General features: G+C 41.2%; 3 protein-coding genes across 5 annotated transcripts in view; 2 read left to right on the top strand and 1 right to left on the bottom strand.

Annotated features, from left to right (window-relative positions):
* Positions 1–21,411: 21,411 nt before the first annotated feature.
* Positions 21,412–51,944, top strand: UBE2E1 (ubiquitin conjugating enzyme E2 E1). 3 transcript variants are annotated; one of them, XM_053466656.1, is made up of 6 exons: positions 21,412–21,560; positions 27,981–28,168; positions 31,428–31,478; positions 46,837–46,969; positions 50,295–50,442; positions 51,091–51,944. In XM_053466656.1, exons 2-6 carry the CDS (start codon positions 28,002–28,004, stop codon positions 51,186–51,188), a joined length of 597 nt encoding a protein of 198 aa, XP_053322631.1. In that variant the 5' UTR covers positions 21,412–21,560; positions 27,981–28,001; the 3' UTR covers positions 51,189–51,944. The 3 variants fall into 3 exon arrangements, with proteins under 3 accessions (XP_053322631.1, XP_053322633.1, XP_053322632.1); XM_053466658.1 differs by having other exon boundaries at positions 21,519–21,536; XM_053466657.1 differs by lacking the exon at positions 21,412–21,560 and adding an exon at positions 27,727–27,879.
* Positions 51,945–52,567: 623 nt separating this feature from the next.
* NKIRAS1 (NFKB inhibitor interacting Ras like 1) lies at positions 52,568–56,317 on the bottom strand. The gene is made up of 3 exons (XM_053466659.1): positions 56,224–56,317; positions 53,629–53,870; positions 52,568–52,986 (listed from the first exon to the last, which is right to left on the bottom strand). The coding sequence occupies exons 1-3, from the start codon at positions 56,315–56,317 to the stop codon at positions 52,744–52,746; spliced, it is 579 nt and encodes a 192-aa protein (XP_053322634.1). The 3' UTR covers positions 52,568–52,743.
* Positions 56,318–63,253: 6,936 nt separating this feature from the next.
* Positions 63,254–65,042, top strand: part of RPL15 (ribosomal protein L15) — a 3,314-nt gene continuing 1,525 nt past the window's right edge. Inside the window, exons 1-3 of the mRNA XM_053466655.1 lie at positions 63,254–63,325; positions 64,079–64,261; positions 64,982–65,042. The exon at positions 64,982–65,042 is cut by the window's right edge and continues 76 nt beyond it. Of these exons, the coding sequence (XP_053322630.1) occupies positions 64,090–64,261; positions 64,982–65,042 (233 nt within the window). The 5' untranslated portion in view covers positions 63,254–63,325; positions 64,079–64,089. The remainder of the gene's footprint in view (positions 63,326–64,078; positions 64,262–64,981) is intronic.

Consider the following 65,042-nt stretch of genomic DNA (forward strand, 5'->3'; position numbering starts at 1 on the left):
CTTCCTCTTTCTGTTATAATTTTTAAGATGATTTATTATGGATTTTTTCTCATAAATTATGAATAAATTAGCACTGGACACATAGACTTTCTTCATAAGCATACGTTGTAAGGGGAAGCAGAGGGCACTCTCCTTGGGTCACAGCAGCTCGCAGCTTAAGAGTAGGATGATTTTAAGTTTGAAAGTATTCTGGCTGCGATAGATTTCCGTGGGTATGAGAATACAATATAATCTGTCCTTCCGGGATTTCTGTAGTCTATGATTAAATGTGTAACGCACAAAATGTGTAAGCTCCAGGAGTCATGATTTTTTGTCTGTAAAATGTGGGAAACCAATTTTTGTTTTGTATTTATTGTGTTTTTTTGGTGCACAGCACACCTTTGTGGAGCTCCAGAGGATTGCCCAAGTTTCATTAATTTTAACATTAATATTAATAAGAATTGCATACTCATCATTTTTGAGGTAAAGACACCATAGTGTTTCAAGACACAATGGCCTCTTCTTGAGATATAGCTTACATTAACAAAGAAACTATGGAAGACATATATATACTGTATCTATACCGTATATACGCACAGGGTCCCCAAGCCTCCCAGGAATTCCGCGAGTCTCCTGGAAATGTAGTTGTTTCTCCTGCTTCCCTGACGCATGCAAGAATATTCCTGATGCACACTCTCACTCTTACTCTCCCTACTTTCTCTGCTGAGCATTTTCTTGTCTCTGTCTTTTTTCGCAGCTGTTACTTCTCTCTTGCCTCTTCTTGTTATTCTGTCTTTATCTGCTTCTCCCCATTACCAACTCTGTTAACTGGGCCTCCTGGAGTGCTTCCTCAAAAGGATGGAGCCTCTGCACACATCTTCTCCCCTGATTGGAGGAATGGGGGAGAGGATGTCCCCGCGGGCCACACCTTGGCTTCAACCTTTTTGCAGAAGTGTTTCTGCACCTCTCTCCACGACTCTGTCTCCATTATTCTGGCCTCTCTGAGTACTTCCGCCAAAGGGTGAGACCATGGATCACCCTACAGGGACACTGAAGTAGTCGTCGGAGATGGTAGGGAGGCATTGCGAGAGAACGAGTAAGAGTGTGAGAAAGTGAGCCTTTCTGGCCTCTGGGGGCTCCAACCCCAAAGCTCCTTTTTTTCCAATATATCTAATCATTAGGTAGTAGATATGTCAAATCAGGATATAGTAAATGCAAATTAGGAGAGAATTAACTAAGATGACAGAAGGTCTGTACAGATGCGATATGATCTAAGTAGTGTCAGATTCTTGCAATGGGGAAAAGTTTGTGTTCATTAGAACGGAGATGTGAAGAGTCTGTGAGTCTGGGGGATTTGAAGTGTCATATAAGCGTCTATGTATAATACAACAGGACATGAAATTCATCCCCGGGTGTCAAAAACAACCATGAATTTGTGTTCACTGATCCCCCTGTCTTTGTGACTTTCCTTTCAGCAGTATTATTTGCAAAACATTGAAATATTTACACATTTTTCAAGATGTTGATTTCTGGCCCACTGGAGTGACAACCTAATTGCTGAGAATGAATAACGCATTTGAGATTTGCTTTTTGTCTCAGTGTTTGTTCTGTTCTCTCTTATCACAAATACTGGAAAGTAACAAAGGATAAAAACTGAGTTTGATTATTCCATTTTATGTTCTAATGATTTTCCTCTCTGGCTCTTTGTGAGCTAGTTTGTGTGTTAACTGTACTGGCTGGATATTGGACATTTAAACAGTCAATAGTGGAACTGCAACATAGTTGTGCTCCCTTTAATTATTCTTATTCTTCTGTATATAATTATCTGATTTTGCTAGCCTTCTCTCTGTGACGTAGCATGCAAATTAACTCCTAATAATAATTCAATCTTGTTTGATCCTACATAGTGATGTAATAAAGTGTGACAATTAGCAATTCAAAACATCCTTTTGATCTATGCACTTGCTTGTGGTAGGCTAGACAATCAGTTGAAAGGACACCGATTGTGGAGGTGTGTGCTAGTCTATACGTACAATAAATACAGCACTTAATACATTTACTTAACAATAAAGTGATAGTGCTAGTTTTAGTAATTGAGCTATTTTAATTAAAGATAATTACTGTCAAATTCACAATAAATAAACTCCAGTGTAGGCCACTTTAAAACAGACAAGGAATGGGTAAAATTAACACAATTGCATCTTAGTACACTGGCAATCATTGATGATATGGATGGGCATTCACTTTAGGGACGCGTCAGTCAAAGGACTGATGATAGATCTTTGGTGGCTGATGTCACACATTAAAATAAGGAATCTATCGGATAACTGTATTTTGTTGTTTATACTCACAAGTTTATGTTTATAGGATTTGTGGCAAAAGGGGCATAGCTAGTATATTAATTGATTACCCCTTCCCCTCCATTTACCTTTACAAAGAGTGCTAAAACAAATCAGTTGCTCACATAAGTCGCGGGAGCTTCACACGCCCTGCTCCCCGCCCATTTTTTTCTTTTACATGGGGGTGTTCCCCCCGACGTCAGTGGGACCGCCCACCGACATCAGTGTGCAGTCCTGGCCTCGTCCCGCAAGGGAAGGCTCCAGGTAGCCGGAGCCGAGAAGCTCCCAGATATGGACATAAACTTAAAAGGACACTCCAGCCATCGTATACATGCTAATGTGTATGATAGCTGCGTGACTCTAATTTTTGTGGTGTTTATTTTACAGAATCCTCCCATATGCGTTTGCCACTTTCCGGCCACCCAGGTATTTGCAGTGCAATAGATGTGTCAGTCAGTACTGACAGGATGACTCAGGCTAACACACATATTTACATACACTTACACACTCAGGCTAACACACATACTCCCTCACATCCATGCTCACAAACAAACCCTAGTAACTCACATAAACACTGGCACACATTTTGACACACACCATCACAGTTGCACAAGTACATACTCATGCACATACTCCTTCTCACACATACACATCCATGTTCAAACACTTACACATATACTTCCATGCCCACTCACCAACATTTATACATACATGCTCATATTCACCCCCTTACCTCAGCCGCAGCTATCCCTCTGGCTTTGAGCAGCCTCCCTTTTAACCGTGGGGTTACGTAACCTCACATTATGTGATCCTGCTACCTTCCTGCCTCTCTGGTTCCCCTATAGTGCACCTCTGCTCCTGGTGCACTTCCGCAAAAGGGTAAAGCTTACAGGCCCACCCTCCACTCTGATAAGATGAAGGGGGAGAGGGCGTGGACAAGAGGCCAGAATAATGCAGATAGATTCTTGGAGAAAGAGAGGTGCTAGAATCTATCCAGAACTTGGGTCGGCAAATTGGACCCACCGGTACCCATGCAAGCGTTGGCTCTGGGGACATTGGATTGTCCCTTTAGGAAAATTACAAGGACACACCAGCTATCATATCTACATTTTTATGTTGTGCCCCTGCAAGTGATATGTTATATGGTAAAATGGAAGATTAAAAAAATACTTTTATTTTTGTAATTTAAGAAAATAAAACTTAAATGAAAGACAAACCAAAAGTTGAAAAAAGTAAAAATGGACTATGTACAGGAGCCTTTTTTGCCCCCCAGAACATAAAGGAAACCAATGTGTGTCAGGTATTAGGGCACCTGAGAGATGTTGCAAAGCATAGATTGAAGACATTTTAATTAGTGGCACCTAACCTGAGGAATTTTAAAAAATATATATATATATTTTCCCCCCCATTGTCCCTATTTTGTTAATATATTATTCATTGGTACATATAAAAAAAATCTGTGCACACTAACCATGAAAAACAAAATATTTGGTTAAACAAACACGTGGTGAAAACTGCAAAAAGCAGTTTAAGGTCATAAAGGGGTTAATAATTTTTTAGGTGTTAAAAGGTTTACTGGCTCTTTAGCAGCACAATTGTACACTTTTTTTAGTAGTGGGAGTTTATTAGCTTTTGTTCTACAAGTTTATGATAACTAAACACACTGATTGCGAAATAAAAGACAATTTGAATAGCTTTATCACTTCTATATAGTTGTTCTGTTTAGTTTTCTTCAAATCTACCCTGGGTGGAGCATTGCTACTAATGTGAAAGGAAAAAAATGGGTTTATTTTTGAATTCATGGTGGAGTCCTCTTTGCATGAAAATAGTTCATAGTGACACTTTCTTTCTCATTTAACTCCTGTCATTCTCTACTTAAAACCAGGAAGCATTAGCACGTTGCATTTCTTGCACATGCTCAGTGGTACTCCCACAGAAGTTACTGAACCAGCAGCCAATCACGTGTATGCTAGCAAAGTATTATGTATGTTCAGAGAGCATACAGGTAATTGGCTGCTGCAACGCCAATTGATTTCAAGGGGAGCTCACTCCCATAGACAAGAATTGGGGGTTCTACTTAGCATGTGCAGGAAGCATACCATGGTATGCTCTCTGCTCTCAGTAGCGGGAGCTGAGGGAGGAGTTTAATGGGACAGAAGAATTACAATGACTAAAGAAAGCCTGTACCAATGTCAGAAACAGGAACGGAGCGTAGCGCAGGTTTGGTACGTAAGGTGCTTTAATGAGCAACCAATCAAAAACATACAGTTCAAATGAAAGAAACACGGCTGTGTAGATTTATAAACGAATTTACAGTCCAGTACATAGGGCAAAGGCAAGTGGCGTAGTCAAAACAGTTCCGAGGTCAAAGGCAGGCAGCGTAGGTTCATAAACGAAGTCACAGTTCCAGTATAAAGGGCAAAGGCAAACAGCGTAGTCAAAAACAGTTCCAAGGTCAAAGGCAGGCAGCGTAGGTTCATAAACGAAGTCACAGTTCCAGATAAAGGGCAAAGGCAAATAGAGGAATCCAATAAAGGAGCACAAAGGGTCAAAATACCGTAATGTCACGCAGAATATCCAATAATCTTCAAGAAGTAGGTGATAGGGAATCCACAGGAAACTGGCTCAACAAGCAAGCAAAGTGTGAAGGGATTATTGGGTTCTTATAGGGTCTCTAATTAGAGGTTTCCTCCCCTTCCCACCTGATTACCTCCTCTGGGCACCTGTTCCCCTCCTCCACACACCTGGTGCCCTCCCCTTGGTGTGAGAAGGATAGGGGTAAGGGAGGCTGACTCCTCCCCTGATTGGCAGCTCCCTCCTGCCTCCCTCCGTCCCCCGGGACGAAGCCACGCCCCCCCGCCACAAGGAAAGCGCGCGCTTTTGCCAAGCGCGGCGTGCGGCAAAATCGAGGCCGGGGATATGGCCTTCCCCGCGGACGAGCGATCGCGCCACGAGGGAGCCGGCGTCCCGAATCCGTTCCCCGCGACGGCGATCCCCGCCGCGAGGTAAGTGGCCGTCCCCGGTCCTGACACACCCCCCCCTGTAGAGGCGACCTCCGGGCGCCATGGGGGCCTGGACGGCCAGGGTGAGCTGCGTGGAATCTCTTGAGTTTCGCGGGGGCGTGTATGTTACCGAGAGGTTCCCATGTGCATTCGTCCCTCCCATAACCCTTCCATAAGACCAGATATTCCAAACGTCCTCTGCGAATGCGGGAGTCTAGGATTTTTTCTACCTCGAACTCTTCTGATCCTTCCACCAATACGGGTGGTGGTGGTTCATTTCTTCTCGGGTTGGCATCCGGTACCCACTTTTTGATCAAAGAAATATGGAAAGTGGGGTGTATCCGCCACGTTTGTGGGAGTTGTAGACGGACTGCCGCGGATCCTACCAAGGCGGCTATGGGAAAGGGACCAAGAAACCTGGGACTCAATTTCTTAGAAAGTCCAGTCATCTTAATATGGGATGAAGATAACCATACCTTGTCTCCTACTTGGTAGGAGGGAGGTTTCCTCCGGTGTTTGTCATAGTATTTCTTGTGGTCTTGCTGCGCCTTGAGGAGGGAGTTCTTTAGTATCGGTAGAGTCTGTAGTAGTATCTGAAGACGTTCCCCCGCTGGTGGGGTGTTCTGAGCTGGAGGAAGATCAATGAGAAACGTGGGGTCATAACCATAGTTGGCTCGAAACGGAGACATACCTATTGTTTTCTGAGTGTGATTGTTATATGCGAACTCGGCCAACGGTAACATCTGTAACCAATCGTCTTGCTGATGTGCTACATAACATCTCAGGTATTGTTCTAAGATCTGGTTAATCCTTTCCGTTTGTCCGTTAGTGTTGGGATGGTAGGCCGAGGATAGACGTTTATGGATCTGCAATCCTTTACAGAAAGCCGACCAGAATTTGGACGTAAACTGTACTCCTCTATCCGATAGGATGGAACGTGGAACACCATGCAGACGGAATATAGACCGGATAAACAGATCTGCTGTTTCTGAAGACGTGGGCAACTTGGTGGCGGGAACGAAATGGGCCATCTTAGTCAGGCGATCGACCACGACCATAATAGTATTGTGTTTTTGGGATGGAGGTAAATCCACTATGAAATCGACGGTGATGTCCTCCCAGGGTCTATCAGGGATGGGGAGAGGCTGTAAGAGACCGGCAGGTGGAGCGTTACTTCCTTTGGAACGGGCACAGACAGAACACGAACGAATGTATTGTTGAATATCTCGTCTCATGGTAGGCCACCAAAACGATCGAGCTGCTAAGTCTATGGATTGTCTGTTACCGCCATGTCCTGCCAGGGGATGGTCATGAATTGAATGAAGGACAGTGTTTCGCAGTGAGGGAGGTACATATATTTGTTTGTCTTTGTAAAACAGTCCATCTAAGAAACGTAAAGAGGTTGTTTCTGGGCTGTTGCCCAGTGCTTGACTGTGTTGTTTTAATTCTTCCATCAAAGAAGTTTGAAGGGCCAGAAAGTGGGCTGGTGTAAGAATGGTGTCCTTAGTGGTGATGTCAGAGTCGGTTTCATATAACCGGGAGAGCGCATCAGCCTTCAGGTTTTTGGTACCCGGGCGGTACGTTATGTGCAATTGGAATCTCATGAAGAAAAGAGCCCATCGGGCTTGGCGGGGACATAATCTCTCAGCTTTCTTGAGATATTCCAGGTTACGGTGATCTGTGAAAACCGTGATTGGGTGGACGGCTCCCTCTAAAAGATGGCGCCATTCCTCCAAGGCCATCTTAATGGCTAGAAGCTCCCGGTCCCCGACGCTGTAGTTGGTCTCTGCAGGTGTGAGTCGTTTGGAAAAGAAAGAGATGGGATGTAACATATCGTTTACCCCATGACGTTGTGACAAAATCGCTCCCACCGCACTTCCGGAGGCATCTACTTCCAGGAAATAAGCCTTCTGGGGATTGGGAATAATCAGCACTGGAGCCGTGGTGAATCTTTGTTTCAATGTCTCGAACGCCTTTTGGGCTTGTGGGTTCCACAAAAACGGAGTCCGTTTCTTTGTGAGTGCAGTGATCGGCTGTACTATGCGGGAAAAGCTATTAATAAATCTCCGGTAGAAATTAGCAAAGCCGATGAACCTCTGTACTGCTTTAACCGATGTGGGTACTGGCCATTGGAGGATGGTGGTTATTTTCTTGGGATCCATTTCGATTTTTCCTGGGGTTATTATATACCCCAAGAACTCCACTCTTTTGGTCTCAAAAATACATTTTGATATTTTGGCATACAAGTGATGTTGCTGTAGTCGTTGTAACACTGATCGTACGTGTTGTCTGTGTTCTGTGAGAGATGGTGAGTATATTAAGATGTCATCTAAGTATACGATTACATAAGTATCTAACATGTCCCGAAAAACATCGTTTAGAAAATGCTGGAACGTAGCAGGTGAGTTACATAAGCCAAATGGCATGACTAGATACTCGTAATGTCCATATCGAGTGCGGAAGGCTGTCTTCCATTCATCCCCTTTTCGGACTCGTACCAAATTATACGCCCCCAACAGGTCGATCTTGGAGTACACTTTAGCGTCTCGAAGTCTATCCATCAGTTCAGGAATTAACGGTAGTGGGTATTTGTTTTTTATAGTGATCTGATTAAGTTCGCGATAGTCCACGCAGGGACGGAGACCCCCGTCCTTCTTTTCAACAAAAAATATACCCGCTCCCGCCGGCGAGGTGGATGGTCGAATGAATCCTTTGCGCAAGCTGTCTTCGATGTATTCCTTTAAAGTCTTTAGTTCGGGTTCTGAAAGGGGGAATATCCTGCCGAAGGGAATAGCTGCTCCTGGAAGAAGGTCTATTGGGCAGTCGTAGGGTCGATGTGGTGGGAGTCGTTCTGCCTCTTTAGGGTCGAATACTTGCCGAAATTCACGATACTGATAGGGAATCATAGGAGAGTCTATCTCTTCTTCACGTTGAGTGGCGGCTAAAACTGATGTCGGGAAACAGTGCCGTTGACAGAAAACAGATGAAAAAGTAACTTCCCCTGATGACCAACGAATGATGGGATCATGTTGACGAAGCCAAGGTAGACCAAGGATCAAAGGAAACAGAGGAGAGCGAACGAGGTTAAGGCGGATAGTCTCAGTATGACTGGAACCGATGCATAGCCCAAGGGGAAGAGTCTCTGTTGTAACAGGTCCGGACTGAATAGAACGTCCGTCTACCAATTGAACGGTTAATGGGCGACTTCTCTGTTGTGTTGGTATCTGTAAAGTTTGGGCCAAGAAGATGTCCATAAAGTTTTCGCTGGCACCTGAGTCAATGATGGCGGTGAGGGACGTGTTCTTATTTCTCCACTGTAAGGAAACCGGAATAGATAAGTGACAAGCCGTACCACTCAATAACACAGGAGTGAGCAGGGAAGTTGTCTTACCTCTCGCTGCTAATTGGGTACAGTCACGGACTATGTGTCCCACTGCTCCACAGTACATACAGAGTTTCTCTCTTCTTCTGCGAGCCTTTTCAGATTCAGATAACGGTCCTTTAGTCAATCCAATCTGCATGGGTTCCTCCCCTGACGGTGACGATGAAGGGTAGCCCGCTGGGGTAGTTGATGCTCTAGGGGGTAGATTATAACGAGTAGCCCACCCTGAGACAGCGGTACGTTCGGTTCTCCGTTCACGGAGTCTTCTGTCCATTTGTGTCACCATGTGTATCAGGGCCTCTAGAGTAGCAGGAGTCTCTACCCGGGCCAGTTCGTCTTTCAGAGTCTCTGCTAGGCCCAATCTAAACTGGTGGAGTAAAGCCGGTTCGTTCCAATTTGTTTCAACGGACAAGCGGCGAAACTCGGAAATGTAATCTTCGACAGGTCTGCGACCCTGTCGGAGGTTGTGTATCGCCGTTTCAGCAGTGGCTCTCGTATGGGGGTCCTCGTATAAAACGTCCATGGCTTGTCGGAATTGGACCCAAGTGTCCAAGGCAGGGTGTTGCGTATGGAGGAGATGTTGGGCCCAAGACAAGGGACCGCCAGACAACAAAGAAATTACAGTTCGTACTCTTACAAAGTCATTAGCGTAGGTCCGGGGTTTGAGGACGAACAACATTTCGCATGAAGTGGTAAAGGCACGGTATTTGCTACGATCGCCGTTGAATCTTTCGGGTAGTGGTACTTGGGGTTCGGGAGCAACTGCAGCACCCCCTCCTGGTGGTTCCATAGGCGGAACGGGGGGTGGACCCACGGGTAGAGGTAAGGGGCCCCCCTGCAAGGCTTGTATTTGATTCTGCAGGTTCACTTGGTTATCTTGTACTCCCTGGACTGTTTGGGCAATTGCTGCCAGCTGTTGAGTCAAGGCCTGGATAGCCTCTACCATTCCTGCTGGCTCCATGATGGCTTGCTTGTTTTGTCAGAAACAGGAACGGAGCGTAGCGCAGGTTTGGTACGTAAGGTGCTTTAATGAGCAACCAATCAAAAACATACAGTTCAAATGAAAGAAACACGGCTGTGTAGATTTATAAACGAATTTACAGTCCAGTACATAGGGCAAAGGCAAGTGGCGTAGTCAAAACAGTTCCGAGGTCAAAGGCAGGCAGCGTAGGTTCATAAACGAAGTCACAGTTCCAGTATAAAGGGCAAAGGCAAACAGCGTAGTCAAAAACAGTTCCAAGGTCAAAGGCAGGCAGCGTAGGTTCATAAACGAAGTCACAGTTCCAGATAAAGGGCAAAGGCAAATAGAGGAATCCAATAAAGGAGCACAAAGGGTCAAAATACCGTAATGTCACGCAGAATATCCAATAATCTTCAAGAAGTAGGTGATAGGGAATCCACAGGAAACTGGCTCAACAAGCAAGCAAAGTGTGAAGGGATTATTGGGTTCTTATAGGGTCTCTAATTAGAGGTTTCCTCCCCTTCCCACCTGATTACCTCCTCTGGGCACCTGTTCCCCTCCTCCACACACCTGGTGCCCTCCCCTTGGTGTGAGAAGGATAGGGGTAAGGGAGGCTGACTCCTCCCCTGATTGGCAGCTCCCTCCTGCCTCCCTCCGTCCCCCGGGACGAAGCCACGCCCCCCCGCCACAAGGAAAGCGCGCGCTTTTGCCAAGCGCGGCGTGCGCCAAAATCGAGGCCGGGGATATGGCCTTCCCCGCGGACGAGCGATCGCGCCACGAGGGAGCCGGCGTCCCGAATCCGTTCCCCGCGACGGCGATCCCCGCCGCGAGGTAAGTGGCCGTCCCCGGTCCTGACAACCAATTTGCATGCAGTAAAATGTGTCATAGTTAGTACAAAACACACTCCAATGTTCATGTAACATGAAAATAGAGCGAACGTGCTTCTTTAAAAGACTTGTATCAAGAAAACAATACAACACTTAAACAAACTAAACATAATATCCCGTCCACAGCTGCTATCCCTTCTTTTTTTCTTCTGTAATTGCTTGCATAGTACATGTGATTAATTACCCAGGAAAAGGATCACATCTGTGCTTTGAAAGGATCTGATTGAGACCCTCTAATGCTGAATAGACTGGTGTTGTGCATCTGTTTGATGTGAGATTTGCAAATCTGGGCAGATATGATATCAAACGAAGGTGAATGGTATCCTAGCGAACTAGAAAACTGTATATCATATAGTTGCATTCACTTCATTGTTAATCATTAGGCAAATAATTATACATTTTTTCTAATAACAATAGTTTTCAGTCTCTTATCTTCTAGTGTCGTAGTTAACATGCTTAAAAGCAAATTATACCTGAAACCAAGAGAAGCATACAATTTATGAAATATGTCGTTTCCTTTATAATTTATGCCATATTTGACAATATTGACATCATTTTGCAAAAAATATTCCAAGAATATAATAGCACAATTAAAAAAAAAAAAAAAAGTTTTTTCAATTGTCTTCATACAAAATTATTTTCAGTTTATACACGACATTGGGAAACTACTCTTTTTTTTCTTTTAACCCCTTAATGACAAAGCCCGTACATGTACGGGCTCAAAATGCATTGTTTTCAATGGGTTTAGGGACCGCCCATTGTCCTTAAGGGGTTAATCTATTATGAAATTTTAGGTTTTGCAAGGCAACAATCTAAAAAGGGCTGCAACCTCAGCTATATAATACAGCATACCTATTGATACAATAAAGGATACTACAGACACAGGACTGACACACGTTTTACCGATATTTAATGGTATTTGTGACACTATACAGTGGCCCAGTAGGCATTTTCCCTCTAGACAGCTTCAGAATGTGTCTATAGGGCAGCGACATCCGTGAAGGGGATTGGGATGTAGGGCAGCTTGACTGTTGGAGGACTCCTCACTGACAGCTGTGTCCATCAACAGTCATGGTGAAATAATTGTTTTTTAGTACATCTAATGCCAGTAGCCATGATAAATGAAAATAGTGTAGGGCCTCCCTGAGCAAAGGGCCTGGAGCAATTGCCTTGTTTTGGCCAATTGGCAAGACGGTCTTGGAAAAGTGGAACTGTCCCTTTCACAGCTTTTAGCATAACTCAATGAATTTATCAAAACTACCTATAGCTTTTTATTTCCCAGAAGGCATCATTGTTTTGGAGGTATTTGCCGGCAGTTTAGTTTTTATTTCTCAGCGAAGTTGAGGTTTCTGGCAAATTATGCCCAAGCCTTCTAAATTAATTTCCTATGTTAAATGTATCTACCCTACCCTCATAAGCTAGAATGTGCAATTAGCCCTTGCTCTCTTACAGCATTGCTCTCTTACAGCATGATGCCACAAAGCAATTTCAAAAATCATTAGAGTGTGGTGTACAAACATCAAATGTTGATGTCGGTGTCAAATTTTGCACATGGAGGGTTTTCCCATGTTCTCAACTCACTCAGCTGCAGGAGATCATTATAACAATAATGATTATATACATTTACAAAACATACACATTATAATGCTATCTCAATGGTTTAAGGTATTTGTACATGCGGAAGTATCATTTAGCTGCACTGGGAATACAAATGTGTAAGAACAGAATCTAAGCATTTGTAAATGTTTAGAGATCTTAATTCTATAACAACCTGAGATCACTGTATGAGAATGAGGTGGTGAGGAACTGGCAGGGGTAAATGGTCCCACTGGGTATTTTAGCATATGGTTATTTGCAAAACAAATTCTAACTCCTAAATCTATCTACCATATCTTACATAACTTCTTCCCTTGGTAATTCATTAGATAATATAATAGATGAGCAGAGGAGGAGAGGCCTTGTGTTGAAGAACAAGCCTCCAGCGTTTTTTGGCCCAAAAGAATGTCAATCTTAGCCATCTTTTTGGTATTAAGAATTCTCTTAAGAGGCCCTAGAACCTAATCTTATCCCGGCAATCAGATTTGTTGGTATCAGATTCTTCCTTTGTATAGACAGACACTCAGGTCTTGATGTAGAGTGGTGCCTGTAAGGGATCAGAGGTATCAGGGAAAATCTGTTTTGCTAGGAAAGGTTACAAAAATAAACAGTAGATCAAGTTGTCATTTAGTACCACAGGAAACTTGAGCAACGCTGCTCAATGTCCACAGCTGCCTCACCTCAACTATTCAGTGATAGAGGAATGGTCTAGATTTGTGAAGAATTTAAAGGCTATAAAGTGCATCCTGTTGATCCATATAGGGTCAGAAAACGTAGGACTAAGCAAAGGCAAGGTATTCTTTACCGCTAGGGATGGGAGCAAAAGCAAGTACGCTAACCAAGAGCCTCTTATTGTTTACTGGGGACAACAAGGCAGCCCCGGCACTTTAAGGCTGGTGGCTGCCTGACGCAAGAATGGAATGGCTGCTGAGCATGATGGGCCGCACCTTACAGCCAGTGGCCACACAATACAGCACCCAATCAGCCACTGGAGTAGCAGATCGGGTTCATATGGTGCAATGCCTGGCAGCGGCCCGTTGTGCCAAATGGCCTGTCTGGGTCTACTTTCAACTCATGGAGTTCCCTCAAGCCATCTGCCAAGTAGCCATAACTGTTGACCCAGAAGAAGGTTGCAAAAACCTCAATAAGGCTTTCATCCAATATTGTCTCAAAAGTAAAAAGAAATCATTCTTGACTTTTTCCTTGAATGGACATTATCTACACTGGCCTACATAAATACCAAGTAGGTCATTTTCATCGAGCAAACAAAGTGACTACTTTGTAAAGGTGTCTGTAGAATGTTTTGCAGTACATAAAACGCGTCCAGTGCTCATGCTGTAATTACTCTCAGCAGAACTTCAGATTGGACGACCAGTCTAGACCTTAGGCCTGTGAGACTAATACCTGTTTAACAATGCAGCAGTGGATAATTGGTCTCCACATTCCTGTCTGTCTCCTTAGCTACGGACAGGTAACTAAGCAGAACATAGATAACTTTGCCTTGCAGTCTAGCAAGCTCAAAAGACTTACAGGTGCTTTCAGTTCAAAGCACAAGCTGCTATTTAACCCCTTTCCAGCAGCTAAATGTACGTATTCTACGTGTGGTTATGAAGGTTAACCAAGAGGTTATCATCATAGCGAAAACAATCCGGCCAAATGAGATCAACCTATATCGTTTAAAAGATACAATAAGCATATTTGTGTTTGCATGGAATGTGTATATTTATACTCTTTAGAAGTATAGAGGCATTCTCATCATTTCTCCATTTAGTAAATAAACCCCATAATTTTACCCCTACAAAAACATAAAAACCTCTCTGAAATTTGATTCCCATCATGATTGTAGGTCATTTATTATTATTATTATGTAATGTTTTATATAGCGCCATCAATTTCCGTAGCGCTGTACAATGGGTAGACAGGACGTAAGAAGTAGTATATAACATAACTAATTGACTTACAGCGACAACAGGTGAGGAGGGCCCTGCTCAAACGTTGATTTTGAAAACATACTTCTAGTTGTAAATATAATGTTGCTACCATCTTTACCGATCTGGGGTGCCTAAATCATGGGGGTGCTGGACAATAGGGTATGCTTCCAAGGGAAGCAGGTCTTTTGTGGTAGCAGCCCTTAGGCACCATGCCCTATTGGGGCCAAACTCCTTGTGCCACTCATTCCTCACTCAATGTACTTCTTTTCTGATCAGAATGTGTTGTATATACAAACAATATTTATGTAAAAACATAATGCTATCTAAAATGAAAAAAATGCGCAGGGTTGCCAAAAAGGGATGTCATTTCATCTAGGGATTGCCTAGGGTGTCATTTGGTCTAGGATCAGCCTGGTCTAAACAACACACAAGAATAATATTTCATTCTGTGACACTTGATGAGCACAAAGTCTATGTGCACTTGAGATGCCCATGTGCGAAACGTTATGGGATTTGGGTGATTCAAGACCTAGTTTTATGACATCATAACCCAGTGCCTTAATAAGGTAAAATCATTTGCAGCAATAAAATAAACTAGTATGTAAATGTACAAAAAAAAAGTGAATTAATAATACAAGAAGGATTACTTTCACTGAAATATATCTTGTTTATTATGTCAACAAATTTCTAGTTCATGTCAAGCTTCTGCTTAAAGATTAAGATTTTGGATGCCTTGGCATGGCAGTCTTGGCTTAATGCCCCCTCACAAGTATGGTATTTTTAGCAATAAGCCATTTCCTTCATTTCAGCTGCCTTCACATTTTGTTTATTGCTTCCTTTAGAGAAGTAAAAATAGTTACATACTTAATAGGGAACTCTCACAGTTTATTTTACATATTTACCTAATAATTAGTTCCTGCTTTCCCAGTGTGATTTATAGGTACTACATCCAGTGTTAACTACAGATGTCATTTTTCCTAACTGGACTTGATCAGGTACCTTCAAGTCATGGGATCCCTTGTCCAAAGATAAACATGAGACAGAGACAAAGGTGGGTTTCAAAAGACCAAGATGTTTATTAAACACATAGATAATCGGAAACATAAAGTAAGAATATTAATAAACATGGTAACATTCTGTAAACACATATTCATCCAAGCCCACAGGAAACCACAATAGACAAACTTGAGAACTTGCCATTGCTTGCATACTCCACATGCTGAAGGCACTGCACGGCCTCTTCAGTAATACCACCCACGGGGTAAGCCCACACCGAGCTTCCAGGCTGGTGACCCCAGCTGGTTGCCCAAAGACATTCAGCCTCTACACTAGGATGGACCTTCAATGCCTCGCATCGCCAACTCCATATTTGTCACCTACAAGAAAACACCCAACCCCACCCAAAGACCATTTTGCTATTTTTGGGACAGTATGTGGCTTGTAGCATCAATATTTATGTGATTACATCATACATTGCCTCACATGTAATGTAATCAGCGCTATGTTCAGATCAACATGCAACATCCAGGTGAGTACTCGCATAAAACATAGGGATAAATTATAATTTTACTATTTATGAGACTTTTTGTGACAAGTATTACATACACAGTCCTTACAACCATAGGACAAAAGGATATAGAACTATGGTTGGAGTTGTACTTTAAGCCATTCCACTTCGCTGTTTGAAACAGCTACACATGTAAACAATACTGGATTACAACAATATAGAAACCAGAGTATACACTTAATATAAAAGATGTAGGTGCCACTATTCTAAAAAGCTAGCAACTGTCACCACAGATTGCGACAGCATATTTTTAGAAATATAGATTTGTCAAAAAACTTTGAAAATAAACTTTTACAATAATTTGCTATGGGAAAACTGCAAACCACAGCGGTCTTTCACACAGGATGTGTTTGTATACATGTGTGTATGTAAATATAAATTTGTATCTATATTTGAGTGTGAATATTTCAGTGTGTGTAAGTATAAAAGAAAACATTACGCTATAGGGGCTGTGGGGACAATATGGGGGCTGGGGGGACATTACAGAGGCTGTCACTTTTTTTTAAAGTAAAGCAAATTTCGTCCATTAAATTAACACGAAATGGATAAAAAAACAGTGACCCTTTATCACTCACATCACTCTTTTGGGATTATGTTACACAGCTAGAAATGTCCTTGTTTTCCATGAAAACAGCTAAGTGAACCCAAATTTCTGAACGGTAGTGTTTATGTGTATGTGTGTGCGTGTGTATATATATAGAAATCACTGTGTATGGATATGTTAGTGTATAAAATAATGTAAGCAAGTGTAAAAGAAAACAGATCCAGATGTAACACGTGTATATAAATACTTAAGATTCATATTTCTACTGTGTAAAAGAAGGTAATAAACAGAAGCACAGGCCAGCAGGATGGTGTTTGGGCCAATGTCTTGTGGTTACCCCCCCAAGGCCAGCAACTGCCAGCCCTCCCGTGCTGCTGGCTTACTTCCAGCTGCCAGGATACTTTGTGTCGCAGGGTGCGAGCAGACTGAAGCTTACCAGGCCACCTGATGTAATTCTCAAATATTTTAAAAAAAATGATAACTCTTAACCTTGTTAGGATTTTTTCGTTATGACATCATGATAAAATTATAACGTTATCGTGGCATCATTAGGGAATCATCAAAACATATAAACATACTGTAAAAGATCTTTTTTAAACTTGTTTTGATCTTTTCATTAAGAGCTTTTCATGATACGATTACCACATCTTCATGGTATCGTTGGCGGATAATCCATACATCTTAAAATATCCAAACTGTTATGTAAAAGATCTTTTTAATGTTACTTTGATCTGTTCTTTATGAAATCAACATAATAAGATTATGACATCATCAGGGAATCTTCAATTTTTTTAACCTTGTTATAATCTTTAATGTCGTGTGACCCCGCACATTTTGACCTGTGACCTGTTTCCATCATATGTGCTTGTATATAGGTGACCCATTAAGCAGCAGGGAAAAGCATGGGGGGGGCTTGTGGGTCCATGGGGGGGCTGCCATTTTTGTTAAATCACTGACTGGAAAGTCCCCTAACAAGTTTTTAAATGACCTAATTGACAGCCTTTTTGTTGTATTGCACTGGTTTGTGTTAAAGAAGTTAATAATTTTGGATTTACCTGTTAGCTGGAATGTTAGCTTTCACCTCCATCAAATACTGTATAAACAAAGTCTAGAATCTCTGTAAATTGTACTATTCCTGATTGTCAGATGCACAATATTTGCATTTGCCTAATATTCTCACTATTTTCTATTGTTCTACCACAACAGCCATATTCCATTTATGTTTATTGTTGACCCTCAGAGACTAGAGCTGGACATTCCTTGTGTATGATATCATCACACAAACATTCTAACCGGCAAGATTCTAAAGTGTCCTCCCCTTATTTCATGTTGAGGCATGAGGTGAAATGTTGATAATTTAAATTAGATGAAAGTATGATAGATAAGAATGGCTAAGTTTAGGTTATCTGACCTTCCAGCTTGACATGCCCTGTCACTCTAGGAAACAGACCTGAGAATTTATTTATCTATCCATCAGTGAGTAAAATAATTTCAAATCACACACAATAACAAACTGATACAAAATAGAAGGTCCTGTTCTTGCTAGGTTACAATGTAGCCGGTGGTTGAGGACAAAGTTAAACAGTGGGAGAGGAAATAGCCCTGAGAAATTAAATAGATAAGGTCCATCAGACCCTTCCTTCAGAGGCTTATTATTAAAAAAAAAACATTATTATTATTTTTTATAAAATCATTATTGGATGTAAATAGTGAAGGCCCCATCCCACACTAGGCTCACCTCAAATCTCCACACAAACCCGTCCAGGGGTTTGTCAATGTCACTGTTCTATGCTTTCTTGGTAAATTTTCAACTTTTTCTAGTATGTCTCTATTACTAGTAGATGATTCAAAGGAGTTATGGTGCTTAATGCAGCGCTTCTTACAGTTCATACACTTAGAGGGCATGACAAGACTAGAGATGACATACTAAGCAATCCATTGGGTAAAGAGGCCTCTTTACCTAAATAATGTTATTACTGGGAGTAAGAAGTGAATTAGGATAGGGCAAACCAGATTTGGTGCATGGACATGAAACGCACAAGGTGGTATTAGATACTGTCTCCACCAAACATTAACCTACGAAGCTGTAACGTTGTGTGCTTTATTGTTTTCATAGGTTAATGTAATTTACCTAGCAGCCTATTACATCCCTTCTTTAAACCACCTGAGCTATTTTGGAACTATTTTTGGAATTTTGGAGCTATTTTGGAATTAACCTTCCAAAAGGTGCACTTTTACCTAGTTAAGCCTTGCGTACCAAACATTAGCCAGTATTTGACCAAAAGTAATTCTGACCCCCGCCTCTTCTAAGGATGAATGTCTTTCCTTCTTGCGGCTTCTGGACATTCCTTTATCATAGTATTGCCTACCGCTTTGGACAATAACTTAATACTCCATATAGTTGTGTATGTGACCTCTGCATCCCTTTCTTCATAGCTTCTAATTTGTTTTCAAGACTTCCTGTTGTGCTGCTCCATGTCTGTGTAACTCCTTGCCTCTCACCTTCTGGCTCCAGCCCAACCTCCAGATTGTAAAATTCCCAGCCACAATAGACATTTATAGATGGGATTTCTGGATTGTACAGCTTAAACACCGGTATGCAAATCAGCTTTAATGATATTGAATAGATCCATCTATATTGAAGCAAACATATCTAGAGATCATTGAAGTTCGTAGCCTTTGATCTTGACAATCCTGCTTTATTTATTTGGTAAATCAATGGTTTTTCGCTTTATTTTTTCTTCAGGGTGACAAAAAAGGTGAACCACAGATAGGGGTTGGGAAGGTACAGCATTTGGGTATACAGACCAAGCACATTGCAGCTTTCGGGGGGAGATAAGAAGAAAGGGGAAAAAACGGGTGTCAGAGGGAGCTCGGAGGATGCCCTGAATCCTTCATTCCTCTATTTATTTATTCACTCACCCCCTCTCCCCACACCGTAGCGGGGCTGGCCGTGTATTGACAGTCCTGCTTTAAATAGACAACACTGACAAGCAGGGATCCCATTATGTTTTATTTCATCTGTTTCACTAAATGCCAGTTTGTTTATCTCCATTCATCTGAAAAGCGCCACAAAATGTATGTGTAAATTGCCTAAAAACCAATACTGTTTTCTCTATAAAAGAAATAGTACCTTATGATGTTCTCATTTCTGACCGCCAGATATCCTTTCAACATAATGAACCGTTTTAATCATGTCTCTCTAATGTAATGTCCCTCAAACTGTGACAATAGCTGAATAGCTTTTGTGGTTAGTCTATAGATTCCTTAGCATTTAGTCAATCCATATCTAATGTGGTGAAGCAGTGTTGGTAGGTCTTCAGCTGTCACTTCATGCACACTGATAATTTAATGTCTGCCTTCTGCACTCTTGACAGTTCTAAATCATCCATCGTGGCCTGTCAATTCCTCATGTGCCTTGCAGTCCATTCCTTGTTTGTCTGTCTCATCTACTATAAGAGGCTTACACGATCAGTTCTGGAAACGGACGCAGACACGGTCCGCATTCAGAATGCACCTTGTAATAGATATTTTATTATATAATTACCGTTCACCATGTTTAAGAACCTACCAAGATATGAAAAGCCATTTACACTACTGACTATACTCTTTGCATGTCCTGCAGCTAGACAAACCTTTCATATTTCTTCGGGTGACACAATCTGGCCATTCTTTCAAGAAAGTAATCCTTTCATTGTAGTATGACAGCAGCCGATTAATTCATTATTGTTTGCAGTCAGATCTTGCAGGTCTTGCATAGTCCTTACTTTTATTATAGTTTGTCTATGAAATGGTCCTCAGAATTCTTCTGAGCTTCTCGTCATTGTTCTTCTCCCTTGCAACATATTAATACAGTGATGGGGACCGAATAAGGTTTCAGGTTTATACAGGGAAAAGTGGTCAGACTATATGTGCTGAATGGTCCATGGCAGATGTCCCATCTGCCATGTATGTTACTTTCTATGGTTTTCTGTTTTTAATTAGACACCTTCATAACCTTTCAAGAGAAGAAGCCAACAGGATTCCTCCGTTTGTTCCTTATAGAAGCACGCATAGGGGAAACAGGTCACCTGATGTCACGTGATAGAACGTGGTAGCATGTCTTAAGAGCAGGGTAGCTTTAAACCGTACTGTCTATCAACCTGTGTATTTACATCACATAAATTACGGTAATTTGTTCAGTGACTTAACTAATTTATTCCATGTGGCTGGTGCAGGACACTAAAGGAATGGCCTCTTTGGGAGGTGTTTTAACCATCTGGACACAAGTAGCTCAGCTGACTCACAGTGGGTTAACTGTACATGTGCAGTGATACCCAAAACAGTCTACTTTTTCGGGTGTCCCCAACTCTGGAACACATTGTAGTCATGTTTCCTCTTTCACAACTCTATATGTGGGGAGTACTAGGAGAAGGGAACATATCCAATGGAATAGATCTATCTCCTGCTGTTCCCGCAAGTGGCTCCACTAAGAGTGGACAATACCTCCGACCTACAGGGCCCTCTACAAGACTATTAACTGATCAGAACAAAAATAAGACGCATTGACCTGATGTAAAACTGCTGACCCCTGTAGTCTGACAGTTCTTGCCACTGTTCGGCTGCTTGAAGCAGGGGGGGCCACAAAAAATGTAATGGGGCCCACACAGCTATCATATGCTTTTCTGCTCTTTCCAAAAACGTTGTGGCTTTTAGGGCTGTGAAGCACTGCGTACACTCACACTCACACTCATACCCAGCAAGCATTCTGAGCTTCTAGATAAAAAAACACATCAGTAGTGGAGAGAGACACAGAGAAATTTAGGTCTGAAAGATAATAAAACAGGATAAAGCTGTATTAGCCCAGGAATAAATGGAGTCTTTAATGGAAGTTGACACCTTTTATTGGGCCAGTATAGATGAAACTTACATATGCTATTGGGACATCGAAAGTATCTTTGTTCATCTGAATGAAACCTCCGAAGTCTCAAAAGCTTAATGTATAGGGTCAGATTAACGGCAGAGCACACAGAGCAATTGCTCCAGAGCCCAGGCGTTCTTACCGGGCCATATCTCTCACCTATCTCCTGCTCGCACTCACCTATCTCCTGCTCGCACTCACCTATCTGCAGCTCGCACTCACCTATCTCCTGCCTCCTGCTCGCACTCACCTATCTGTCTCTGCACCTTCCATGCCAGTGCCTTTGCGGCCGTCTCTCCACATGCCTCTGGCACGGTGACAGTCCCAGCATGTCTCGTGTAGTGAGGAGCAGCCATTGCCTCGCACTAGTTATTGCACTTCCGCTTCTCCTGTGAGTCTCACGAGTCCCGGGCCCGGCTGAACCCAGTACTAGAAGACACGGAGCAGAGTAAAAACTCGATCCCGGTAACAGGTAGGGGGCGATCACCCAGCCAGGGTGGGGGGCCGGGGGCGGGAGGCAACGGGGGGGAAATCACCTACTCATTAGCACCACGGTGGGGGAACTGCGGCCCTCCAGCGGTTGTTGGATCACAGTTCCCATCACCCTCAGCCATTTATAATGTGATGGGAGTAGTATTCCTGCAAGAGATGATGAGCCATCGGTTTATATCTTTTCCAATAGCAAGAGGGACTCTTTATTTGCATTTGATGAGATCAGTGCTCGTCTGCAGCTATGAACAACCCCCATAGGACTGAGCCATACATCCCCATGGTGATCATATAGGGTGAGGGAGACCGTATCCTATATAAGACTACAGGGGAAGAGAAGAGACCCCCTTCCATATAATTAAAAGTACTTAATATTAACCCTGTGATGGCCAGGATAGTCTGGGGGTTTAAACAATCAACCTGCCAAACCAAAACTTGCCCTAGCTGCTTGAAGGATGAGTTTAAAGGGGGAAGAAATGACAAAACCACCCATATCATCCTGTATTAACGTACTGACTTTTAAACATGGTGTACAAACTCCTGGGCTGCACAATGGAAGTTCAGATCCTTACTCCAGATTCTAAGAAAGTATAAGATCTCCAGCCCATCAGTATCTACAGATAACATGGATTCCAGCGATGACGTAACTAGAAGTGTTAAAATAACCTTCGCTGGGTCTTGCTTCCGACAAACCCTATAACTATGCCTTTGGAAAAACAAGGAATTTATTATAAGCCAGAGCGGTGTTTGCGAGAGAGATAGATCTCACATATTTATCACATATGACCAATTTAAAGCAGTATAACGTACACTGACATTATTTTCACCCAGACCGGCCCTTGTCCGTTGGCTTCTCTCACCATATACCGTCTTACATCTTGATGGAAGGTAAAGAGCCACTTGGTTGTTTGATGGCTCTCTCTGTCTGACCACCTAAACCATTCGTATCGGATATGCTCGATCATAGATAAAGACAAACAAACATGTTTGTAAGGGCAGGGATTAAAGATGGCCAGGGACGTCATTAATGAAACAAAGCTCCAGAATACCTGCAGGATAAAGAGCCAGCTAGTAGACATGGACTTCACTGTAGGAAAATCAAGTAAAACATTTTGCAGGAGTTGGGCAGGACTCACATAGGTTTATCATATAACAACATTTTTACCAGAATTACCTTTTATACATAAACCCCACAGTATCGTTTAACGCAGAAGACCTTTCACACCTGGGACCAGATTTTTCCAACAGAGGGCACTTCATTGCTTGCCATAGAATACCAGTTCTCCGGTAGACTTCACTGGAAAAGTTCAGATAAAACCAGTGATATATTTTACAGTGTCACTGTTATACTAACAGTATAAGTTGTAACGGCTTCGCCTTGCTTGGAGGGCCAGTCCAAGATATTAACCTGCCTGGGTCCAGGATGAGATGTAACTGAGAATGCAGTATGAGGCTGGGTTGTGTAGCGAGAGACTTTAGAAGCAAAGGAGAGGTGGTTCTTCCACCTTACGGACCTCTGGTCAGACCTCACCTAGAGTATTGGGTACAGTTCTGGAGGCCACCTCTCCAGAAGATTATCAATGTTTTGAGGAGAGCTCAGAGGAGGTCTACTAAAACAGTGAATGACCTCAATATGTATAGCCTTCAGGAGAATGGCAGGAGAAGGGATGTGGTAGGGGCATTTAAGTACATAGAGGTATTCAACAAAGGACATTATAAAGAAGGAGAAATGTTAGGACAAGAGGTCACGGTGTAAAACTAGAGGGTCAGAGGCTTATTTGTAAAGATTTATGTCACTAAGAGGATGGTAGACAAATTGAACCGGCGTTCTAGCAGAAGTGGTAGAGGTTAATACAGTGAGTGGAATTTAAATATATATAAGACTATCTGGAATATAAGATGAAGGACTAAGGTTTGAAGTTTTTACAGCAGAAAACTTTTATGTGAGAGGGGAGTAAAGTGAAGAAAAGCAGCTTTAGGGCTACCAATCACTCCCTCCCGGCTAATGCCGTTTTCAAATATTTTTAGAACTGCTATTTGATCCTTTGGATTTATGCCCTCTTGCCCTAAATTTCTATTGATTTACTGTGGCTACTGAAAATGCCTTAACACATGGTTGGCCCCCAGATTCCATACATGTACATGTGCGTGTACTGAGCGTGACCCTGTGGTTTCCAGTGGTAAAGCAGGGTGTCTTCTTCCTTGAGTACACAGGTGTGTTTGTGTAATATACTGAAAGTGATATATTTAACCCCTTTGCAGACCTCCACAAGCACGTGTTTGCGAATGCCCAACAGCTCTTCTAAAATCCATTAGAAGTTGAATTTACTTTTGTCTCTAAGCTCTATAGGGACAGCCCTTATAAAGAATACATATCATAGTATTCTGTGACTACTTCAGAAACAATAAAAGAAAGCACGCTTACCCTATGTAGGAGGTGCAGTTCCCATCCCCCACCTTGGTCTGATGATTTTTGATTGGATGCTTGGATTGATGCGCATGGGGGGTTCTAAGCCGACCCCATCCCATGGCGTTCCCCGAGCCGGTGCTGGAGCTGACTTAACATAAGCATACAAGACTATTACGCAGAAAATAGCAGGGGGTATCGGAAGGGGCAAATGCATATAGACAGCCCCCTCCCTACACCTACCATGCAACGTGCACATGCTGGCCCTTTAAGTAGCAGCCTTCTTTGCATTGCTGCCCCATCATCCTTATCCAGACTCATTGGCTTGGCATGCTGATTTATAGTTCAGCAGCTACTCGGGTGGCTGGGGATGTTGGGAGTTGTTGCTGACTTAGACAATCAATTCTGCCCATCTTCACTCTAAAATGGGGACTCAATCTCTAATAGAGTAGAGATCTTTAGTCACGGCTGCTCCTGAGCAACAGGTTTGAATGATCGTATATTATGAATTTAATATGATGGTCACATTTTAACCATTTATGTTCTGGGGTGCACTCTTTAGAGGCAAGAGTTATTGTAGGTGTACACCGGATAATCTAACAAACCCCAATCTTAGATTTAAAGTCTAAGAGCTGTATATTTTATTTATGAAGAACATCTTGGTGCAAAACTATGGATGTAATAAATATATCATGTATCAATAACTTCTTGGGGTAAAACAAATGTTTTTCATGATTCAGAAGACACAGTACGGTTTATGTTTACAGCCAGGAGATTTGGATAAGATGTATCTTTAATAGCCGTATGACTACCTAATTAAATGCTGTAAATGCTTTTGAGGTAAAGGTGCTGTTCCACTTAGACAAAACATTAATTTTAGTATGTTAAACAAATACACTTTAGCAGAACTGATATTTTATTGTTTCCTCTTAAAGTTTAATCACTTAAAAACAATACAGAGACGTTTAAAGAGGAAATTCCATTGATTTTTGTCTCCTTGCGCATACAATACAGTGCTTTATACAGTAATGTTGTGGATTAACATTGACAAAAACCTGGTTTTAATGAATTTTGGAGGCAGCCATTGTTGTTGGTCATGTGAGGTTTTGAGTGACTTCCACAGCTCAAACACTGAGCTGATTCTTTATGGTAATTCAAATGAAGTCCCTTCCTACATAGACTTTTATTAGACGAAGTTTAAGGCTGGGTGGTTACGACTAATATTTTTTTTTATATTTTGTTAGTTTATATTTAGTTTTGGGTTGTAAAGTTTTTCAGTTCCTATGGCAACAACCCATCACACACAAAATGCCTGCTTTAGTGTAACATAACAAGTGTTCCTGGCAAACATTTAGTTAGTTAAAGGGTTATTTCACATAAGGGTGTAGTTGTTTAAGTTTTGAGTATTGGAAAAGTTTAGAAAAGTGTTAAAATTGAGTAGGTGGAACAGAACCTTCAAATGGTGAATTTCCACGTGTAGATTACCACCCAACCAACCATTCCCTTATGACACATCAGGATAATGAAACTAATCCTGGACTTGTGTGTTGTCACATATTTACAAGCACAAGGGTGTGCGTGTCTCATCTCTAGATGCATCCGTTTGTGATGGCCTCCAACAATGAACCCTGCTACATAGTATCCATACCATACAAGACAGACAGGCAAGGAGTATCAAAGTCAAAAGACTGAAGAGAGGGTGTAGGGACTGTCTAGGATTTCTCTATGGAGTACTACATTGCACCCCAATAAATGATGACATTAATTGTGGCCCCGATGCGATCATCTCACAAGGAGATATTCGGAAACATTCCATACGGTGTCACCCTCTGATGGATTTCCCGTGGTTGAGAACAGAGTTCCAAGATTTGCCATTTAAATGCGGACACCAATGAATTCTACACCCTGCAGGCTGGCTGAACAATTGGTGAATTCATTCGCCGTCAGAGCTAATTTATCACGGTGGTTCCTGGGCAATCCGGTCAATCGGCTCAGACTACCCACCGGAATCTGGTTTTAAAAGAGGAAAACCTATGATTTCCGTAATGGATCCTGCTATACCTAGCTGCTCCTACAAAAAAAAAGAGCGGAAGGGTCTGCGTAGTTTGGGTTTATATGCATTAAGCATGAATATCAATTAACATCTACATTTTCAATTTAACACCAAATATGTATTTTCACTTAGATATCATTTTGTCATTTGTATTAATTTGGCCTAAAACAGCAGAATTTGTTGAAATCCATGGCTATAGCAGGGTTATCGCTGGCATGTTCTTTCTCCGCACCTTTGCATGTTCATTTTTTTCTCTTAGTTGGACAATGTGGCCCTTATTTATAAAACCATTTGAATGTTTGTGCTGGTTGCCCTACAAATTCTAAAATACAGCCCAGTTTGTGAGAGATTGTACTGGTATCTTAAGGTGAACTGGCGGCTTTATACCTACTGGAACGCTAGCTTTAAAAATCTCTATTTTAAGTTTTTTTTTTCTTTTTTGATATTAGAGCTATTTTTTTTAGCACAGCTGCCAGCTTTTTACAATTTCTGCATTATTATTATCTGACAAAACTAGAATTGGTATACTAAGACAAACCAATAGCTGTTATAAAAAGTTTAATACTATGAAAGGTCTCAGGTTCAGTTTATTTAGCAAATCCTTAAGCTCTACTCGAGTTGGAAAACAAATATGCATAAATAGAACTGCGATGTCCCCTAATCAGAATTATTATAATTATTATTTTATTTATATAGCTCCCACAATTTACGCTGCACTTACAGTACATACATTCAAAGGGTCTGGCAAAACTAGAATTCACAGACAAACTGATAAATTAGGTAACAATCTTACACTCTAGAGCTAAAAAAAATTACATAAAAATAAATCTATAGAATAAGAAACACTGTAGCGATAGTAAAAAAAAAAAAACTGTGCTGGGAGCAGAGGCGGATAATTGTATTTATTCAGAACATACACACGATTCCAGTGTAAATAGACCTAAAAATAAGCTATTCACACCAATACATAAAAAACATAACTAAACTTCAATACCTATTAGGAAGATTAGAATATATATCCGGTGGCACATTAGAGATGGTCCCATGAAAGCTGTTTTGGGCAGAAGCCCACGTTTTAAATTTTACGCGGACGTTCATCATCCTGTACATATGGACTTTTAATCATCACATATAACGGTAATTGGTAGGAACGCATACGATTAAGTATACTTTATTGTGAAAAATTAATATTTCAATCGAATATGTACGCATGAAATGAGGAAGGTGGATGAGACCCCTCTTGCATATTGATCAGCTTGTTACTTAATAGTATTTGCTAGAGAATGACCTGCCAGTGTAATTATATACCTTTGAAATCAGGGGCATATTTCCCTAGCCACGCTTGCCCAGATGTGCCCCTTGGCATGGGGAATGCCACTTTTGGGGGGTACAAGGACTGCCATGCCAAATATGAATAACAAAGAGGCATTTATTTTGCATTCTCTTGGTAGCCCTTTGGAAGAGCTTGGGGTCATTTTCAGCAGAGGGCTACTGGAAAGTGGTCACAAAATGGCCCCAGATGTGGTCTGCTGGCAGTAAATGCGATGGTGTTTGAGACAATGGCAATTACCCAGAAAGTGGCAGATCTCTCTCATTTCAGGCTCCCTTTTCCTTGCAGAAACCATTTTTCCCCCTGAACCTTTTGGATCCTCCTTTGCATTTAAATCCCCCTTCCCCCTCCCCCGCCCGTATAGGAAGAGACTGTTGGGGTGTGTGAGCGGCTGGCTGTGCTGCTGCAGACCGACTCCGCTTTGTGTGCACACAACTGTTTGCAAGCACACGGCAACTGGGGTGCCAGCGAGACATGCACCTCGGGACCAGCGCCAGCGCATAACCGGACTGGTGTGTTACTGGGGAGGCGATCGATCGGTGTTATTTTTTTGGGGGGAGGATATTCTGGTCACCCATATCCTCTTCCTCCTCCCCTCTCTGCTTTGGTGCAGGCTTGTGTGTGTGATCTCGCTATGTCGGATGACGATTCCAGGGCCAGCACCAGCTCCTCTTCATCCACCACCTCCGGCCAGCAGATAGAGAGGGAGTCGGGCAACAACAACTCCTCCAGCGGCAAGAAGAAGGAGACCAAAGTCAGCATGAGCAAGAACTCCAAACTCCTGTCCACCAGCGCTAAAAGGTAAATGCACCCCCCTCTCCTGGCATATCAAGCATGCTTTGTGTGCTGCTCATAGGAAGTGCTAATCAGCTGGAAGGGATCATCCTGCGTGATCGTGTACTTTACATTAGGATGGCACAGCAGTGCCAGTGTGCTGTCTGCGGGGACATTCCGGGTGTCAGGCATCACACGCCGCCCTCCCAGCCTCTGTGTTTATATAGGCGAGGGGTGCATGTCAGGCCAGCGCGGAGAGGGTTAACAGCCCAGTGTGGCCTACAGCGCTGTAACAATCCCAGCCGGTGCCATCCTTTGTGTGTCTGGCTGCGCCGGGGCGATCAGTGCGCCGCCTGAGGCTGTTACTGGGACAATGGACTCGGTCCTGGGTCTGTCTCCTACGAGACGCCCGGTAGTGAAATTATTTACTTATTTATTTTTTTATTTTATTTTTGGGGGGGGGGGTGACAAAAGAAAGTGCCCGCTTCCCCTTTAAGGGAGTCCCTTGGCATCTGAGCTCAGGTATCCGGCATGTTTAACCCTTCCCGTGCCCCCTTCCCCCTTCATGCAAGGCTCTGCTGTGGGGGCTAGACGGCAGCCATGTGGGAGGAGCGTCGTTGGCTCGTTTGCATACTCAGGTGCCGCCCACTTATTTGCATGTTAGCTTCCAGGGGTCCCCTCGCGGCGTGGGGTCACCATCTACGGCGGGTTTCCGCTTTGGGGGACCCTCCGATAATGTCACTCCAATGGGGCGGGAGACCTTTCGGTGACAACAAGGGGTTTTCTAGTAAGGGCTGCGGCCGCCATGTTGTACCCCTCCGGTGTGTGTGTGTTGTGGTTGGTTTCACGCGTGATGTAGGGGATTCTTTATCCCTGTCGGGGGGGAGAAGTGTCCACTCGGGGGAATCGTACTGCATTAAATGCACGAAGCAGCATAATCCATAATTACAGCCTCTGTTATGTTCCGCTGTCAGAACCTTATCACTGGCCGAGTGATCGATTTGCTGACTGTTGTGTCACGCGTGGATTTTCTGCCTACACTTGGTTAGCCTTAAAAAACTCAACTTTTTCAGAAAGTAATTTTTTCTTTAACCCTCCCCCCTGTAAATTGTTAATGGTTTATGGGCATGCATTTAACTGCTTTGCAGACTACAACTCCCACCACACTCAGCCATCAATCAACTGACAAGTTATTAGGATCCTAATGCAGTATCTGAGTTTAGAAGTCAGAGCCTGGTGTTTTTTCGTTAGATTCAGGCCGACTTTATGTCTGTCCCACGCATGTTTAAATATCATTATTATTTATCGTTTCATATAGCGCTATGTTGCCCTATACCACTTCTGCTGGGAGTCTGCTCCACTTATCTATCCACTTATCTACGGGGCAAAATGAGGATACGCTCACACGGGACTTTAGTTCCAGATCAATTCCCATGAACGGTATCTTTAACAGTGTCGTTAAAATGTTACCGTCCGCCTGGCCACAGCAAGTAACATTGCAAACGGAACCCAGGAATCTGTTTAAAAATAATAAATGCGTGTTTTCATTTTATTGCTGGAACACGTCTGCCTTTATTGCCATCTAATGTGTTTTGGAGATAAGGGAGTCACATGGTGGTTGTTTCGATGTATTTATGAAGCTATTAGTCAATGAGAGCTGTAAGTCGATGATATCCGTGAATTCTATGATCAAGAAGCAGCGTTTAGTAGATAAGTCTTTCCACGATACAGGAGTCCATAACGTCGGGTGTGATTGGATCTTTCAATGGAGGGGGGGCATTCCGGAGCCCTAATAATCTATTTAAAAAGAATCACCCGGCTAGCTGTGTTACAAACGTGACTCTGGATTCTGATGTTTCGTTACTCTCTACATCCAAATGTCATTTCAGGAAAGTGGAGTGAAGTGTAGGGTTAGGTGTTTTGTGTGTTTTTTGGACACCACAAAACAGCCGGGAACATCTTTAAACCCACTTGGGTTGATTATTTGTAGCGCCATCATATTCCGTAGCGCTGTACAGAAGGTAGACAGACAATAATAGGTAGTATATAACAATTTGACTTAAAGACAGGTGATGAGGGCCCCACTCACACCGGCTCACAATCTTCATACTATGAACAATACAAATTTAAGACACTTGGGCTGTGTACTAGAAGTGAAAGCCGCGATCGCCTGCTGCAGAGAAGCCGTTAATATGCCCAGGTGGCAGCTTGTGTTGGCATTTTAAAATATCCTGTGGCCAGCCCTGACCTCAGCAAAAGCCTCCGTTACTAGGTTTACTCAAGTGGTCCTTGGTGAATTATTCATTCATTCATTCATCCATCCATCCTCCCATTCATTCATCTTTTCCTATGTCCCAATGACACACCAGAGACGGATAGTTTATGCTTCAAGGGGGCAAACGATGAAATTGACAAAAAACATTACGCCCAAATTTATCATATGAGATTGAGCATAGCAGATGTGGAATACAATTCCCAAGATCCCCGGCTACCCTATTGTAGTTAAACTGCACGCAGTCGCAGGTTGTGGCAGGTGCCTGTCCGCACTCGGCAAATGAAACTGGTTTCAGGAGCACTTATTGAGAAGTGAAAGAAACGGGGCCATTCCATGCCATCTCAGCCTTTTTTTTAGTTATTTTTTGTGCCATTAAATTTGAGACTGTTCATTCCTTAACTCATAAATAAGCAGAAAGGACGATCACACGCATCCTGGCACGCGCTAGAACTAGAAATAAAATTAGTCGCCCAAATTCTCTGCGATGTAAGTTGTGATTACAAGAAAAAAAGACAACTTGAATAATCTCTCTATGTTTACTTAAAAGCAACCAATAATAATTAGAAATAACATCAACATGAATGAGGTTGTGTGCAAGAATGACTTTTTTTTCTGGCAATTGTGCCATCTATTCTCCATACTGCACCAATTTGACGTTTTTTTTTTATTGAAATAAATAAAAAAAGAAAAAGCTAAAATGACTCAGTGCCCCAATATATTTATTACAATTTAATACATATATATAATCAAGATCAATAAACACAATGGTGGTGTATACCGGAAATAAACTCAATACATCAGTGCTATTAGGATATTGTTAGTTAATAATGTATAAACAGATATTAAGGTGCTTTATGTATCAGCACATTATTCTTTCTCACCAGAGAAATATTAATTTCTATTAATGTTCTATAATCCCTAATAATTTATAGCCTGTGACCCGTATGGGAAGGCGGTAGAGCCCCTCAGCGAAGCAGTTAAAGGCTAATCGGCGTCTTTTATTTTATACAGGATTCAGAAGGAGCTGGCGGATATCACCTTGGACCCACCACCCAACTGCAGGTCTGTCACAGCCTCTGTATTATAACATGCTTTTCTATTCTTCTGAACCGCAAAATGCTTTGTTTCCAGTATTATAATTTATAAAAGTGGTTCTTTTTAAAGTTTTGTAGCGTTATTTCTAATCTATTCTAAACACATTTATCTAATCCAGCCCCTATTACTATTTTTCTCATTATATTGGGATACGTAGTGTATATTTTATCTATGTATTTATTCATTCACAAAAACCACTACTGCTTGTGTATATCATCTGTTTATGAATATTGTGCTTTTAGTTTACAATAATTACATGATTTGTATATTTTTTCCGTTAAATTGACTGTTTTACTTGCTTAAAACTTGATGATCAGGACTTCCCTGTGTTTTTCTGTATTTATTATTCGATTTGTAAGGTTAATGATATATGTAATTATTTTGGCATTGAGTCAGGGATCCCTTCTTATCCGTGATATTTTAGAATATAAAACGTCATGTGTTAATTGCAGGTAGTATAACTGGGTATCTGCACATTAAGAGGGAAGTTCTCAGGCAGCATTATACCGGCCACCCTATGCCAATGAGATAGTTTATAAAAAAAATAATTAAATTAAAGAGGCAACAGGTTGGGTTTTTGCTGCATTGTTTTGCTGGTTCTTGTGTTGTGTAGCGCCATCATATACCGTAGCGCTGTACAACGGACATGTTGTTTAGAATGACCGAATAGTGTAGCTGTGGGACAAATTGGGATCTCAACCTCGGGAAAGTGAAAACCTCTTTGTTTGAACCCGAGGAGAACGGAATAGGGAGCGGTGACTTTATCCGATGCGTTTGTGTCCCGGGGGGAAAACTGCCATTAAATTCTTAACGCATCCCCTTCGTTCTAAGCCCCATTGCTATGCCAGAGCCTCTTACTGTTCTTTTGAACTATAGGAGCAGGGTGGCGATTGCCATTTCAGCGTTTCATCGCTAGAATGTAGTAGTTGTGTACGTTGCCATTCAAGGGACACATAATGACATTAAACCATAGCACTGTACAGCCTTTGGTACGTCGTCTGTCCCAAGAGACGTTTTTAGCTGGTCGGGCTTTCTTTTTATATGGAAGTATCTGATATCGTGGAATCTCCGCGTCCCTCTGTGCCTCTATTGCACTGCCGATTGTTCGCGGTTCCAGCGGCCGGTGACTGACGGCTGAGGCTTTGGCTTCAGAAACTGTGCGCTCCGCAGATTAACTTTTCCCCCCCAACGTTTGCGATCGGTGACATACTTTGAAACCCGCAGAGCAAGGGAATCGGTAATCTGGTTTCAAAACAAATAAGAAATGAAAGAAAATACACAATCGAGGCAAAGCACATCAGCCGCATGTAAACAAAACCCGATATCATGCATTGATCCGCCTTTGCGTTGCTCCCTCGCACCTTTTATTTCTCGCCTCTAGCTTTTATTTCTTTAATAAAAGGAGCTCTCTGTTACATGTTACATGCATACACAATTTCAGTTACTGGTTTCATTAACCCACGCGTGTAAATAACGTGTGACGTGTAGACGTTGTCCGTCAGGTTCTTTTCTTCATAAATCATCGGGCCTACCGTTTCAGTATGCGAGCAATCACAAGGCTGATTGCAAATATCTTCATTTCAAGAGGTCCACCCGGAGAAACATCTTAAGCCACCTCATAACTCGCTTGATATGACGTTTCGTGAATGGTTATGGCAAAATAGTGCCTAGACGTCCTTACCAATTTGAGAGATATCCATCTCCACACAACGCAGTAGGTCCCATGTTTAATCTGTATAAGTCTGTTTTGTCTTGGAGTACTAATCCATGTAACTCCATCTTCGTCTTGCTGCCAAAACCACGCGTCACTGCCTGCCAGGACGTTTCATTGTAATTCCACCAAAGCATAATTATAGTTGCACGTACTACATAGAAAGTTGTGTTTTCTAGTAACATTATGAAGTGTGAGCTAAACAAATTTGATCTGTTCACGGAAGTTAACCTGCGCGTGACTTCCGCATGTAGAATCCCGTGGGATTGTATTTGGTGAGAAGCTGAGCTCCCAAAAATACCGTACTGCTGGTGAATTAGGATCTCTACAGATCATTTTCCGTTGGTACACTTTGCAAAAAAAATATTTGCTAATTAGTATATATACCTGTTCTGCTTTAACCCATGCAGATCACATTTCTTGTTTATATTTTAGACCTTCCTGACCTTTAGACCCAAGTAGTACCTTCTTGTAGTAGCAGTAACAAGCACTCAAGATGGTCATGTTGGTGCCTTCTCGTGGTGTCTTGGGTTTAGGCTTAAAATGGGGCCTCATGGAACCCTTTATAGTATGGGACACAACAGACAGAGGTCAAGAAAGCTAGAAGTATGGTGAATTCCCTTTCTAACAAAGCGATCTGAAACATACCAGAACTACATGTTGTGTAGCGGACAGTAATGACATCTACTTAGTAGTCAAAATATTGAAGCGCACTTCATTTACTCTCAACACTGCTTTCTGCTCTTTTCTCTTCTCTATTAAATGCTTCCTGCGGATCTAATGGACTCGGTAAAGGAAATATTATTGTGTGCTGTGTCCGTGTCTCTTGGTTCCTCCTCAGTAGTAAGTGATGGTGCCCCGCAGTAGATGTTGTGCTTCATAGTTATAAATGTAGATGTTTACAAGGTGACATCCATTGTCAGAAGGACAGAAAAAGTTCTTTTGTCTGTAGCAACTACATTAGGCCTGGAATTCTATTCTAGAACGGTGGTCAGAATGAAAGTGGGCCGTTTGGCACTCAACGATAGATTTGTCTTCTTAATTATGTTAAAAGTAGTGCTTGACTTTGCGTTCCATTGTTGAACACATTGTTTTGACGTTGTGCGTTTCCTGTCGAGATGGGAGACGTGTTATATCAGTGGTGTGGTTAGTATTTAAATTAAATGCGTGTTTTTTTTTGTGGGGTTTTTTTTTTTTTAAATTATTTTATTTGGTTTTAAGATTTAAAGCCATTCTCCCAGAAAAACAATAATACAAACAATAACAGCACTTATCTTTACTACGTTACTATATAAAACTAATCGAGGAACGTTAAATGGTTTTCAGTGTTATACCGAATGAATTGTATTCCTGAAATAATGTCCTCTTTTTGGCTGAGTTTATCATTCTCACTTTCCCAATTTTCTTTAATAAACCCTTTTCCTTTCTCCACAATGTGATATACGGTATCACAAATGAGCTGCCACCTTGTGTATTCCTATTATAGTCCATAGACCTTCTCCTGTATAAAACAAGCATATTGTGCTCTGGGTGGGGGGTATATCTATAGCTGTGTAAATGTAGGGTAATTTGGGGACATTCCTGCCGGCTGACTTTTATATTTAATAACTCTATAAATACGAGCCACTAGAGTTGCGCATAAAGAGCCATTCTGGTGCAACGTAGAGAAGTTGAAGCAATGAGGAGGAAGGTTCGTTGCATTCTGTCTGCATTTACATGTGAAGGAAGAGAAACGTCTGAGAAAAGTGATGTCATGGAACTAATAAATGACTGGTTTGTAATGGATTTAAGATAGAAAGTATAACCATACTCCGTTTTGAAAATTGGCCATCAAAGTGCAATCACGATGTGGACAATGTGTTATGGCTGCTGCTGGCATAGTAAACGTCTTTTTCTGGAGTAGGCTGTAGAGCACGTGCCTATTTAATACACAACGCAAAAGCATTATCTCATAATCAGGTTTTGCTTTGCGCGTGTTCAGGGAATACACGAAAGACGCTTTCTTTAAATTTCATGTTGTCTTTGTGGTATTGCGTATGGCCTTTAGCCAGGCTACTCAGTGGCCTGGTTTCCATTTCTACTCTTCTCAAAGTAGTTGGACAAGATCTTATCATTTCTCCGATGAGTGTGGAATGCTCTAAATTGCCATACTTAATAACCTAACACACCCAGACACACTTCCATGTGGTCTGTGCTCTAGAAAACAATTTGCTTCTTTTGACACCTTTCTAAAGAAAACCTAGATGTTAACATCGTAAGCAACTATTGTTTTTCTTCGCTATTCGCTAGCCGTGCTTTGGTTGGTAAGCAGCTTTCCTATGCACAAATACATCCACTGCGCATACACACACTAATCCTCCTAGCGCCGACAACTGCCGGTGGCCTGGACATGTGTTCCAATGTCCAGCATGGGGTGTGCATTCTACATGGTGTTTCACAGGGGAACACTCAGTAAAGTACAGGGTTGCGGTGTGTGTTGACTATTTTTCCTTTTATTAAAACGTACACACTTTCCACTCCTCCTGCATTTCCTACTTGTATCGCCTGCCACAACCCGTGTCCCTAAATTAGGTATTAGATTCCAGTGGTGTTTGAATCCATCTGCTAGCGGTAATGTAGCAGCTCTCAGCCTCCTCTCTCTCTCTAGAGACTGCTGTTGTGCTGTCATTACTGGATTTCCCATCATTGTTATTGTCACATTGAATGTTAGTCTGAAGGCACAAAAGGCAATTGTGTGAAGATCAGCTACAAATTAACAGCAATGCATGTCCCAGAAACGTGATTTCTAATGAAACCTGAGGGGACGCTACAAAGAGCAGTCGCCGTGTTTGTTGCTTTAGTTCCGATCGGAAAATAATTGCGTAATCATATCAGTTATATTGAAAGGATACAGATTCCCCTCGACGTGCAGTTATAGATTTCAATTATAGATTTTTCAGTGCAATTACTGAATGTCCAAGCAACAGTTTCGCTGCTATTCATGTGGTCTACAACTCTCATTATGCTCAGCCAGTCAAGTGTTTCTGAAACTGTAAGAAATCTGGTGCTACCAGATTGCTAAAATCGGTTGAGCATCACGTGAGTTGTCATCCAATACAGGATTGGGGACTATGCAGCCATGATTCCCAGCCAAATCATATATCCTTATCACTGACTATGTTGTAATTTTACAGCAGTAATTCCTCACCTAGTAAATGGAACAAGTATTTATTATCAATGTGTGCAAGCTCGCTAATAAAAAGCTTTTTTTTTATAACTTAAAGTGCATTTGCAACAAAAACAATTGTATTTTCTCTTCAGCTGTCAGATTGATAACCGGTACCTGCAAACAGCGGCAAATTTTGACAGGCTGTGCTCCGGTTATACAATATGCAATGCTGATTTCTGACTTCACTGCTTGTCATGGTACATTGTTAATAACCCGAGGAATACACAAAATAACATTTTGGCAAATACATAAATTGTAGGAATAAGTATCTATGTACAGTCATGTGGAAAAGAAAGTACACCCTCTTTGAATTCTATGGTTTTACATATTATGACATAATTAAAATCAACTGTTCCTCAGTGGGTCAGATGAACTACAACACATGGCATATTACGTCGTGTCATGATGTATTCAACAAAAATAAAGCCAAAATGGAGAAGCCGCGTGTGGGGGGAAAAACCCTTACTGCTTCCATAGGAATTAAGATTCTGAGTAGCAGACAGGTGCTGCTAATCAAATGCCCTGGATTAATTGATGGTGAGCAACTGTGACGGCATATATAAAAGCCGACGTTTTAGCAGTTTGCTGCTTTGAAGAGTTCATATGTGTGTTAACACTATGCCAAGGGGGAAAGACATCAGCAATGATCTTAGAGAAGCAATTGTTGCTTCCCATCAATCTGGGAAAGGTTATAAAGGCTATTACCAAACTATTTGAAGTCCATCAATCTAAAGTGAGAGATTATTCAAAAGTGGAAAACGTCCCAGCAAATTCCCCCAAGGTCAGATTGTGCAATGCTTGGAGAAATTGCAAAAAAAACCCATATAGGCCTCAGTTAGCACATTAAATGTTAAAGTTCATGACAGTACAATTAGAAATACTTGACTGAACAAGTATGGTTTGTTTGGAAGGATTGCCAAAAGAAAGTTTCTTCTCTCTAAAAAGAACATGGCAGCTTGTCTTGGGTTATAAGATTTATGGATAGATGAGACCAGACTGGATATGTTGGCCATAATGCACAGCGCCATGTTTGGTGAAACCCAAACACAGCATATCGGAACAAACACTTAATGCCAACTATCAAGCACAGTGGTGGAGGGTGATGATTTTGGCTTGTTTTGCAGCCACAGGACCAAGGAACCTTGAGTCGACCATGAACTCTTCTGTATACCAGAGTGTTCTACATTTAAATATGAGGCCATCTGTCCGACAGCTAAAGCTTGGCCAAAATTGGATTGTGCAACAGGACCATCATCCCGAGTAAACCAGCAAATCTATAACAGAATGGCTGAAAAAGAAAAGCATCAAGGTGTTGCAAAGCCAGACCTCAACTCGATTAAAATGCTGTGGCAGGAGCTTTAGAGAGCTCTAAACAAATGCCCAAAACCTCAATGAACTGAAGTAAGTTTGTAAAGCAGAGGCGACCAAAAATTCCTGCACAACAATGTGAGAGACAGTGTTATGGCTGCTAAAGGTGGTTGTTCTACAAGCTATCGAATCATAAAATGTACTAAGTTTTCCCACACATGGCTTCTCTGTTTTGGCCTTTTGAATTTCGTTAAATAAATTAGGACATGGTGTAATATGTAAGATGTTATTCCTCAGAGGTTGTATGTACCCTGCTAGGGAACAGATGAGTGTTGATATGTAAAAGCATAGAATTCAGAGGGTGTACATTCATTTTAACACGACTGTATGTTGAATCCTTCCTCGTCCTAGGGCAGGGGCGTGACTAGAAACCAGATGGCCCTGGTGCGAAAATCCCCCCCCCTCACTTCACCAAGCAACATGTCCAAACTTTGCCCCAAACAGCTTGTGAGTGCCCTCAAACAGCTGGTCAGTGCCATCTTTGCCCTCAAACAGCCGGTCTGTCTTCTTTGCCCTCAAACTGTCCCTTCTTTGTCCCTTGGCCCCCCTTCCAAAATACAAATCTGGCACACATATGTATATTCGCAAACTCATACCACACTAACACACACTCCATTCATGCTCACATACATACAGACAAGGCCCCGCTTACCGCTCCTGCAGCTTCCTGTCTGGCTCCTGTCTCCCCGTGCCAGTTCAAAATAGTTTAGAAAGGGCCCTTACGACCTGGACCGGAGTGGTTGCAGGGGTCACCCCGGGTCCCCTAGAGGCACAGGCCCATCACAGCTGTTTTTTAAAAGTGAGTGTGTGGCAATGTTCAGTTGTTGTGGTTCCTGCCCGTGTGTAAACATTTTGAGGCTAGAATTTGTTCTTTCCCTGCTGGCTGCTATTATACGGTTATGTTTAATAAACTAATAACTCCTCTTTCCGACAGTTATCTCTTCAGTTACTGACCGTGCTTTAAAGGAGGCAAAAGTTCTGTCTTTCAAATGACACTCGAGCACTTGAGTAAATTATGAACCGAATAACTCCTGTAAAGATAGTTCTGAATCTATAGTTGGCACGGAGTATCTTCAGAATGATGTATAGCAATATAATTAAACACCCGGGGTTTAAATACAGCTGCACATTGAAAATTCCAAGTTTATTAAATGTTTATTTTTGTTAAAACCATAAAAGAATTTGAGTGTGCGTGGGATGTGGATAAAGCTATCCTGGAGAACAAATAAGGGGAATGCATGTGGCTAACCGACTCTTACTGAATGTCTGTAATTAACGCAGACAATATTGATTACAATAAAATAAAGTGTAATATAAATGCTGAAATCCTTTTTATTTATTTTTTAATATTGCCTTCAGTCCATCTGTCAATCTAGGCTCTTTAAATAATAAGCACACCCCATGTGTACAATAAGTGCCGTGAGTTTGTTTGAATGCACTTTTCTGTTAGATCATGGACATTCTTAAGAAAAAAAAACTATTACTATATTTATTATATGTTTTATGGAAAGCCATGTGTTGGATCCCTGAACAGTAAAGCAAAGTATCCACCCTGTTGCTAAAAAAAAATAAATTAATTAAAAACAAACTGAAGAGCTCATCTGTCATGTCTCTGGGTTCTATTCCCTAAAGGGATATTTGGCGGTAGAGATGTGGTTTCAACTTGTTATTTATACATTATGAAGGGCCATCTCCAGTGAGCTGCTGCAGGATGCGCCCGGCATAATGCATAATTAAAGCTATTATGGTATCTCAGCCTTTGCTTGCTAAACATGCCCCTTGTAATAGTTGAGAGTTGAAACCCAATTCTCTCTTTAGTGTGTGTGTGTGTATGTATGTATATGTATATATATGGCCAGACAATTCAGGTAATATAACTGTTTTCTGGAAATATTTAGTTACCGTGCTCCCTCTTACACAAAATATGGATACGCAGTGGCTGTATTACCCCCAAGAGTAAAGATATATATGTTGATACTTTTTTACTGGGGCAATGTAGAAGAAAATGTAAAGTTACATATGCCCCGAAAAACCACAAGGTCTGCTTAGGCTCTCTGTTCAGATACAGAAGTTTACCTGCGAGCCTCCGTTTTCTAGCGCTTGTCATAAAGCTTTGCCAATTCTAGAACATTAATGGAACTCGAACCTGGAAATTATCAATAACCACTAACATGGATTGGGCCAGAACCATTTTCCCTGTGACTAGGAACATATTCGGGGATCTGGTGGCCCTTACTGATATTCTCCATAGGTCTCTGTGTTTTTATGTATGTTGTACACCTTTTCGTGGTATTTTGGTTTTACGAACAAGGTATGAGAAAATGCTTATACGTAACAACTTAATATTTTTATTATTTTATTATTCATAGTATTTTCTGTTGTAAACATGGAATGTACCCAAACGTTTATAAAAAAAATGTTTTATATAAAAGTCTCTTATGATATTTGGGTTTCCAAAACATTTCTCGAATCGGTTATATTAAAAGGGTGCTGTTTCTCATCTCATCTTTTTACCTTTTTCATGATTTATTTATGTATTTATTTGCCAGCACTCTGTTTCCTATATGCCACCTGGGAGTCTTAGTAGCCTTGCTGTATTTAAGGTTTCTGTATGACCGGCATGAATTGTGCGTGTGTGAAGTAGAGCAGAACGGAGTAGCCAGAGATGTAGTTTTATTGTTCCTCGTGGTTACAGAATGATCTCTCGCTACAGTTCAGCACAGCTGTTTGCTTTAAAGCACGGTATGGTTACAGATTAGCCATAAATCTGAATTCTCTGGATATGGTGAATAGACATACATTAATACGACTTGCCCATTAAACGCAGACAACGAAGAACTGCAATAAGATGTATCGTCGAGGGCTCTCGTCTCGACGGCCGCTTTCTCTCTGGTCACTATTACCGTTTTAACCGTTTTTGTGAATGGTAAACGATCATTCCAGTTCTTCAGCTGCCTGTGTAAGGAATCTTTTGAGCAGATGGTCCCTTCTCTGTGAAGGACGAGTGTACGGCGTGTGTTTTTGTGGTCTTTTTAGATGCGATCGAGGGAGAGGAGTTGGTGCAGATTGATTTCTTACACGACCTTTACGTGTATAATAAGGAACTATGCCACAGAATTGGGGTGCCAGCGAATGCCTGCTCTGGTGGTAGCTGATTGCCTTAGTGATGACCAAGAAAAGACCAAATTCTCCTTTATGGCTAAGTGAATGGCCAAGCAATAAGTATGCTAAAACGTTTAGGTTCCAGCAGCTTCAGCACCTGATGGGATCCTCTTCTCTTCCATTTGGTTCCCCTTTGAATGTCCCAATGTACGTGTTTATTGCCTTCAATTAAAAGGCAGCTCTGTAGCTTTGTAAAGCTGGTGGTATTTCATATTCTTTACTACGATTCTCACATGTATTTCTTGGAAGGATATGGCTCACAAAGCTCACCCCGCAAGAACTAATGTGATACCCGTGTGCCTCCACGTAGGGATGTCTTCAAGATTTAGAGCTGACGTGCTCCACCAAACTGCGAGATGGCAGATCAGACAAGGACAGCTGGAAAGATGCTATCCTTGTCTCCTCCGCCACACTGGGAATGTCTAGACTTTTAATACTTTGTGTATGCAGAGTTGCTGATGTTGGGGGAAAATACATCATTTCACAAACTACCACTTACATATAAAAAAAAAACAAAAGGATATTGTAAGGCAATTAAGGAAATACAATTTAATAGTTCAGTATGAGGCTTCCCAATTATTTAATGAAAGTGCAGCGTCTGTGTAACCCACACTAAACTGTTCAAACATGTTCTTGTTTTTAAACCCCTGTATGTCCAGTACTGCTGGTTATTCTATATCATTTGAATAGAATTAGACCACAGTGACATTCATGTTCTAATAAATTGAGTATTATTATTGCTCTCTCTTCACCAACTGGGGAAAGTTTGTCAAAGAAACAAATTCCAAGTTCTCACAGAAGCAATATATTAGACTGCTACACCCTTCCCACTGCAGTGATCTAGCATTTATTCTGAGAAACACAATGGGATGCCTCCGAACCAAGTGGTGGAGAGTACCTCAGTGACTGCTCCTTTACCAACTTGAGCAGCATTTAAATAAAAAAAAATAAATAAAACAAAAACATTGTCACATTTACAAGCATTAACCCCTTAAGGACAATAGGGGTTTTTACTCGTAGTATATTGCGGGACAATGGCTCTTTTAACGTTTTTCAGTGTTACTGTTTAGCTGTGATTTTCTTCTTTCTCATTTTGTGCTCCCACACATATTATATATTGGGTTTTTTTCAGGACAAACAGGGCTTTCTTTAGATACCATTCATTTTATCATATCATCTAATTTACTATAAAAAAAAATGATAAAATATGGGGATTTTTTGTTAAAAAATTACTTTTTCTCACTTTTTAAACAGAAATGTTTTACTCATCTGCAAAAACTAATGAAAAAACCTACTAAATAGAGTCTACTATTTGTCCTGAGTTTAGAAATACCCAATGTTTTTATGTTTTTTTGCTTTTTTCTGCACGTTATGGGGCAATAAGTACAGGTAGAGTTTTGCTATTTCAAAACCTTTTTTTCCAAATCTGGTAATTCTTCCCCCCATGTGCCATTTCGGGTATCTTTGAAGCCGGCCAATGCAATTTACCCCATCAAATCATATATTTTTAAAAACTAGACACCCCAAGGTATTTGAAATGCTGGTATTTTAACCCTTTCAATGCACTAATTTTACCACTACCCTTTGTGAAACTTTATGGTAGTAATTCTTTTTGTATTTTTTTCACACATGTTGTACTTCAGGTATAAATTTATCGCTCCTGGTATATGTCCGTGTCACACAACACCCCAATATGTGTTCAGTAACATCTCCTGAGTGCAGTGATACCCCCCATGAATGGGTTTGTAGGGTTATTTGGGAGGTAAAAGGCCGCCTTTGTGAGGTGTGTATTTTTTTGCCATTTAGACATCTGCCCCATGTCCCATATTTGGGACATCTTTGAACCCGGCCAATTCAATTTACCCCATCAAATCATATATTTTTTAATACTAGACACCCTATGGGCATTTGTAATGCCAATATTTTAACTCTTTCCATAATGGAATTTTTGTAAAGATAAAAAATTTTAGGACTTGCTTATTAAAAACTTTTTTTTTTTTTTTGGTGACAGTGGGGATTTTTACATGTTACCATATTTTTGACATTTTTTTGAAACATTTTTTGAATATTTTTTTTGATTTTTTTTTTTTTTTTTTTTTTTTTTTTTTTTTTACTAGTCACTCTCATTAGTGAGCTGGGCTCCATTGACCTTGCATGATTGGATGCAGTACCTGCATTCAACCTGCAGAAGGAGCTCGAGAATTCTCAAGAGGGTCTGGATAGATCTATTGTTAATGCCATCCTGTGAATGACGGCAACGTCATTCACAGGATGGCACTTGTGGTTGCTCCTCGGAGCAATCACAAGGCGATCGGGGGTCGGGGGGTAGTGTTGCTGACATGCCTCGATACTGAGGCATGTCAGCAACACAGTTTATGCTTAGGAAGCGATTCCGATCGCTTCCTAAGCAGTTTTAGCCGGGCGCCGCCGCGATCTTTGATGATCGGTGCGGCGGCGGCCATTTTTCTTCCGGGGAGGGCTGCCGAGGGCTGCCCTCCCCGGATCCATGGTCAGCCTCACTTGTGAGGCTTCTGTGGATGCTGCAAAGCCGCCGATCGCGGCGAAAACGGCGCGATCGCGGCAATGCAGCTATTTAACAGCAGCCCGTACATGTACGGGCATTGTCGTTAACCCGTTGCACGGCAACCCCGTACATGTACGGGGATTGTCGTTAAGGGGTTAAATAAAAATGTTTAATTTTTTTTGCTGACCGCTTCCATGTCCCTGTCTCCTTTCTCTCCTCAGCTCCGCTTCTCTTGCATCGTCTTGTTCTTCTGTCTTCGCTAACTTTTCCCCAGGTCTTCTGTCAGGCGTCCCAGCTCGCATCAGCAGCTTCCGGGCACAGATTTGCAGAGAAAGAGAAGCGTTTTGCACCTCTTTCCGCGAATCTGTCTGCGGTATTCTGGCGATTTAGAGTACTCTCACAACAGAGCAGAGTCACAGACACAGGCTCACCCCATTTCCAGTCGAGGAACGGGGGAGCCCTGATGCACCACCCCCATTTTTTTTGGGGGGGGCTGCATCGGGTGGCCTGACAAGGAAGCGGAGCTGAGGGAAAGTAGACTGGGGGTACGGGAGCTGTTGGGGGATAAGGTAGGGAGAATTTGAGAATGTCTTACCCCTAAAATTTAAATTGGGGGGGGGACGTGCAGCATATAATTGGAACCATACAGTATTTTCACAAGCTGAATACGCTGATCAAACTTTTGGAATGTGGTTTGTTCCAAGTGTGTCTATAAAATAATAAAAAATGTATGTGTGTATGTATATACAATAAAGTATTGTTAATTCATGTTTTTTTCACACTCAATTTTTGTTAACATTTTAAAAACCCCTTATTGTGTGTTTTTGTTTTAATTCCAATCACATTTCTTCTCGTCGAGCTTGGTTAATAGCTGTGAATGATCGTCTTCTATTTCCTGTCGCCCTGTCTGGAAATTTGAGGTTTTGTGCGCACAGCTTTGCTCTTAAGGTTACTGAGATTAGTTTGAAACCGTTTAAATGAGAAACATAAAAGAACAAGGGTAATGTGATACAAATTTTGTGTAGTGTGTGCTCCCTGTGACTAATAGGCTTTACAAAGACAATTTTATTGCTGGCAAAAAAAAAACGTATTTGATTGCTTTGTGTAAGCGGATGGTTTTTACATTTTGAACCAGTTATTTTGTATAACGCTATTGGCGTACACGGTCCTTTCTCATAAATAACAGAAAAGGCAATGCATTCCGTCTCAAAGTGTGAGGTGTTTTTCTTAAAGGAACAGGAAAATGCTCGGCCAGCATCAGTTTTCTTCTCGCTTCAGGGAAATATTGGTGATTTATGAACAATATAAAATCCAATGCTTTTGAGATCTGTACACTGTTTAGAAGTTTAGAAGATTGTGATTTTGTTGTTCACAATAAAAAAGAGATCGTTGCGATTGTAAGTCTTACAAGTCAGCCAGTGATCCGTGTTCCCTTGCAGGCCGGACATCTCTCTGTGGAACACATTTTGTTAAGCGATAGGCAAAGTGTCTGCGCAAGGACACCAGTGTCCATGGCAAGGTTTGAGAAGGTCTATGGAACATCATTAAATTGTCTACCACAGACCCCAGTAAATGTCCACCATGATCTTGTTCCTATAGACTCCTTCTGCTTCGGTGTCTTTTGTAGCAAGGACCTTGTCTGAGTTGTCACCTTGCTGCTGTATCTTTGTACACCACCAACTGCTATAATGTAGGAATAATCTAGTGAATTAAGAATACAAATTAGACACCGTTCCCACCATTCTGTAAACCTCTTCAATCAGTAAACCATCATGCCACGGCTAATTTTAATCTGTATGTTTTACACTAAATCCATTGTGAACATTTCTAGATAAATTCTAGGCACGCAAATTTATAGTAGTAGGTAAAAGGATACCTTTTTGTGACTTTCTGTTAAGAGCATACTGGAAAAGTAGTCCTTTTGTGTGATGTGTACAGTCCTTATTGCTTGCTATATGCTTGGAAAGGCACAGACCACACGTTGCGGAAGTTCTGAAAATAGCAACCTCAGAAGAGGGTGTTTCCTGCTGAAGGTCTATAGAGGTGAGCAGGAAACTCCACAAGTCTAATTTGACGTATGAAACTGTAGGTATTTGTAATGGTCCCACACATGGAATGTTTCAGTGTATTATAAACCTCATATTTTCATGGTACTGGGTGATCTAATATATTGCTAAAGCTATTAGTCAGACCATACCTCCCAAGTTTCCCGTTTAAGGACCCAAATCCCTCTGTACCTTTCCATCCCCTGGTTTCTCCTTGTTGTAGGAGCTCAAAATGCTAGGTGTGAGTGTGTTCAGAACCATCTGCAAAAAATGGAAGTTGTCTCCTGTGTAAGCAAAATAAAAAATATTCCAACAATATGCCTCGAAGGATCTATCAGTAGGTCACGAAGTCCCAATTAAGACATGTTCCCATCCAAAATGAGAGATGTGACCATAGACAGAAAGCCTGGAGAATATGAATGTATATAATATATATTCTATGTTTCTCTCAATGACTGAAGATAAAGAATCGCTGTAGACTTATGTGGTCACCAGACTGACCTTAACATGGAGGGGATTTCTGAATCCCATATCGCGTGGCACTGAGAACATAATGAGTGCAATGAGGCTAAGAAGGCACTAGGATGTGTAATAGAATGATTGAATTAGTACATGTGGTGGGTCTTATAAGCAGCAGCTTATACAACAAAAGACTGTTTGTTATATATATAAAACAAGATCTTATTTTTGCTTCTTTTATACGTAGATCCTGGCATTGCAGTCACATTGAATTTTTTTTTTTCCTTTTTTTTCCCTCCCTTGAGTATCCACAAACATTGGTAAACCAGAATACGGGAGCAACTCTGATAACGTATTTACTTAGACCTCCTGCCAAGGTCGTCGCATATAGCAGTGATCTGTGGTCAGTGGACCACGAGTTCTCTAGGAGGAGGTCACTCTGATGGAAAGATTTTGGGACACTACCGGAAGCATTTTGTGTTTTACTTTCATATCATCTTACATGAAGACCTGATCATATGTAAACTAATGGGATATCCATTTATTTTGGTTTTCTCAACTTTCTTGGACAGAGCGGAGTGTGTTAGCTGCCTTGTTACTGGGCTATTAAAAATGTTTGCGCTGCTTTTGTTTGCGGGGGGGAAAAAAACATGTAGTTCACCACATTGCACAAAAATATGATTATTTCTGGGCAATTTTAGTGGAGTTGTTTTGTATTTAAATTATTTCTTCCTCCAAATATCCTAGTACATTGTTAAACGACAAAAGACTACAAAACATTTCAGCAGGTAAAGCAAAATGGGTTATAACAGAACAAAACTAAATGTTTTATCTATTTTTTTTTTTAGTGCTGGCCCAAAGGGAGATAATATCTACGAATGGAGATCAACAATCCTAGGACCTCCAGGATCTGTATATGAAGGAGGGGTGTTTTTCTTGGATATCACATTCACACCAGAATACCCATTCAAGCCTCCAAAGGTCAGTATTTCACTGTTAAAGCCAGATTGTGTCATCTTGTCGATGCCCCCCCCCTTGTGGGTAGCCAACAAGAAGCTCTTCAGCTACATTGCAAGCCCCAATGCTTTGAGAAAACCAATAAAGGTTTTGAGTGTGCCTTTTGGTTACCCCCATCAGAATTCTAATTCCACAGCTTGACAGTTGACCTGTTGGCTACACCTACCAACGAGTACTGTGACATAGTTCTACATAGGCAACTATTTTTCCAAAATCTGTTTTTAATGCAAGAGTGTTGCGTTTTAAACGGTTCTAAATAGAGTATACGTGACAACTGCAATGTGCTACCTCCTTATGGGGCAGGTACTATACATTCTGTCGTAGAGGACGCTGGGGATTATATTTCAGAATTGGTCTTATTAACATAGCAGTCAACTGCGTTAATACCATTTCGCTAATTACAATGGCGAGGACAACTTTTCAAGCTTTGTTCCAGTGTTGCTAAAATATAAGCTGGGGTTATGTATGAAATCTCATTCTGGTGCACAGTTTTAAAAAAGTGACCTTATAGCAACCAGTGTGTGTGTGATTATAATAACCAACCCTTTCTCAAGATACCAGAGCGATAAGACTTCTTCTTTTCTGGACACATACATTAATGTTCTCCCAACCGTTTAGATTAGGAATCTTCACAGTGGCATTAATATAGATTATTGGGTTAATATTTTTCTTTCGAATTTACAGTAACCAGTAACCACTGGGAAAACCCTGGTCTAGACGTTAAGCAGCTATCTAAGACAGTTGGGGAACACATCCACCACATGGTCTGCTTTCTTCTCCCTATAGTATCATGATCTGAAAAGAAAACATCTTGCGCCATCACTATGTGTTCCGCAAATTAATGCTGCTCTTCCACTTAGACTAAACATGAATTGCACTCTCAACATCCGCTATACAATATTGCAGAAGTAAACATGCATCAATACAAACTGTTTTGAATGTATATCATGTGAACCAGAAAAAAAAAAAAATCATATTTTATAGTCAGACAGTCAAAGTCGAGCCTCAGTTTCTTTGTGAAGCAGTGTACATATAGTTACAGGAGGAGGTCATGAAGCGTGGTTGATTTCGCTCTATAATAGCTCCAGCCCCAGGGTCTCCAAGAAATATCGGTCACCATCCACTTCTTGTTTCAACGCGTGGCAGTGTCTTGGGTTTAGATCCTGCTGGTTAAAATGAATTGGATGGATGAATGTGGATGACCCGACTCTGATATTGCAATAATTAGCTGCTTACGTGCTAGTTTAAAACAGTCTCATGAAATCCGATGATCCCAAATCTCCTGTTGTCATTTGGGCAACTTCCGCTGGAGGGGAAACTGCAGGGACCTATGATCCACCGAGTGGGCTAAGGCTGGAAATATAGGCATTTCGCCCAATACACAGCTGCTGCAAGCATCTTGCTTAAATAGCGGTTTTCTATATGAAGCTTTCAGAAAGTCTGTCTGTTTCTGATATGACTAATGTACATGAAGATGTTTATTTTTTTTATTTTTAAATTACACATTTTCAGCATTTGAGCAAATTACCTGAATACTAGCAAATTGCATCTAAGTGCCGCTTCATTATCTGTACATTACTCTGATACCAAACACTGGAGCAATAAATACAGAAGGCATTTTACTGCAAACAATGTATGCTTGTTTTCATACACTGTAGAAATGAGCAGGCAACCATGAACCATTTTGCCTACCAGTCATAAAGAAATACATCATTAGGCAGAAAACTAGAGCTTGGATAATGTCTATTTCCACAAAATGACTTTCCTGTTTGGGGTTTTTTTGTGTGCTCTAAGGGTTATTTAATTTTCTGAATTTTTTTTTAACCCACTGCAAGCTTTCATGCATCGGCATTTTTGTAGCTCTTCAATGCATCAATCTAACATCGAGGCTGGTTCTCCAAACATTCATTTAAAAGGACGTTCCTTGCCTCATATGCACTTTAAAGCATGTGATAGCAGAGGGTCCCTACTAAATTGTTTTTTTAAATCTGCATTCCATTTTCAGTATGCGCGCTTTCCTGCCACTGATTGGCTGCTTTAAAGCAGCCAATAGTGACATGAAAACTGCAGCACGGATCTGGAGCTGCAGCTTCTCTTAAAGGTACCTTTTCAGTCGGGTTAAAGAATGCACATTGTACGTTTTGAGAGCTGCAAATACAATCTGGTATGTGTGTTTATTTATGAGCATGTGTCATAGTATATAGACGTGGTACCTTTTGCCCTCTTGTAGTGAAGTCCTGTATGTATATGTTATCGGTGTGCAAATGTTAAACAATAAAAATACGTCACTGATGAGACCGGAGGTATAGACACTGGTGTACCCACTCCACAGGTTATCAGTCCATGAAAGACGCAAATAAAAGACTGATAATACTGTTATGACTGTGATGTTATCATTTGTAAGCCAAAAATCGAATCGTGTGTGTAATGTCTGTTTCCCCCTGGTTTTATTTAGTAATTATTTAGTAATTAAGGTGTTGTCTTAGCTGGTAATCATGTCGTTAATTATACATCTCTTGTGTATATTTAACGCATAAAGGTGAGCAGGTCTTGCACTTGATGAGAGAAGTTGATTCTGGAGCATGGGAGACCCACCTAAACATCAATCTATATTGTACTTCGGTTTTTCCTGCACATAAGATTTTCGGGATGCTTCATGGTACAGGAAATAAGGGCAAAGTAGATGTGCTCGCAACTGAACCGAATCTGAAACGTCTACATATTTTAAGTGAAAAGAATGCCCCCCCTCCTTGACTTGTCTAATGTGGCAGTGGTTTAAGAGCCCACTCACAGATAGTTCAGATTAGATTGGGTTATAAACACGCTTTAAAAATGTTCTGTTAGAGGTTCAGCAGTTTTATAATTTGTCACATTTATATGAGCTGCTTTAAACAGGGTAAAGCATTTACTTATAGTGTGACGGTGTCTCCTTGTTTTCTGATTGAGTCTGTGTTGGAGACAATTTATTAATAATTATAGCCTTTATGGTAGGAGGCATGGTATTAGTAAGTGCAATACCCTGGTATAACCACAAGAGGTCAGAAGACTACAGGAATAGCCAATAATTCTATATACAGGTGGTTCGCTGTTCATTTTTCTATACAATAACATTATTTACTCGAACAAGACCCCTGGCATATGAAAGGAGCCAGGTTTCAGCTCTTTAACTCTCGTATTAGCGGACAAAGATAGTGGATAATCATGCAAAGTGGGCCATTTCTGTGTGTATACAAAAATGTTATGTGCATGTCAAACCAGATTTACACAAACTTTTTATCTTTTCCTGCAGGTGACTTTTCGGACACGGATTTACCACTGTAACATTAACAGCCAGGGGGTGATCTGCCTCGATATCCTGAAAGATAACTGGAGCCCAGCACTGACCATTTCTAAAGTCCTCCTGTCCATCTGCTCACTGCTCACAGACTGCAACCCTGGTAAGATGCTGGATTAGTAATCAATGCATGTAACCCTTACTACAAGACATTATGGAATGCTCCTGCTAAAGCAGAACTCCCAGAAACTCCTTATTAGTCAGAGTACCATATTAGATGTAAATAGAAATTATCAATAGCTGTTTCTGCCATGTCCATCTCCAGAATGTTACAAACTCCTCTTGAAGCAGAGAGATTAGAGGGGTATCTGATTTGGGTTGCCGATGTCATTATTTTGTATTTAGGTCCGACCCCGGGTGACTTCATTTTCCCACATGGTTGCTATAATGGGCCCAAGATATTATATTACTCTAACTCTTGCCAAATTCCACTAGTTCAGTGGTGCCGAGTCTTCTAGCACTTTAGATGTGCAGAGTTCAGAGGAAAATGTGGCAAGCTGAGATGCCTGTGTTGGTCGGTGACCAGTGCCATGTAAATATTTTGTGAATTCACCAAATACTCTTAGTATAGGTACACTATATTAAATACATGTACCAGGTGACGTCTAAACTTTCACCTAAAAACGTAACAAGCGTAGAAATTGCATATTATATAAAGTGGTTATTCTACTTGCTAGTTGTTTTCACACTTCCAAAGGTCAGTAATGTTTTGTCTCCCTACTTCATCCAAGGTTTGTTTCCTCTTTTCCAGCTGATCCTCTCGTTGGAAGCATTGCCACCCAGTACATGACCAACAGAGCAGAGCATGACAGAATGGCCAGACAGTGGACCAAGAGATATGCCACATAGACCCAATATGGTTCCCAAATCTCACCTGTTTGTCTGTGATGGCGAGAGCTGCTTGTTAATTTGATGGGGACAAGGGAGGGTGGGAATTGATAAAGAATAGGGTATTTCTATAACAGATTTTATTCAGTCTTTTATTTCCAGAGAATTTTGTTATTGTAACTTAAGGTATCTTTCTGCAGTAGACCAGTAGTATGAACAAGGACTTCTTTTTTGTACGACAGCCAAGCTCTGAAATATTAGCTTATTATAAAAGGAGTACAAAGAATGTAAAATTATTTTTCCCTTATTGCTTTTTTTTTGTTCAGGTTGCAATATATAAACTTTTCAAGCAACTTTAGTTTTTGTACAGTTACACTGCTTATACCGTAGGCATCTATGTAAAGAATTTGTTTTTGATCTGAATAATTTTTGTTGTACAAAGGAGGAACTATGGTGTTCAACGTGTACCAGACGAGCCTGCATAATTCTGATCTGCAGTCTTCAGCTATCGATAGGACTAAGAGGTGGTCATCCCCAGGACTGGGAGATGAAGAAACAGATATCATTGTGTATTATGGAATCTTAATTATTATTTGTTTTCCCTTTTGTATGTCTAATAACTTGAGGAAAAGATATGTTTATGGGAACCTGTAGTGAAATATACCTTAAGCTGTTTAACTGTAAAGGTGGGTAAGAATTACTCAGTGGATTGTTATGTCTGTGGGCTAATAAAGTCTGCATTTGTTACTGTGCTAATAAAAAAAAATGAAAAACAAAGCTTATGTCTGCATTTTTATCACTGATGTCCACATGAAGGACCAGAACATGGAGACCTCAAAACTTTTCATAAGCCCTTCCTGCCTGAAAGCTCGTTCAGTCTAGGGGCCAGACCTCATTGTTAAACTGGCTTAAACAATGAACTAAACACAACTTGTGTTCTGCCAGGACAAAAATAAGGCTTCCCCCATTTTTTTCATGCTTAATTTGTTGTTCCTGTCTTTGCAGAAGACCCAAACGGGGCACGAGGTCCTCAGTTTTCACTTATTTATGGTAATGGACATTCTTTCTGTCAGCAGTCATGTGATCAAAACCTGGAGTTTAGTTTTATTCCACCCCCCCAGCTGTGTGAAAGTGTCTGGATATGTCTGTAAAATACCCATCACATTCCCCCGGATACAGCCACCGCACAGTAAAGGGACCTGAAAATATTAAGTCTGTTAATCACTGCATTTCTGGCAGAATTCAGATAAGACAACGGTTGTAGAATCAGCTTTCCCAGGGTAAGCTAACTGATCAATAACCCATTATCCCAAAACAATGGTTTAGTATAAAGGCTAAAACCTATAATGTGGGGGGGCAGGAAGAGTAACCGGTGAAATCTGTTGCACGAAGTTTATAAATCGCACAAGTGTAAGTAAGCCCACATCTGAAACTACCAACTAATGGCGCTTGGATGCAAACAAAGTTTATTTAATGACATAATCCAGGCGTTACACAGTGAGTGGTTAGAGTGCCCGATAACACAGATTATGAAAAACGACATACAGTCCTCTCCATTGGTATTACCGATGTCTTTCTAGTTATCCGAAGAAGGTGTGCCTTTACTTCTTCTCCCTGGTAAGGGGAATGAGGATTTGCTTTGAAACTGGTTGAGTTTGCTAGCCAAATGTGTAAATGGTTCAATCAGGGTCTTCCTGTCTGCCACCGACACTTCCCAAAATTTAATCCGCTCAGTTCTTGCCCAGTGTCGAGCCATGTCTTCATCCACTTGCCTCCGCGCTGCAAGATCACACTTATTACCTAAAATAATAATGACGACCTTTAAAAAGGAGAAAAAAAAAAGAGCTTTAGAGAACAAGCACTACAGATCCAGCATTTCCAACAGGGCAAAGTGTGGTACTAAGACGAGGGATGAGATGACCATTTAATACCTTTAGTACTTCCAGAGGAAGATAGTGGAGATTCAGCGCATTTTAAAAAATGGTACCGGAGAAGCTTCACTTTGCTGGTAAAAAGTCTCCTCTCCCCACCACCTAAAGAAGTTCTTGGGTGTCATTAAAGCGACCAGACTAAGCTATAAAGGTAAATTACAAAATAATTGTTTTTAAGCACCCAGATAAAAACAAATGGTTAGATGCAACTGAGGGTATAAACCTCATTGCTTCAATAGAACATTTCTGGATCTGCTGGGTCAATAGCTTAACCTGCATCAAACCAATGACAAAAAGCACTGCAATAAACAAATTGGATATTTCTGTGCGTGGGAAACCCACCCATAATGCAAAAATAAGCATGCATAGGAAGGGCACTTAAATGCACATCTTACGTTTAATGGGCAGAAGTGTTGAGGGATATTGTTTAGCGGTACAAGGAAAAGCTGTGAAAAAATAATTCACTCCAATACTTGTGAAATGCCCTCAGATCTTTCTCCAACCCATTTTAAACACTTGATGTTATATACCTCTTTTTTATCCCTAAACTTGTCCACTTCTCTCTTAAGCAGCTCAACCTTTTTAAAAGACATTAGGCTGTCCACACTATAGACAAGAACAAAGCCATCAGCGAAAGAAAAATAGTGTTTCGGTAACTCTGTGCCTTCATGGAGTCCTTGCGTGTCGTAGAGTCGGAGCTGCTCTCTAACGCCACGTTCTGTTTCTACTGACGCAACGTAAATATCTTCCAAGGTTTCGCTATTTTCCAGACCTTAAACAAACCAAAAAAAAAAGGATAAGTTAGCGCAAAGGACAGGCTTCGTTTGCAGGAGAAATGAAAGATATTTAGTTTTAGTAAGATCTTTCTTAAACCTCAGGAGCCAAAACCATTATACGTTAAGGGAACAAATTCATGAGAAGCTCTACCACAGCGCTAGGTTGGTTTTTACAGTAAGACATACAGTAGATCTCTCCATACACGCATTAGGCAGCCGCTAGAATATAAAACATATAATGAAGGAACAAGTGACTTCAGATTGACTCATTTAACCCCTTAAGGACAATGGGCGGTCCCTAAACCCATTGAAAACAATGCATTTTGAGCCCGTACATGTACGGGCTTTGTCATTAAGGGGTTAAAAAAAAACATGGCCCCTTTAAATAAATGTTTTTTTCACTGTATTTAATTTGGCTCCTTGCTGTTATTTCCCTTACCCCATTAAATTCCCTCTTTCTGTTCTTTACCACCCACTGTGAAACACAAAAGATTCCTAGAGAAACAGCAGCAGATGCTACTTCGCAAGCGCTTATACGACTCAGAGGAGACAGATAAGAAAGAGAACCAAAGAGGGATATAGGAGCCTGGATTAATATTTACAGTGTACATACTAATTAAACTAACGCTTTAGGTCTCATTAAAGTCAGTCGGCTTGTACATAAAACCATTCATAGAATAGTTAATGCGTTTCACTAAAGTGATCCACAAAACAATATCACCCCCAGGATTTTCATTTTTCTTCCACTCTAACATTATTTGGCAAATTAACGAGCACATTTGTATTTTATATACATGTAAACATAAGGAATCCGGTTAAAACCCAACAAGAATGAGATGCAGTATTTCCTATCTATTACTACACCATCAGAATAAAGAATGGAGTTTTCTGTCTCACCTGATATACCTGTGATTTATCGGAACCACTAAAGGGAAGAATATATATTATATAAATATAAAAAACATTAACAAAAAAAATTAAAAATTTACTACATAAATATAGACAAAGGCCTACCGCTGATACACAACTGCTTAAAGGGGCAGTAATTGCAAATTGCATTTGTATTCCATTTGCATGGGCTCCAATGTCTTTTACTCCATGCATACTGGAGCATGCATTGTTTAATTATTTATAAAATTAGACTTTTTCCTCCCCCGAGTACAACTAAAAGCAGGGCGCGTCTGTATGTACACTTCTTGCACAAGCTCAGTAGCACTCTCATTAAAGCAGCCGCCTATTGTATGGATACCGCCAAAACATGTGGTTGTAAAGGGATACCAGCACCAACAATTTATTATCTTTTAGTTATATAGTGCCAACAATCTACGCAGCGCTTAACACAATATACATATATTCAAGGGGAATGACAAGACGAGAATTGACAGACTAAGACAAACCGATGCATTAGGTGGAGAGAGCCCGGCTCATAAACTTACAATCTGGACAAGAAATACATTACTGAATAAAAACACATGCACTTGTATTTTGGAATCAACAGGCCGTGGACTTTTATTTAGTTTTAAAACATAATAATTATTATCCAAATAATAACTTGTAGCAAAAACTCTTCGCCCAAACCCAGAGTTTAAACCACCAATACAACGCCAACCGCCCTGAAACCAGAAGGCTAACCAAGGGATTGCCAGTTCATGATTTATACATTTTTTTTTTACATAACTATATATTCAGCAGCCCTTCAGTGGTGCCCGCGGCTCTGTTGCTCAGCTGCTGTTCACCACACTCAAAAGCTCTGTACAGACAGCCAGCAGTTCGCCTTATGGCGTGAAAAATGTTCATTTATCCCCTACATTTATAGCGCATTTTCCCGCCTTTTGCGCAGCGCGAGCTGTCCACGAGACGCAAGGGGGAAAATAAAGTGCGAGCGCAACCAGAATGTTCCTGTTACATAACCTAGCGTTTTTTTTTTATTCACTTTAAACTTTTAATTAGAGCCTATTGCTGACCTCTACCTGACCCCACAACCTCATGCAGCCCTGTACAATTAGGTAGCAGGGCTTTACACCATGTTCAGATACTGCCTACTTCTGTGGGTTGTAATGGGAGCTCAGCCCCATTAACTAGAATGGAACACAACTGAGCACGTGCAGGAGCATACCATGGTACGTTCCCTGATTTCAGTAGATGTCGCCGGGGGAGGAGCTAAATGAGACAAAACTCTTACTTTCTAACAGCAGTAAAGAATCTCTGGAACAATCTGCACGCAGTAAAAAGCACCGCCAACAATGCAATATGGACCCCAATAGGCATTTAACATGAAAAAAAACCATGCCCCTTTAAACTTGAATTTAATTTGCAATTCACTGATTTAACAAACCAAGATAAACTTACCCACTGTGTGGTTTCCATACAGAAGCTGCTCTATGATTGCAGTTTTTCCAACGGCTGCCAATCCACAAACAACCACTTTGCTGCCCTTTCCCATCATGCACCAGGAATCTCTGCATTGAAACCATACGAGCAGAAATGCCAATTAGAAGTAAGGAGAGCTGTTTAAATACGTGAAATGTATCCATGCTGTGCGTTGGTTTGATGCCGGTTTTATAGGCACAGTTTCAGAGCTCACTTTAAATTGCCTTTCCAGAGACTGATTCCGCATACAGGCCCCCACCGAGCTTTCCATGCAAAGGAACCTAGTTACTGGAAACAGGGATACTAAACTCCCTTTATTTAAAATGTGCCATTATCATCCCTCCAGACATATCTAATGACCAGAGAGACATTTTTATTTTAGGAGCAGTCATTAGAGGCACGTTCCCCGAGACGTTTTCTGTGACTTCTGCAACCCATTGATAGCTTTTTATGTATTAGCAAGGCATTTGCAGAAGAATATTCTACTTATAAAATTTATTTTATACACATTTTTATGATGTTTCTATACACATTATTAGCGGCTTTTAGGGCAATAGAACAAGAGGAACAGTTATACCAGACGCTGCCAATTAAGTGGCGCACTTGAGACAGCCTTCTTCCCCTTCTAGAAGGGGTCCGACCCCAGACCGGACGCCAAGATCCCTAGTTATGGATCTGTAATACACTCATAACCAGGAAAGATAGGCTTGAATGGGACAGAATAAGAGTGGCGGCAATTATACTGTTTATTCTATTAAACAGTACAGTAGCAGACTCATTAAATAAAGTTTTTCAGCCAATTATTATTACCGGTATTATTGCAACAGAGTGATTTATTGGCATGTTGTAACAAAACAGACTACTTGCAGACATCACTCTACAACCTATACCTACGCGATACATGCCCCTTAAAGCGAACCTATAGATTGATTACCTGCTGGTCTCCCTGGATTTAGATATTAGAAAAGGCAGGCAGCCCATTAAAAAAAATGTGGGTTCCGCAAGGAATCAGTATTCGCAGGCGAGGAACTGCATAAAAACACACCCATTGTTCTCAGACGCTGCATAACAATTTAACAGGAAAGGGTAGTTCCACAGCATTGCTCCACTAGGTGCAGGTTTTCAGGGTAATAATTAGTCCGGCTAAGTGATCTACTCATTTAATTGTTAACTAGAGATATGTTGGATTGGAAACCCATTAAAGCAGAGCCCTATTTTGCTCCTATAAATCCAAACTGTTATATCATGCAGTCCTTGTTGTGTCCTGATTACCCAGCGTACAGCGCTGTGGACTATGCTGGCGCTATATAAGTCAATAAGTAATAATGCAACAAAACTCGTCGACTGCCTAACTGGATTATGCATTACCCTCAAGAGCAACCATCACACAGCAGTTATATCAGAGCGAGGGTAATTATCCAATATACATTACATTTTGATTTTACATCATGACATCTGTTTCAAATATTGTCCAAATTCTAAATTAGAATATATATTTACTTAATCAATCAAAGAAGGTATTCTTCTGTGGAACTGAAAGGCTGTCTGGCGATCCTGGGAATGATACTTAAGCTACATTCTTACCTCTTTAATGATGTAGTTGCAGGGGTGATTTGCAGTCCCATTAACCTATGAAGTGCCAGCGCCGTAAGTGATCATTCTAAACGCTGATCATGTGGTCTGCAGCACAGCGTGTAGGACAGCATTTTACTTTGATTACTCATTCTTTCAGAAATCACTGTTTTTTACCCATTTAAAGAGGATCTGTTTCCTAAACACTACATTTTACAGTCCAGTGCACTATATAAACCTACGGAATTATGTTTAGAAATTAAAAACAGTTACCGTATTGGCTCGGATATAGACCGCCCCCGTATATAGGCCGCACCCTAAAAGTTTGGTGCTTTTTTAAAGAAAAAGTTTTTTTCTTTAAAAAAGCACCAAAAAAAAACCATGCTGCCACTCTGCCCCCCCGAGATATGCTGCCACTCTGCCCCCCCCGAGATATGCTGCCACTTTCCTCCCTCCCCCAGATATGCTACCACTGTCCTCCTCCCCCCCACGATATGCTACCACTGTCCTCCTCCCCCCCCCCGATATGCTACCACTGTCCTCCTCCCCCCCCCCGGAGATATGCTGCCACTGTCCTCCTCTGCCCCCCCTCCTCGACTTACCGGAGCAGACTCCCGGTTGTCTTGCGGGGCCGGCGGGGGACATCTACGCAATACGCGTATGCAACTTCCGGTGCCGGTACCGGAAGTTGCATACGAGTATTGCGTAGATGTCTCCCGCCGGCCCCGCAAGACACCCGGGAGTCTGCTCCGGTAAGTCGGGGGTGGGCAGAGGTAAAACGCGTCGTGCGGACGGTCCGCACGATGCGCTTAGACAACCTCCCGTGCCGGCACCCCCCCCCGTGGGAAGTGCTGGCAGGGGAGGCTGTCTGAGAGTATCGGGGAGTAGGATGCAGGTCCCCTGCACCGCTGCGGGGGATCTGTATCCGAACCCCGCTGCCCGGGCGTCGGGCGCTAGACCCCGAATATAGGCCGCACCCCCACTTTAAAGACTTAAAGTGGGGGGGAAAAGTGCGGCCTATATTCGAGCCAATACGGTATATATAAATATTATAAAACAGACGGGTGTGTATACCATGTGATGTGCACTCGTCTTGCGCATGATTATTCTTCCCTATGAAGTTATCTTTCCTGTTGTTTAGTTGCTGATTGTTGTTGATTGGTTCAAGCAGGCTTTGTAAACTTTTCTATTTTTTTTTTTTTTTTGAAGCATGGGTCAGAAAAGGTACATTGCGTTATTCTTACACCTATACTTATTCTGCACCTCTCGCGTGTGCTTGTGGGTAAAGTGTGGTTTGCTTCTTGTTTTAGATGGTGGAAAACCCAGTAAAATCACACAAGCACACATTTAATTAAACATGAATGCTTGTTTACAGGGAGCAAAATTATATTTGTAATGTCACTCCCATCAAAGAACACATTTTAGTGTCTGGGGTATTCTATTGCATTGTAATACAGAGATGTGTAGATACCAACTGGAAATGTGTATACTGGCAAACAGTGGGTGATAAGTAATAGGATCTGGATTATGTATTTTATAATCTTAGTAAATTACCATACAGGTTTACACTAGAATTGTATTCTTCTTTACGTAACATGTTTCTGCCGTGTCTACATATTATATGTTTGTGTGTTACAGTACTGGTGTGAGCCGGCACTCTTAATTGATTTACATGCATTATTGATGTCCTTCTGTGTATCACTGCAGGAGCTTTACAGATAATCAGTAAACTCTATGACGGTGCAGAGCAGCGGCCAAGAGGCAGACTGTTATATATATTGCAGTGCGAGGCCCTTTTATAGTACATGATGTAACGTCTTCATAGGACGCACATTTCCTGGTTTACTAGAATGACTCCTCTAGGTTTTATGTAGTGTGTGTAGCTCTGTTTTTTACTAAGCCTCAATAAATGAGAAAAACAGCACTTATGCAATGGCAGATCTTCAGCAATCCATTCCTAATAATAATGTATCTGTTACCATACCTGCCAACTCTCCTCTTTCCTCCCCTGATATCCGTATTTGTGTGTAATACAGTGTTCTACAGTGTTAAAAGTCACAATAATGTATTTGGACACAAGCAGAAATTGGATTATAATTTAATTATGTATTTAAAATACACCATTCTTTCAAAGGCCTTGCTCAGTGACATAAAAAGTCTTAGTAATACTCTGCCCTTAGTCACATCTCTAACCACACACCTAAACCCAATGTGTCTCTCCAGGGCACACTTGTTGCGAGGTATGTGGTTAGTAGTGGGTACCTAGAAATGTGAGCATGCCACAAATACCCTTTGACCAGAAATGTCAAAATATCCTGGATGTATTTTAGTTAGTCAGAAAGACGTCATTTTCCCCACGCTATGTCACATAATGAGATATGCAAGACAACCATCTTCCATATAATCTGTATGGAACGAGGTAGGACACCGCTCCATTCATAGAACGAGATAGGACACCGCTCCATTCAGCAGCCAACATCTCCGGTAATAGATATGGGGTAACATAGACATGCTTTTTTAATGTTTGTGTATCTGATCAGTGGAACAGAAACATGTGAGCAAAACATTTTCCCAGATTTTACCAAAATATCTAGTTGTTTTATGCGAATAATGTCAAAATCTTTATTCTCCAAATATGTCATTAGATTTCATCACAACCAGGCCCAGACTGGCTATTGGGCAAACTGGCCAAATGCTCTACGGGCCAGTGCCCAGTAGGGCCTCCAACATACAGTACCTTTATTGCCGCTTCCGCAACAGATCCATTGTTTTAGTGGCCGCCAGCTGGATAATTTATTGTGTAGCATTACCTTGGTTCTGTCATCTCCAGTGACATGTTGGTTGACCCTTGTGCACTTAGTAGGACCTTGAACTATCACTATAGTAGTTGACAAAGAATGAGAAATGCTGTTCACTAGCTAATGTCTATTCTCAATGTGCCTGCAGTCATCTATGACATCACCCATTGGGATGTCATAAACAGCCACATAAATCATAAAACAGACCTTGGGAAACTTGGCAGCCATGTACATTTTTTTTTAAATTGTTTTAAAATTCATATCACTTAGCCCGTTCCATGATGTCATGTAAAGAATGGGCCCCAAGGAGTATTGCGATGGCATGTAAAATCCAATATTCCATGTGTGCTTACTGCTTCTGTAAACGCTATCTACACTGGGTCCCGCTGGGATTTGGTTGGTGTTACAGATGTTACAATGTATCAGACAATATTATAAACCTTTTGCCATAATGTATACCCAAACTATCATTTTGTTGACTTCTCAGGTGAAGCTTTTTTTTTTTTTTTTTTAACTTAACAGTTAGTGCCTATGATTAAGTCCAGGTCAGATGAAACGCATTGGGTGTATCCAAAGATATAAAGTTACTATTTTTTTTATCCCTAAATAAATGAAGAAATTCTTTCAATATATGGGTCGAACTATGGAGTGATTTATTCAGATCCAGATATCATGATGGATTTTAGCAACCAATTGGAATTGTGTTATACAGACTGCGGAAAGAGGTCCAATAGCCAGATGACCACTCATGGACAGCTGTTTCGTCCTTAATGGAATAAGGTTGAATACTAGCTTATTGCTTCAGCAAACTAAGACATTTTAGACAATTCTATGCTTCCAACTTTGTGGTAACAGAATTTTCTATTCCAGCATGACTGTGCCGCAGTGCACAAAACAAGGTCCATAAAGACATGGTTGATTGAGTTTGGTGTGGAAGAACTTGACCGGCTGCAGAGCCCTGAGCTCAACCCCACCAAACACCTTTGGGATGAACTGTAATGGAGATTAAGAGCCAGGCCTTCTCATCCAACATCGGTTGCTGACCTCACAAATGCTCTACTGGATGAATGGGAACAGAGGAACGCTCCACAATCTTGTGTAAAACCTTCCCAGAAGAGCGGAAGCCGTTATAGCTTACATATTGATGTAAAGGTATTTAGAATGTGATGTCATAAAAGCCTCTGTTGGTGTAATAGCCAGGTACCCCAATACTTTTGTCCATATAGTGTATATCTTATTAGTTTTGTAGTGGGGATTTTGTGTGTATACTGAATTTTATGCTGGCAAAGGACAACAAATATTTTAAAAATAATAAGTAAAACATAAATATATATGAACTTTTTTAATAGTCATAGTCATATTTCAGTTATTTTAAATGATGTGTGGTGAATAACTACTGCCTCAAAAAAAAGGCCCTGTCTGTCCTTTAAAAACAGTATATAATTTTTGTGGGTACACTAAAATTTCAAAAATAAATCTGGTCACAAAGAGGTCAAAACATTTTCAAGATATTGTCTCATTATTGGCTCATAAGGCAGCTGCATATGTCTTCTCTACTGAGCAAACATACTCGGCTCTTATTTTAATGAACATTCTATACTAAATAAACCCATATAATAGTATGTTCATGATAATATAAGCATTGTAACCTATTTTTAAAAATCCACTTTCTATGTATGTCCACGTGGAGGTCTGGATTTTGTTATGGGGTCAGACCTACAAATAGTCACACAAACACACATGCGCACACACACTAACAAGCAGCTGGAATATTTATGAGGGGTCACGTAACATCACAGTATGTGGCCCCACTGCGCTCCTACCTCCACGAGTGGGCCGGTTGAATTTGGAGAACTTTAGAGCAGACAATTAAGGATTAGTTTGTCCAATTTCTGTTACTGTAAACCAAATCCTAAATACCCCTGTTCAGCGCAGTTTTATAGATCTACCCAAATATGATTATTATAACTGGTTAAGAATTGTGTTTTTCCACCCCTTACTCATAACATTACCTCATATGTAGAATATAAAAAAATGCATATAACCGGTTTTATCCTCAATTAAAGATGATTAACGTTTCCATACATAATTTATATTCCAAAGTAAAATTTTTCATAAGAATAATAAACCAAAAATAGTTTTGAACATAATTTACATTTTATGTGCACTTTTATGTAAAAAAAAAATGGTATTTTTTCCCACATACATGCTACCTGTTGCCACAGACTACAAACTCAGGCCAATGGGAACCTTTATGCTATAGGTATTCATAATGACATCATACATTACATCTCTGACAGTGTCCAGGTATGGGCTCTATTCACTAAAGGAATATTTGTTAGGAGAGTTTCGATAACAACTGTGGTTGAAACTCTCCTAACAAATATTCCTTATAGAGTCAAACGCAGGAATAACTGCATATTAGATACCAAAAATGTTAACATACATGTTTACTATTCCACTAATGTGTATTTCTTGTTGGAGAATGTTGGCCCTTCATAATAAATAGCAACTCGCCCTTTAGTGATTAAACCCAATGTAACGTAATAAGGCAAATCGCTAATAAAAAGCAGCAAATAACGTGTTTCCCAGTCAGAACTACATATCCCAGCAGCCGCTCTTTCTGCACACCGGAAATCGTCTGTCCCAAACTATCGGCATAAGGGAAGCTGGGTAATTCCGTCCTTCCTTTCCGGCTGCCGAGCCATCAGGTAATGGAGTCGCTGGCCTTGTTTAGCTGATCTGGTTTTTCCCCAATCCGCTTTCAATCAGGGGTATTTGTCGGCCATCCAGCTGTGGATTTGTATGTGTCGGTTGCATTTGATCATCCTTTACTCGCCCCGGGTCCTTCCTGGTGATTTTTGTCTGTTTTGCCGGTGATATATTCCGCTGGGCCGATCCCCTGCACTGGTCCCGGGGTGAAGTGTTACAGGACACGGTGTGCGTGTGTAGCTGGCTGCGGACGGTGTCCTGCGTGTGTCATACCTTGAGACGGATCCCTTTTTGTCGTTTGTTGTGTGTTTAACTGGGAATGGAGAGTTCAGGCGCTTTAGTCCTCTATATTTATTGAAATGTCCTGGACTGGTTCCGCTGTCAGCGGATGAGCGAAGGCCGCGTACTCTGTAACCGCGATATGCATTAAAGCGTTATTACCCATGAGGTTTATTATTTGGGTCTCTGATCTCAGCTTGTGCGTTTCTTCATTGTTTAACTCGCTCTATGCTGTCAGGGTAATATGTATTGTGATGAATTACTTGCTTTATTTAACCAGCTGATGACCGTGTTCTTTAATGACTATTAAGTATGCTATTTCTACAGCATTCATTCTATAGGAACTCCCAATGGAGTCATTGACTCTTGTACTTTGCAAGTGTGAAGCTAGCTGTCTTTCTGGGTATTACAGTGTGGGTTTTTGTCTATGAAGTTAAGGGCTGTCTTCTTACTGTCTCCTTTTTTTTTTCTAGTGTAAGCCAGCATGGGTGCCTACAAGTACATGCAAGAGTTATGGAGGAAGAAGCAGTCAGATGTGATGCGCTTTCTTCTGCGTGTCCGCTGCTGGCAATATCGCCAGCTTTCCTCCCTCCACCGTGCCCCACGTCCCACCCGTCCAGACAAGGCTCGTAGACTTGGTTACAAGGCCAAGCAAGGTAAGCTGCGTCTCTTTTTATGACGTGGGTTGCTATTCACTAACCATGGGCAAGCTTTGCATTGCTGCGTGTTTGGGCTCTACCTGCCCAGTGACTGATGCCGAGCTATTCCAGGTATCTACTCGCCATTCATTGCACCTGCGGATTCTGTTGCTCTGTTAGTATAGAGATATGGTGAAAATTATCAGTAACTTTAAAATGACTATACATTCTTATGAGATATTAATACATGTTTTCAATGTGGTTAGTATTCATACTGAGCATACATGGTCTCTGGGATACGCACCTGGCAGATTTTGTGGTCAGTGTCTGCATGTTGGTTAACATCTGTAATCTAGTGATGAACTAGAAAATAATGCGCAAACTAGTCTTAAGTCCTGGGCTTGTGGTTTCAGCAGAATATATATATTGTATAATATCATATATTCCTTTAGCTTGGAGATGCAGGACTATTTCTCTGGCTCAAACATATGTCTAAAACGGATGGCGGGGCCAGTTAGGCAGTGAGCGCTTTATTCCCACTGTGTTGGAGGGGAACTTGTCCATATGACTTTGGCTAGTTGGCTAGTTAATTTTAGGTATATTAAGTTACAAGGTACATCAAGTCTGTTTTGAAATGTCTGCTAGCTGGCGATTTTCTTGCCATGCTATGCTGCTGTACTACAATGCTTTTCAGTGCCGTCAATGTAACATATATATTTTATTGGCTTTCCCCAACAGGTTATGTTATTTACCGTGTTAGAGTTCGCCGTGGAGGCCGCAAACGCCCCGTGCCCAAGGG

The sequence above is a fragment of the Spea bombifrons genome, chromosome 5 (assembly GCF_027358695.1).
Source record: "Spea bombifrons isolate aSpeBom1 chromosome 5, aSpeBom1.2.pri, whole genome shotgun sequence".
Classification (NCBI taxonomy): Eukaryota; Metazoa; Chordata; class Amphibia; order Anura; family Pelobatidae; genus Spea; species Spea bombifrons.

What these genes read in the sequence shown, in the direction of transcription:
- NKIRAS1 (XM_053466659.1), bottom strand. Translation starts at nt 56,317, where the DNA reads ATGGGAAAGGGCAGCAAAGTGGTTGTTTGTGGATTGGCAGCCGTTGGA. An exon ending in GTATGGAAACCACACAGTGG is followed by an intron (nt 53,871 to 56,223) that starts GTAAGTTTATCT and finishes GGTTTGTTTAAG; the next exon opens with GTCTGGAAAATAGCGAAACC. An exon ending in AGTTTAGGGATAAAAAAGAG is followed by an intron (nt 52,987 to 53,628) that starts GTATATAACATC and finishes TCCTTTTTAAAG; the next exon opens with GTCGTCATTATTATTTTAGG.
- UBE2E1 (XM_053466656.1), top strand. Translation starts at nt 28,002, where the DNA reads ATGTCGGATGACGATTCCAGGGCCAGCACCAGCTCCTCTTCATCCACC. An exon ending in GACCCACCACCCAACTGCAG is followed by an intron (nt 31,479 to 46,836) that starts GTCTGTCACAGC and finishes TTTTTTTTTTAG; the next exon opens with TGCTGGCCCAAAGGGAGATA. An exon ending in GCTCACAGACTGCAACCCTG is followed by an intron (nt 50,443 to 51,090) that starts GTAAGATGCTGG and finishes CCTCTTTTCCAG; the next exon opens with CTGATCCTCTCGTTGGAAGC.